The 71,685-nt window shown below is 40.9% G+C and overlaps 3 protein-coding genes across 6 annotated transcripts; 1 reads left to right on the plus strand and 2 right to left on the minus strand.

Moving 5' to 3' along the window:
• Nucleotides 1–1,474: 1,474 nt before the first annotated feature.
• On the minus strand, nt 1,475–29,105 carry fmnl2b (formin-like 2b). 4 transcript variants are annotated; one of them, XM_072683710.1, is made up of 28 exons: nt 28,700–29,105; nt 28,389–28,593; nt 24,020–24,103; nt 22,147–22,227; nt 20,809–20,885; nt 20,599–20,682; nt 19,353–19,502; nt 18,763–18,871; nt 17,612–17,688; nt 16,953–17,046; nt 15,440–15,514; nt 15,207–15,317; nt 14,954–15,103; nt 14,541–14,642; nt 13,096–13,471; nt 12,660–12,836; nt 12,409–12,429; nt 11,720–11,844; nt 11,297–11,499; nt 9,833–10,067; nt 8,480–8,548; nt 8,307–8,387; nt 8,072–8,201; nt 7,264–7,427; nt 6,944–7,045; nt 6,748–6,849; nt 6,054–6,177; nt 1,475–3,188 (listed from the first exon to the last, which is right to left on the minus strand). In XM_072683710.1, exons 2-28 carry the CDS (start codon nt 28,503–28,505, stop codon nt 3,079–3,081), a joined length of 3,330 nt encoding a protein of 1,109 aa, XP_072539811.1. In that variant the 5' UTR covers nt 28,506–28,593; nt 28,700–29,105; the 3' UTR covers nt 1,475–3,078. The 4 variants fall into 4 exon arrangements, with proteins under 4 accessions (XP_072539811.1, XP_072539813.1, XP_072539812.1 ...); XM_072683711.1 differs by adding an exon at nt 4,740–4,854 and having other exon boundaries at nt 3,118–3,188; nt 28,389–29,105; XM_072683713.1 differs by lacking the exon at nt 12,409–12,429 and adding an exon at nt 4,740–4,854 and having other exon boundaries at nt 3,118–3,188; nt 28,389–29,105.
• A 3,196-nt stretch (nt 29,106–32,301) lies between these two features.
• On the minus strand, nt 32,302–48,643 carry mylkb (myosin light chain kinase b). The gene is made up of 17 exons (XM_072683715.1): nt 47,728–48,643; nt 46,678–46,794; nt 46,446–46,511; nt 44,820–44,870; nt 44,216–44,343; nt 43,803–43,959; nt 41,848–42,153; nt 41,650–41,691; nt 40,999–41,089; nt 40,679–40,882; nt 39,905–40,122; nt 39,624–39,747; nt 38,496–38,648; nt 38,164–38,287; nt 36,691–36,793; nt 36,465–36,599; nt 32,302–34,941 (listed from the first exon to the last, which is right to left on the minus strand). Exons 1-17 carry the CDS (start codon nt 48,446–48,448, stop codon nt 34,667–34,669), a joined length of 3,015 nt encoding a protein of 1,004 aa, XP_072539816.1. The 5' UTR covers nt 48,449–48,643; the 3' UTR covers nt 32,302–34,666.
• An 8,295-nt stretch (nt 48,644–56,938) lies between these two features.
• On the plus strand, nt 56,939–68,492 carry gmppab (GDP-mannose pyrophosphorylase Ab). Its single transcript, XM_072682899.1, has 12 exons — nt 56,939–57,192; nt 58,914–59,011; nt 59,609–59,712; nt 60,481–60,673; nt 61,612–61,671; nt 61,805–61,935; nt 62,763–62,897; nt 62,973–63,070; nt 63,792–63,838; nt 63,921–64,013; nt 64,357–64,525; nt 66,043–68,492. The coding sequence occupies exons 1-12, from the start codon at nt 57,153–57,155 to the stop codon at nt 66,141–66,143; spliced, it is 1,269 nt and encodes a 422-aa protein (XP_072539000.1). The 5' UTR covers nt 56,939–57,152; the 3' UTR covers nt 66,144–68,492.
• The last annotated feature ends 3,193 nt before the right edge of the window (nt 68,493–71,685 follow it).

Raw genomic sequence — 71,685 nt, forward strand, 5'->3', positions numbered from 1 at the left:
GGCAACAACCCAGCAGCAGGACTGCTACCTCCACCTTTGTGCAAGGAGGAACAGGAGGAGCACTGCCAGAGCCCTGCAAAATGACCTCCAGCAGGCCACAAATGTGCATGTGTCTGCACAAACGGTTAGAAACCGACTCCATGAGGATGGTATGAGGGCCCGACGTCCATAGATGGGGGTTGTGCTCACAGCCCAACACCGTGCAGGACGCTTGGCATTTGCCAGAGAATACCAGGATTGGCAAATTCGCCACCTGCACCCTGTGCTCTTCACAGATGAAAGCAGGTTCACACTGAGCACATGTGACAGACGTGACAGAGTCTGGAGATGCCGTGGAGAGCTGCTGCCTGCAACATCCTTCAGCATGACCGGTTTGGCAGTGGGTCAGTAATGGTGTGGGGTGGCATTTCTTTGGAGGGCCGCACAGCCCTCCATGTGCTCGCCAGAGGTAGTCTGACTGCCTTTAGGTACCAAGATGAAATCCTCAGACCCCTTGTGAGACCATATGCTGGTGTGGTTGGCCCTGGGTTTCTCCTAATGCAGGACAATGCTAGACCTCATGTGGCTGGAGTGTGTCAGCAGTTACTGCAAGATGAAGGCATTGAAGCTATGGACTGGCCTGCCCATTCCCCAGAACTGAATCTGATTGAGCACATCTGGGACATCATGTCTCGCTCCATCCACCAACATCACGTTGCACCACAGACTGTCCAGGAGTTGGCGGATGCTTTGGTCCAGGTCTGGGAGGAGATCCTCATTTTGACTTGTTTTAAGAACATTACATCCAAGCTGGATCAGCCTGTAGTGTGTTTTTCCACTTTAATTTTGTGTGCGACTCCAAATCCAGGCCTTCATTGGTTAATAAATTTGATTTCCATTGATTTTTGTGTGATTTTGTTGTCAGCACATTCAACTTTGTACAGAACAAAGTATTCAATGAGAATATTTAATTCAGATCTAGGATGTTATTTGAGTGTTCCCTTTATTTTTTTTAGCAGCGTAGGTGTGAGTGAATTCTGTGACTTGTACACACAATGTTCATGGTGGCGCAATTGTCTAAGCCTTGGATCTCTCCTCAAGAGACTGCAAGTTTGGCTGACTTCATGTAACCCTTCCAGTGCTGGTAGTATTGTGTGATAGGAGACCTAGCTAGTGGGTTGGAAAAGGCAACAACAACAAAAATAATAATAACAATGAAGATAAACTAAAAATCAAGAGGACGACATTTACAGATGTTGCTACAATGCCAAAGCCATGTTCTGCTTGGATTGTTTTAACAACATGAAATAACCATGTTGCATTGTACTCTGCTAAAGAAGACAGCCCCGTACTACATTGTTGTCATTATCGTTATTAATGCTGTTATTTCCTGTTTGTGACGTTTAAATCCTGGCTTTTTTGGAGGAAAATTGCTGATGTCCAGCCACATCACCCTCGTAAACCCGTTCCAGTTGACAATACAAAGGAAACACGGTCCAGTTCTGGTGTTGTTGCTTTATTTGCAGACAACCATTCCAGTTTGTTTTTAAAGAACAATGTATAAAAAAGTTATATGTGCCACTAGTGTCTGTCCAAGCTTTCGAGTGTACCGTGCAATAACAGACATTAATTGTTATGGGATAGGTGTGATGAGTAAGAGATTTTCAGCACAGAGTGACCTGGTCCACTTTCACCACTGAACTAAATAATACTGATACGACGTGACATAATAACATTAAAATGATGATGTTGGAGGGAGTGTGGGCTTGTTTCAACAATATATACAATGCCAAAGCCATGTTCTGCTTGGATTGTTTTAACAACATGAAATAACCATGTTGCATTGTACTCTGCTAAAGAAGACAGCCCCGTACTACATTGTTGTCATTATCGTTATTAATGCTGTTATTTCCTGTTTGTGACGTTTAAATCCTGGCTTTTTTGGAGGAAAATTGCTGATGTCCAGCCACATCACCCTCGTAAACCCGTTCCAGTTGACAATACAAAGGAAACACGGTCCAGTTCTGGTGTTGTTGCTTTATTTGCAGACAACCATTCCAGTTTGTTTTTAAAGAACAATGTATAAAAAAGTTATATGTGCCACTAGTGTCTGTCCAAGCTTTCGAGTGTACCGTGCAATAACAGACATTAATTGTTATGGGATAGGTGTGATGAGTAAGAGATTTTCAGCACAGAGTGACCTGGTCCACTTTCACCACTGAACTAAATAATACTGATACGACGTGACATCATAACATTAAAATGATGATGTTGGAGGGAGTGTGGGCTTGTTTCAACAATATATACAGTATCACAATGGATGGGCAATGTAAAAAATAAGGGGTTCAACTTTGTAGCAAAATATCTGTACATTTAAAAAAAACAAAAAACAAACAAAAAATTGTTCCCAATGCAATTTCCTTATTTTTCATTAATTGTTTTTTAAAAAACAAGCAACCTTTTTTTCCACTGTTCACAAACGATCACAAGAGAAGCTAAGTGGGAGAGGAAATTTGTGTTCGGAATGAGACGTACATCAAATTTTACACTGAGCTTCGTGAATCCTTTAGACCGCACCTTTTATGTGTAGTCCATAAACAGAGGGAGATTGTCCTCCATAGCACCAGTGAAGAATAGTCTTAACCATCTCCTCTTGCTCACTTACTCTCTCTTTTTCATCCAGTTCTTTTTGCATTAAAATTCAGTAGGACGATAACAGAATGTTAAAAAGCAAAGTGCATCATGGGCCTTGCCCCAAGTCTGACAGTTACAGCTGCTCAACTAGGAGTTTGAGCCACATAGCCCAGGAGTTTGGGGACCATGATTAGTTTCCAGTAAAATGAAGACACTGAGCTATTGGCATTGTACATGATCACTTTCTTTAAAAAAAAAAGTGAGCAGGAGCTAGTTAAATAATAAAAAGGTAGTCTTCTACTGAAGTCTACTAATCTGTCCTGTCAGCTGAAGGTGAACCAGATCCAAGTCCAGATCTGAACATGATTCCACCTTTTGATTGGATTTTGGAAATGGTGAGAGGCGAAGGAGACAGGAATCCCCCCCCCCCCCAAGTCTTCTCTTTTTCTGGCTCAGTAAGCTGGGCTAGCAGGTGGTGATCTCCACGCTGAGCAGCTGAAGGTGCTGTCCGTCCAAGTTCCTCCTCGCACTCCTCCTGAAGGCGTCAGCCCGACGGAAGGGATGACTACGAAGGTCTGTGTGGGCGACAGATTCACATTAAAGACTAATAACAACACAGGGGTATTTTGTAGGGATGTCCCGATCCAATCTACAAAATATCAGAGCCAATCACAGATAATTTTCAATGTTAAGAGTTAAACTGATGAGCCAATTTGTTCCAGTATGTTAAACACTGAATAAAATCATATGATTTGTAATTTTGTTCTGCTGGTGCTGGTGTCTGTAATCTATCAAACCTAGGAAAAACTATCATTATAAACACTGATATGAGCATAGCAAAAATTTCTTGTGGTTAGTCTAAACCTCTTTTAAAGTGGGAAAATGAAAACAGCCTAACAATTATGTAAAACTGAAGCGCACAGGATTACTTGTCAGTAACAGTTTTGGTGTCTTAGTAACAAAACTATGAAGTGCCTGAAAATGTGTCTTATAGTCATGTATAGTCACTGTCACACAAATACTTAGATCTCAATTTTTGCTGTTTTTTACTTTGTCAACATTTATGAATTGACCAATAGACATGTTACAAAAATGAAGTCATTTTTACATTGACTTCCACTGAAAGCTATACAAATTTAGTCCTTCTCCAGCCATTCAGTCAAATACTGCTTCTAATACTGCTTTCCTTTTCACTTAATTGATATTTGAGACTTTAGCCATAGTAAAGTTTTGCCTGATCTATTTAATCAGGTTTAACTGCATATAAAACTAAAAAACAGGTGTCTTGCACTAACACACTAGGCACAGGCTAATACTTTAACCCAGAGTTATCAAACTAGGAAATACAACAATCCAGTGTGGTTTAATAAAGTACATTATGATACAATACAATGTGATGTATCGTTATACCCCTAATACCAGCACATTCTGGAACTGGACTGGAAAAAAGGACTTTGAGTACTTAAAGCAAGTTGAAATATGAAACTAGAATAACACGGTCAGACAAAAATCTCATAGCTTTAAAATGGCAACCTTACAGTAAAAGTAAGATGTCCTAATTTTCAATGGAAGTCAACGTAAAAAGATTTTTGCAAAGAACTGCCCAAATAAATTACACCAAAACCTAAAAAACAAGAATGGAGACAGCAACAACATTCATGCCACCATTAAATTGTCTTTTAGTAGTAGAAAAAAAAAACAGTTACACTATGTACACGCTAAAATTTCTGTCAATTTTCTGCTGTCCAGCATATCTTAACTAAGATGTATTGGTCTTCTTATCTCCAGTATACTGTGTATGCACTGTGAAACCGCGTTAACCACAAAAAACAGATCAGCATATAGATTGAGATTGGGGTCAAAGAAGCTTGATCGGGACATCCCAGCTGTGGTGGTAGGGCACTTTTTTCACATGCATGTATTTTGTCATGGAGGGTGGGTGAAAATTGAAGGAGAGAGGTTGCGATTCATGCAGGAACGCCTGCATCTGAAAGCAGACTGTATGCCCTTCATTCGTTCATTCTGAACGAGTGAAAGCACATGGAGAAAATGGGAGAGATGGAAGGAGGGATGGACTGAGGGACGGCAAGGTGAGGCGAGTGAGATAGAGACAGACTTAAAGCCACCTTTCAGAGGGAGAGAATTTTGTTTAGTAATGGAAGTCCTCGGAGTGGGTGGGGTCACAGAAGAACCGCGAGCCACGTTTGGCTGAGCGCGCGGTGAAGGGGACGGTCTTCAACACTGCGGCAAGACAACAGCCAATCACAACACAGGAACACTAAAGCCTACAGGCTAGAAGCTGTAGAAAAGCAAACTGAGAGAATCTAATGTATTAAAACTAAGCGACTAACACAGTCACCGTTACAGGTAAGGATAGAGACAAACAGAGAGCAAGACAGATTCAGTTTGGCAAATCATCAGGATTCCCACATCTTTTTAAAGACAACATTACAAAACAAAATGTTTGTTTTTATGATCTTTCATTTTAAGACTAAACGTTCTAAAACATTAAAACTTAAGCAGTGAAAAAGGGTACAAGTTCAGGAACCAAAGCCCTGGGCTCCAGCTGCATATTTCCTATGAGGAAAACTAATATATATATATATATATATATATATATATATATATATATATATATATATATATATATATATATATATATATAATATTATTAATTAGGCCTGTCTGAAACATATCTAAACCTCAAATATCGTTCTCTAATAGCTGAGTGTTTGGACCCTGGCGATCACCATTGCAATGTCATTTGAAGACTCTCATAGCAGTTCCAGCCCAAAACCAAACATTAGCTGCCTGTCTCAGTTGCTTAAATTATGATCTACAAAAATGAATATTTTTGCCCAGCGTTAGAAAGCTACTAACGGGGAAAAAAAAACGAAACGTGGCTTTCATCTATGGTTTGGGTGAATAATGGGCATGCGTTGCTGCTCTGCTGTGTTTGGGGCAGAGGGATTCTCTATTAATTCTCTGCTGGCAGTGCACCCCCTTCCCAAAATGAAAACTTTTCAGATCCACACAATTCATGTGAATGGCATGTTCGTCATTCAAAACAGCAAATTTCACCAAAGAGCAATGAGGTAGAATGTATGAAGAGCCTGACATTCTCCAAAAGTGTTGAGATAGCTGTGCAGCACAAACTCTTCAATGTTATCTGTAACACTGGCGCAAGGTGGACAACAGAAACATAATTTTCTAAAGTAACAGTTTAACAAAAAAAATCTACCACAGGTTGTACCATATTGCCAATAGTTACAGAAAAGCAATGATCAATCTTAATTTTGTAATTTTTAACCATTTTACAATAATCTCAAAACCAGAACACTGAGATTTAAAAATACACGGACTCCAGGCTTTCCAGTACCGTGGGAACCCCGATTTATGTTTCATGAATCCCTCTACCTTCTAGTGTCCCATGGTCATACCTGTAATTATGTCCTCTATGGCACCGTCTTTGCCCTCGTAGACGTGCCGGCTATCCTTCCCTTGTCTCTTCCTCAGCTCAGATATCAGCTCCTGTTGCTGTCTCTTGCCCTTATGGGATGGAGACTAGTGCATGGAGAAAAGAAGAGAAAGCATCTTGAGGGAATTATGCATACCACTTTCTGATAATCATTTTTAAACAGTAAAATACACCATATGAACAAAAGTATTGTGACACCTGCTCATTCACTGTTTCTTCTTTAAAAGAGCTGAGCTGCATTAGGCTTTCTACTAGATTTAGACACACTGCTGTGAGGATTTGATTGTGCTCGGCGACAAGAGCGAGCGAGGTCAGGATGTTGGATAATAAATTCACTTCCTCCCCAACCCAAAAAGGTATTAGATCGAGCACAATTATTTCAGAGAACACATACCCTCTAGCCCACAACCATGGTGCTAATAGGTTCATGTTTATCTGTTCCAGAGAGTCCTATTCTATTGCCAGTACTTTTACTACCCCTACACGGACTAGACAAGCTGTGTGTGTGCATTTGCACATCTGTTGGGTTTAACTTAATCAGCAATGGGTTCAACTCAAATTAGAAGGGGTTCACAAACATTTGGGTATATAGTGTATGAGCTCTCTCATTCCTGCACTGTTAGAGGCTGACTGCTGTTTTTCAAAACGTGTCATACCTGCTGATCCTCCTGCTCCTCCATCAAGGCCTCCTGTTCCAGAAGCTTCTCCATCATCAGCTGTTCCTGCCTCTTTCTCTGCTCGTTCTCCTCATCTGCTTGCTGATTAAAAGATGACAGAGAAAAGGCAAAGAGCAAGTTAGACAGAACTGTAGCGCAAGAACTAAGAGAGTTCACATGGAAAGTGCTGCCTCACCCTGTAGGCTTTGACAAATCGCACAAACACCGGGAAGAAGACGGAGGGCGGCATCGTTTTGGGACTCTCCCCAAAGTACTTCACAGCATCATCAAAAGCGTCCTGTGGACACACACAGCTCAGATAAAACCATAGATAAGTAATTCCAAATAATTCAGACTGAATTAGCCATCAAAATGACTGTTTCCTGGGTCTCCACAATTCCACATTAAAACTGTAGTGGGTCTAGGCATCATTGCAGGGTTCATTATGCATGGAATTAGTGGAGATTATCCTGCATCTAATATGGTACAAAAGCATAAGTTTTGGCTTTACTGTACCTGTGCAATCCTGGCATCATCCTGCAGCTTTTTCAGCCTAGTCTCGTTGTGATGAATGAAGTCTTTGAGCAGGGAGTTGTGGCCGTGCATGCTGTACTCTCGGCGGGTCAGTTCCATACCTCTCTGCAGCTCTCTCACATCCAGGAGAACATTCTCCAGAGAAACTAAAGCATCAAGAGCCACACTGTTTATTACCACGATCCCTCAAGTTCATGCATCATATTTTTAGATAATGCTTAACTTTAACAGACGTTATTACCCATGTTTCAAATCAAAACCTTGTAATTAAAGACAAATACAATCTTTCCTTTTAGCCAATAGAAAAAAATACATTATGAAAAAATCATTCAGCATTATATGTTTTTTAAAGGTTTTTGCATGACAGCGATAATGTAGTTAATTCTGTAAAAAGTTTAATTGTGGTGCCTGTTTCTTAGATGTAGCCATTACGGTTGCACACATTTTATACACAATTAAGAATGATGATCCCACTAAAAACATTTTTACATTCTACTGGTAGTATACATAGAGTAGATTTTTTAAAACTGGGAAGTGTGTTTTGCATGGTTTAAGCCCATGGCATGGCTGCAATTAATAAGCTGGTAAAACTACATTCCACCACTCTTGCTGTGTAATGTCATTTAAACCATTACGTCATTGCAGCCCTTAACATAGTGTTTATCGTGGAAACTCACAGTCACAATGATGATAAAATGCATGTAAAACACAGTCCTTATTGAAATGATTCTGCAAGGCTTTGTTAATACAGTGACAACAAGTTATATTTATTGCTACTACAAGTACTTACCAGCAGCAGCCTTCTCCACATAATGGAGTTCATTGTAGAACATGCACACAATGGGGTATTTTTCCCTTACCACATTAGCAATGTAATGCAGTAAAGTCTGCTTTCTGTCTGTGGATTTGGTTTCAAGGAGCTGTAAATATAAAGCATGAACAAGTATAAATATATAAAGACTTTAACTGAAACTGAAGATTACACCCTTTTAAAAAAATGACGCAGCAGGTGATTACAAACTCACCAGATCTAAACTCTGAAGCTTGAAGCCATAAACAGCTCCTCTCTTACTGCTGTTCATGTAGTTCCCCAGAGCCAGAATGATCTGAGAAACACAAAAATGGTTAGGTCACAAATGCTAGATCAGAACTAGAAATGCTAGAGATTGTAAAAAAGGTGCAATACACTGCTACTCACTTCAAGGATCTTCTTTAATTTCTGGGATGATTTTATGGATACTGCAGCTGCAATGATCGCATGAAGTTGCTGATTGGGAAAAAAAGGGGGGAAAATGAAAACATTTAAAATAATTAATATCAGAATTGTGATGTACACCATAATTTGTAAACCTTCAAGACTGTGGTTATGGCCAGCAAAAACAAAAGCTCAGTCAGAGTTAATTTTTTCCAGAGTTGATACAATTGTGCTGTTCTAAATATTCAACTGATTATCATGTGATTACCTTCACAATTTGCCATGTTTTGATATGGTCTGCCAATAAAATGTAAAGTATAATTATATTTAAACAAATCAAAATGATTCATATTTCAACATGCCATGTAGAAAAAAAGAAAGATTATTTTTATGTTATATACAAAATGTATATACAAGACAACACATAAAATAAGTATGTATGTGTTAGTCAGTGTAATTATAAATAAAGTAATCAGAAAGTAAATGCATATAAATAATATATTTAATTATTATAAATGTAATTACATTTTTTTACTGAATCTGCAACATTCAGCTTTTTACTTAACTGTCTCAGCAGCAGAAGTAGAAAAAAATGCATCATGCATCATACTTTTGAAGCAGAAAGAAACACTATAGCACTGTCTGAATTTAAAAACTTCATATTTGCTGCACTACATCAAATTCATCAGAACTGATTGGTATGCTTTTTGTAATGAAACATGCAGTTGTTTTCTTTTAGGAACTGATAATTTCCCTAAAACACCAAACAAAGCATATTGATCAACATTCTAAAATAAAGTTATTCACAATAATGATAAAATATTATCACACTACTACCTCCACCAAAAAAAAAAAAAAAACAGAGATAAAGAACAGAAGATAAAACAGCTTCTGCAAATTATGTGTGGGTTGACTTTATACCACAACACTGAAAACAGCTTGCCCATTTTCTTTTTCCTACCAGTCACTTCCAAACTACTAGAGTTTTCTGTTTCCTCCTCTACTGAATAAAAGGCAAACATCACCACCTAGTGTCCTAAAGTCGCATTTTTTTTGCTACCCTGTACCATTTCACACTTATCTGTTTGCCATGTGATTCCTCAAAGTAAGAGCAATTCAGTGACATGTATTTTGCTTTGCTGTTGTCTCATTTTTATGCTAATCGAGCTATTACTCGCATCACTAGCATATTGGAGCTGAATAACCTGACATTATTGTTATTGTAAAAAAATCTATTCATCCTCTCAGCTCAACTTATGCTCCAACTATGCTCTTACTATGCTCCAACTTCTCACTCCCTCCTTCACTCTAGTCCACCCTTCTTTCTTCTGTCCATCCCTTCAAAACATTCCTCACCGGTGTAAGCATCTGTAGACTATCGCTGAAGTTGCCCATGAAAGCCATAATGGTCATTCTCTGGGGCAGCCGCTCGATCTTGCTGAAGAGCATCATGAAACGGTCCTCATCAGTGAGCTCAGCCAGGGCTCTTCTCTCCCTTTCGTACTGCCGCAGCACCTTCACCTCTCCTTCCGTGGGCATGAAGCGCATCAGACACTCCACAAAGTCCAGAGGCACCGTGCGCAAGTCAAACCTGAGGGGAGACACCCAACAAGGAGCCTATGAAGTGCATGTTTTTCTGTGTGCTTGATTAGTCCATATCTTGACTAATTCAGATTAGATCAGGTCTTCTACAGATGTAAAGAACATCATTCAAGGAAAGCTGCTGGTTCTTTTAGCAACAATGCAGAATTCCTTAAGCATCTGTATTAAGTTCTCAATTCTAAAATCTGATTGGTTGAGCCATGTTTAAACCTGATGTTTAATATTCTACATGCTCACACCTATAATGACATTATGGAGATGGAACTCCGTATTAATGCACGATGTCACTGAAACTTGTGCCGTTAATAGATGGTTATGCTGCATGGATAAGTGTGCTGACAAACTGCTCCTGCATTCATATTCAGTGTTAGGCTTTGAACTGAACTAGTTCTTCAGTGATTTGATGTACAAATTCAATATAAAAAAAAGTAATGGTTACTTGCATATCTTACCAGCTTCAATACCTCAGCTGATTGACTGAATTATAGTTTGCTTGGCAACAGTGATGTTCTCAGCAAATTACTTTGTAGAATAACAGTTTATTGTGATTTGTAAGGACAAAGGACAGAGTACAAACGACTAAGGACAAAGTATTATTTTCGTATTTCATCTTAATTTATGCTGTTGCCATTGTACCTGTATGCAACACTGTAAAATCTCTTATTGCTTTATTGTTCATGTTCAAAAGCTTCACAGATATGGTAAACTGATTACGATACTAAATAATAATTTTGCCCTCACTTTATTTATTTATTATTTATTTGTAATTTGCCCCATTTTCTACCCAATTTGCAAGGTATATTGCCCAATCTCAATTCATGTGAAATCCCCCTATGACTAGCAATGATTCAAACACTAGGAGGATGAGGATTAGTCTCCTCTGACACATGTGAAGCCAGCCATCCTTCTTTTTGAACTGTTAGCCAGCAAGCTTAAAGCAAAGTATTGCTCCCCAGCTATAATACAACAGATAACGGGTGCTCTGTGCTTTGCCATCCTAGGAGTGATGTGGCAAGGAATTGCCAATCAACCCACCCCTGAGAACGAAGCCATTTGTGCTCTCCTAGACTCTGGCTACTGACAGCAAGCAGCATGACCCGGAATTCAAACCAGCAATCCTTGGACCATGGTGGCAGCGTCTTAGTACAGTGGACCACTCTAAGCCCCCCTTTTTAAAAAATATTTTTGGGAGGCAGACTATGCGAAAGTTGTACTCACGTCTGAATTGCTTTGCAGATCTCCTCAGGACTCTTTCCTGCCTTGCGAAGGGTGATAGCCAGGTTTTTGGCCCTGTTGGCCTCCAGTAGTGACACTTTATTGGGACCTTTCTGTGGCGCCTTTTGTTTGCTCATGGTCATGTCCACTGCAGGACCCTGAGCCTTGGTCTTAAATAACTCCTCAAATTCATCCACGTTCAAATCCTGGTAAATTATATCAAAAGGAAGCACAATTGAATACACAAAAAACTCCACTGGAATATGTCTGTTCTTTTTTCTCATTTATTTAAGTTAACTGCCAAAATATGATATCATCTCATTGGCAGATGCAACATGTTGCAATTAGCACAACTACTTCAGTAAACCTGAATAATGCTGATGTGGGAGAAACTGAAAGAACTGCGTTTAGATGCCTGATGATTACCTCCAGGATCCTTTCGTCGTCAATCTCATTAAAGACAGTACCATTGATCTGATTGGGTTTCAGAGCAACCCAGTTGAAGACTGGCATCCGGAATTTGGTTTTGATTGGCTTCTTAATCTTCACAGCTGTAGGGAAAAGGGCACCAAAATTACATCCAACCAACACAGATTTCCTGCAGAGGGCATTAAAATGAATGAACAGTAGGGGTGTAACGATACACATAGTTTAAAGCTTGAAAAGTTTTTTTTTCTGATTCAGATGTTTTGTTCTGTGTGTTTAAAATTTCTTGATTGTTCAGTTCTACATTAGGCTCGAATATGGCTGTGAAACCCCACTAACAAAATAAACCCCAGAAATCTATAGTATCCATAAGTGACCTGCGGGTGGGTGTGGACATAGCATAAGACACTCCCCATCCTTCCCACTCGCTTCATTATAAGAGGATACATCCAGATGCCTAGTTTTGATCAGTGGCAGTGGTTTCTACAAAACACACACTGTTTCGAACCATGTTTTTTTGTTTTCCAGATACTGTATTGAAATCGTTACACCCCCTTAATAAACAGTGGGGGTTAAATACACTCATAAAAAAGACAAAACAAATACAAAAATGAGATGGTGAAAATAATTAATTTATGGACACAACCACTCATGACACAGCAGAGATCACCTAAACAGAGGAAACCTACAGAAGAGCTTGATTGGTCCATCTTTGAGGGCAGGAAGAAAAAGGAATAAGATAAAAGCATAAACGTTTTGAGAGTAAAATAAGCAAGTGAAAAGAAAACAATTTCTAACTAGCAGGGAAAAAATAAAATCAATTAAAATAAATTTGCAGGAGATTAGAATTAATTAAGCGGAAACAGAAATAGCACTATTTTTGACTCAAACAAACATATACATACATAGACACACAGAGAAACATTAAGCATCTACATACCCGTTAAACCAGAGTTGAATATGACTGTGGGCGTGCCACAGCCTGGAAGGGGAGGGGCTACCGGGGGAGGGGGAGGAGGCAGAGGGGTGGACATCTCTATAGCATGCCCTGGGGGTGGGGGTGGAGGGGGTGGAGGAGGAGGAGGGGGAGGTGGAGCAGCTGAGGGTCCATTAGGTACTGGACAAAAGAGCAGAAGAAATTTAAATCAGAAAACAGAATCATTAACCCACATATAGTTATCAGCATCAATAACAAAAGCTTGCTGAAGTTTATATTAAGTTATATTAATATATATTTATATTATATAAATTATATTAATAATAATTTGCAATAATTTCAATGAATTTGATTATTATTGTTAACCACATTTTGTAGACGATATGTCTTGAGCATCAAAATAACATTATTTACAATAACAAATTGATTGGTCACTCACCAGAAGAGTCTGGCATAGGAGGTGGTGGTGGAGGGGGTGGTGGTGGCGGAGGTGGCGGTGGAGGGGGTGTGGCTATCTTTCTCAGCGTTCCAGTGTGAGAAGTGCTGCTAAGGCTGTAGGAGGTGCTGGCGCACGCTCCAGCCTGAGCCATGGCATCGGGGCACGGCGACAGGGGCATGGGCTGTGGAGGAGAGGGCAGAGGAGACACTTCCCCTTCTCCGTCACCTTCTCCCCTCACTTGGATCTGCAGGCTGCCGCGCCGCTCCAGCTCATTAATCTTCTTTTCCAATTTTGTCTGCCGCTGGATAGTCTCATCCTTCTCACGTACGATGCGCCGCAGCGTGTGCACCTGTGAACTGGCATCCCGGTACACAGCCTGCATGACAAACATGCACATGAAGAACTTATACCTAATGTCGAAAGTGTTTCAAAAACAAATGTAGATTGTTCTTCTTAACCTGAGACATGCTTGACAGAAGTAAAGACAAAATTCAGACTTCCAAGATCACTACGACTGCTGATTTTAGATATGTAATGAACGTGTACATTTTTATAGATACTAGAACGTTTATAGTGTCATTGTATAGTGTAGTATAGTGTCATAGTGTATTGTTGAGGTTACTTGACAACTGACCAATAAAGTTTTAGTTTCTTTTTAGTCACGGAATTGGTGGGGTATCAGGTACCATTACTTGTTAGTAGTAATGGGTGGTGTTATTGTAAACGTAGATCACATGAGGCTCTGAGTGGCTCAGGGGTCTATTTCCCTTTCCGAGAGTTGAGAGTTCAAATGTCAAACCATGCCACTTTGCCAACAACAGCTGAATAAGAGAGCACAATTGGCCATGCGCTCTCCATGTTGGTAGGTGGCGCTTTATCCCTAATCACTCTTAAAGTGATGTTGGCTGGCACAGGCGTCTGTTAGCTAGTGCGGTAGAGCTGGGGAACCACCGTTTCCTCTGAGCGTGTCAGCTGCCCACCAATGCCCGCTTCAAAAAGAGGCAGTGGCTGGCTTCACATTTATCAAAGGGGACATGTGTTAAGCCCTTACCCTCCTAGTGTCTAGAGCATAGCTTGTGCTAGAGGGAGCTATTAATGAGTTGAGTTGGCAGTACCAAATTAGGATAAAGCCTAACCCAAAGAGACTGACCAGTGCCTTCATATTGCTGCATGTCTGCCATTTTGAAAACTAACTGCAATCAGACTGCAACTGACTACATGGCGGACCGTAATTGAGGGACGCATTAGGCATTTAGCTTAACATGCTAGCATGTTTTTTTGTATGCAACAAAGGCTATGACAAAACTTTTAGCAGACTTAGGCTGGGAAAACTGCTTCTTTAAAAGTATCAGGTGATAGTGATTTTGGTTCTGAGAAACTGACCAAGCCCAAGCCTAATTTCACTTGTTTTGACCATCTTTTAGAAACCCATGTTGCCCCCTCACCCGCACGGAGTCCAGCTCCTTGTTCTTCTGCATTAGCTGCTTCTCCAGCTCCACAATCTTAGACATGGCCTCGTTCTCTGTGTCTAGCAGCTTATCCGTCAGCTGGCAAGAAATAGAAAGCAGATGGCAATAACAGGGTTAGTTCTAGAACAATCCAAGTCTATTCTCAAAGCTGTCCTTTAGAGATTAAAAAAAAAACACACAAATTAATGTTACATCATTGTAATGATCTGTTCATGCTATTTAATGGCTGCTTCCAGTCAAGAGTTTTCATCTGGCACTGAAGCAGATGTGGCACTTATGCAACTAATGGAGGACCTGATTATTAAAGCAATGCATTTGGCATCTTGGTAGCCATCAGAGAATATGTTGATCCACAGAAAGTCTGCTAAGAAGAAGTCAGTATTCCATACATGTGAAAGGTTCTCCTCAAGCTCCTCCACGCGTTCCAGCGCTGCATTTTTGGTTTCGGCATCCTCCAAGAGTGTGCCAACATCAAATAAGTTATCCAGGTATGCCTGGATTTGCACCTGTAGCTTATCACTCTCTGTGTGCTTCAGTCTCTACAAATACACATTCATATATACACATTCAGAATATATATGCATGTTTTTAGAAAAAACAAATTCCTTTACTGTAGAATCATTGAGAAGGACAGAGGCTTACCTCCAGGTACTCATCCAGTGAAAGTTTGGTAAAATCGTACTGAAGATGAACTCTGAAATTCATGTCTTCTACGGAGTGCACCACAATGTTAATGAACTGCATACAAGCAACCTACGATAAGAGAATCACAGACAAACAGCAATGTAAGTCCTTCAGTGCTGCAAATGCACTCAGGAAGCAACAACTCTAGAATGAAAAGCACTTAGGATGAGTGCATTCTCATATTAACCCACCATGAAATCAATATTGTTGTCCTCATTTTTAAAGTATTCCATTAGTTTCTCAAACCTCTGGGTCTCTGAGCAGACCTGGAAGAGAAGACGAAAGCCAAAATGATTAAGGCACCAAAAATTAACCTACATGTTTGAAAAGCTTACTTATTGTATATATACACACACACTTGCACAATATTATGACGAAAAGTAAAAAACAGGCAACTATGATCAAAAACACATCTGGAAATCACTGCATTAGACAACAGTTTTCCCTTGATCCAATACATAGTCAATTACCCAAGACATGTTTGGTGTCTGACGGTGCATGACGAGGCTAATGTAGTTAACCAGTAATACATCACCAAATAACACCACACAAACTGCATGTTTAACCCTTCAAACTGATGCAAAAACAACCACCCTCCTATCTGGGTTGATACTGGTTTAAGATCAGCAGTGTTGACTTTGTGTCCCTGCTGCCTGTTTTCCAGACTGACTCCACTGCTATGGAGCCATCTGCATGATCCATTCACCCTCCGGCCAAGCCAGAAAGCCTCACCAGCATGCTCCACTTATGCCCCCTGATAAGATTGGTCCCTACATAGACTCTTATTAAAACCATTCCTGCTAACATAACTAATCATACAGAGTTCTTAATATGTTTATAACACAGCAGTAATAAATCTAATCTTCATTCCCCCTGTCAGAACGTCTAATAATGCCTGGTTTGTAATAGTTCAATCTAAGCACTTGTGTAGTATTAGACCCACTTCTATTTCTTTATTTGTTTTTTATTACGGTCTCTCTGTTATTTATTTCTTTATTTCATGCTTTTGTTGTGTGATTTATTTTGCTATCCGGTGTCGACAAGAGGAGGATGGGTTCGCTGTCTGAGTCTTCCTCTCGCCTTGGGGAAGCTTTTCCTTCTCGCTGTCACCATTTGCTTCATCACTTGGGGCTCAGATCCGAATCTCAGAAAAGCCATTTTGTGACAATGTCTGTTGTTAAAAGCCCTATAAATAAACTTGAATTTGATCATTTATTCATAATTAGCTACTTACAACGAGGAAGGAAAATTGTATTTGTATTTGTCAGAATATAAAAACACATCATATGCATAAAACCTTTGAGCAAACAGAACAGGGGGATCTGACTTTGTCTAGTGAGCCAATTCAAAGAATATGGAGCAACTTCTAATACAATCTGATTCACTTGAGTGGCACACCTTGAATTTGTAGCTTAAACTTGCAGTGTGATTCATAGGGTTAAAGCAGCATGAAGGGTCATAGCAAAGTATTGTGGAAAGCACCAGTTCTACAGTCTGATCTACTTTACTATCTGCCAGTGTAGATATGCACAACTGTCTGGAGGCAGATTTCACCACTGATGACAAATGTAATAACAAATGTGGATTTGAGATGACTTAATTGATTGACTATATTTGGCATAATGGGGAAACTGTGAATGTGGTTAAGGAACTATTTTTTAAAAGCAGATTATTATAACTGTAAATGATAAGTCAATAATGTACCTCTTTGAAATGATCGAAGGCAGCTAGGATGATCTCGTGCCCTCCTCTTACCAAACACACGGCAGCCAGCAGCTCTAGCACCAATGCTTTGGTCCTGTTCAGCACACAGACATGACCAAAACAAACAACAGACAATGAGCTTTCAACAGCACTCATGTTACTCAGGAGTTGATGATCAGAGAACACACCATGCAGGTGGAGATTCTGTGTAACACACTAAGCTTGACCAATCAATCAGTAAGTCCAACATCCTTTTGGATTCTGGATGAGTGGTGCTGTCCCACCCACAGTGGAAATCATTCATAAAGGGTTTCTGCATCAGTAGCCACCCTTCATCACAGGTATTCTACCCTAATGGTCCGGTGAGCAGGTTCGGGTTACGAGAAGCAGTCAGTCACCAACTTAATCAGTGTACTTGACAATAATCGCCCATTCAGTGCTCCCACCACATTATGGGGAGAGCCCATCATTGAATCCTTTGATCAATTGTTATAGCTGAAAGCTCACTTATCAGCTGAGTGCAAGTCAATCACTGTGACCAGAAACGAGTCGTCCAGACAATGGTGAAGTTTTGTCACATGCTAATAGGCCCAGAAGGGCAGCAAAAGTGCGTGAGTGAGAACAGAAGGGTGCATGTGGTAGAAGAGGGGGTCAGTTACCTTGGATTCTTGTTGTTGAGACTCAGGGCAATTTCATTCACAGCATGCGGATGTGACATTACCATGTTGAAGCCGTACTATATGCCAAAAGTGTGAGAAAGAGAAAGAGCAGATAGGGTTAAAAGCAAGATGTTAAAGTCAGCTGTTGGCTCATCGTGTTAGGCCAAGGGTCTTCATTCCTCATTACTCACAGTGGTATTTAGGTAGCGAAGAAAAGAAAAATAATTCCTGTGTGTGTGTATACATACATATATACACACACACACATATACACACACACACACACACACACACACACACACACAAAAGCCATGTATCTGGACATCTGGGCAGTGTTTAATAGTAAAACACTAATATTAAAAAAAAATAAAATAACATTCATACAAGAAATGGTGGTTTTACATCACTCTGTTCATTAAAACATCTCCAAAGCTCTCTGTTGGAGTCTATATGACTTATATGCAACACTCGGTTTGGTAAACCAGTGTTTAATGATTTTCAAAGAAATCCACAAAAGGGCTGAAGACGACCAGCAGTCCAGTTCATCACAATCAAGTCAAGCCCTATGCTTAGTTACCTAAAACATCTGCACAGTACTGTATATACTGCATATGTACACTACTCAAACAGTTAGCGTAAAACAATATTTCTGTGTAATACAATAATAATAATAATCATATCTGCTGTTAGTAAAGATTAGCTGTGTTAGAAACTGCCATTGCAAATATCTGAAAATCGGGTCAGTAAAATTTGCTTTCCTGCTCCGTTTATACAATTTAAAATTATATTAATCACCAATGCAGTAGTGCAATTTTGCATAACAGTTTTGCATTACCAATGGTGAATTATAACTGTTCCACACTTAGTATAGTAACACTCTGCTTAGACACAAGATAATTACAGACACTCATTTAATCAATGTTCACTTTCCCCTTCTGTGTGTGTGTTTATTACTGAGAACATAAAGATAAGACATTTTGTAAAAGCCATGCATGGATTCCATTGGTATTACTGTAGTTGTACTGACAGGCTGCGCTTGAGTAACAGTAAAGTAAGGATGACAGAAGCGGAGTGATACTGCTTTCCCAATTTAGACTTTTTCTGCCAAATGGCTCAAAGTCTAAGGTGGTGTTACTCTTTACTCTACATACCTGGTAGTTCATGATGGCTCGGAGACACATGATGCAGACATGCACATCATCCTTCTTACACACCAAACGAGAGTTTTTCAGGGTCCTGCGGCTGGGTAGGGTGTTGGACCTGGGAAAACATTATAGAATCAAGACTGATCTGCCCAGCCAAAATTATAATACTGCTACTAACTTGGATAATAGACAGAAATCTGAATGACTATTGTTAAATGGAAACTTGAGAGATAGCACTTTACATATCAGTAATAGCTGGGTAATGATATGGCACTCTAATGGTAGCGCTGGGTTTTCTAGTTGTTACAAAACAACATCAGTAACTGGAGAGCAAATCAGTAATCTGTAATAAAATGGTTAAGGAACAGTAGCAACCTGAACTTTATTAATTGCATATTAATTTTCTAGTTGATGATAAACAGTTAATAAATCCAAGCTGGTAATGACATTTAAGCTTTGATCGGATTACCACTGAGAATGCTAATTTTCACTAGCACCCCCAGGGGATCTGTAATGTCATTTTGTATCATTTAGTAACAACTAGGACATGTGGAAGTTGGCCTGTGTGATGTGTTGGTCTGTGTTGGTTTGTTTACCTTAAGGAGTGGCGTGTGGAGCGTGGAATGCTGCTGCTGCTGACCGGCGAGGGCAGATTACTGTCACCATGGAGATCCTCTATAGATCTGCTCCAGGGAGTCTCCACAGACGCCCCTTCACTAGTGCTCTCTGTAACATCACCATCAAAGCTAAGAGAGAGAGAGAGAAAAAAAAAAAAGAGTTAGTATGTATATGTAATTACAAAACTTAACAGGGTGCCAAAACAAGCTTCTAAAAAGCTAGCCAAGACGCCTGATTTGGGGGCATAATTTCTTTGCTTCTTTCCATTTTTAAAGTCTGGGGCTCTTTTACAATAAAACACGTTAAAAAAAGGGCAGCAGTATTGTAGCAGTATGAAATATTTTTAAATGTCCACACATATGTGTCAACAGTACATTAAATGTATTCCATAATGTAGAACATTTTAAGGAAATAGCTTTGCATAAAATTTAATTAACCTTGATTCATCAACGACCCCAGATGCAGACGATCAGCCAAGACATATCTGGTATCCGAGGTTTATTTTTTTAGTTTACAACAGGAAATACCAGGCTAACGTTGCTAACAAACCCTGAAAGATTGGTCACCAATCTCATCTTTGTAAATACACTCTTGACCCACTTAAAATGCAAGATGTTTACTTATTTCACCCAGGCATATCTATTTGGTTTGGAACATTTAGTTTAGATTACTTACTTTGTCTATAAAAACTAAAATAAACTCCTCTGAACAGCTGAATGACGAGGAAGTCAATTGAACTACTCTTGTTTGACATCTGACAGATTTATTTTTTAGAAGCTAATAAATTAAGATTTGAGTATGCCTTTTTAAAAATGATATTATCTTGTCTTTTCAACTGTAAATGGGGTAAAGTGACCAATCATGGTAAAAATGTTTTTCCCCCCCTATACCTTTTTTTTAAGTTAGCAATCCCTTTAGCCAAACAGTTCTGCTAGCCATTCTATACAGAAAACAGAAATTGTCTTTCCAGTCAGTTCTCAATATACATGTTAGTGTATGCTTTTTAAATCTCCATAAATAAACCTGACTGCTCTTGTTAAGCATTATAAACATTTTCAAGGCAGCTTCCAGACTGGGGGCTTGAAGGTGTATTTATTATTCCTATAGTCAAAGAACTGTGACTATTTAATCATAGTCTGGAGCTCTGTTCTTTAATGGAATCAGTGTAGTCTGCGACAGGGAGACCGAGGTTGACAAGGAAAGGGATGGAGCATCTCTACTTACGTAACAGCGTATTGTGCAAAAGACAGGTATTCCACCAGCACGTCCAACCCTTGGTTCTCTTCATTCAGAAACTCTCTTACCCACCTGAGAGCACACCACAATCACTCAACAAATGCCAGCTCAAAAAACATCTCATTAGGCCTAAAACAATGCTTGAGTCACCTTCCAAACTCATGCTGATCAACTGATTGCAGTGAACCAACAACTTACCCGATATGATTGGTTCTAAGCGAAATTTCCAGCTCACGGAGCACTTGTGTGGATTCCTGGACTCTCCTCCTGAATTTCTGTAAGAAAAGCACCCACCTCAAAATATTAATAAAAACATCAGACACCACTTATGAAACTTTGCTGAGACTTTGTAATCCCAAAAACATTTGCTAATGTGGTTTCTAGCATTATGCCACACTGTTATTGACAAAGTACAAAAGTACAGTACAAATTGAGTGTTTGAAGGTGGCTGCTGCCAATTGTTTTTACCAACAAAATTTTTGTTCATTCAGAAGCCAAACACATGGTTGGCGGATCTTCTTCTTAATTTTTGATTCTATCTGTGACAGTAAGAGTACGAGATTGGTCTTGCCTCCATTTCTGCCGCACGCTAAATGAACTGAATAATGCAGGAGACACGTGTCTTTCTGGAGCTCTGTGCTGGGGACTGCGCTGTGCTTCTCAATAACATGTGTGCCAAGCATGCACACAGTCACACAGGTCTCTTGACACGTAAGCACATGCAATGCACAATGTTTCACCGCAAACTCTGTGTCTCTCTGTGTTTCTCTCAGCTTTCAGCTTCTTTATTATACACTATATGGCCAAAAGTATTGGGACACCTGTTCATTCTTTGTTTCTTCTAAAATCAAGGGAATTAAAATAGCTTTTGACGAAGTAACTGTCTCAGGGAAGGCTTTCTACTAGATTTTGGAGCACTGCTGTGAGGATTAGATTGCATTCAACGATGAGCGTTAGTTCCACTGCTCAACAGCTCAATGCGGTTGGGCTTTATAACCCTCTAGCCCACACCTGGCATTAAACATGTTCATGTTTATATCAATATTTTTTTAGGGATGCACCGATCCGATACTAGGATCGAAAATCGGTTCCAATACTAACAAAATTAGCTGGATCGGGTATCGGATAATTAATTTGATCCAAAGAACCGATCTATACATGGAACCCAGTTGTCGCACTGTCAGTATTCTAGGCTTCATAAACCAGGATCAGAGTAACCTACAGACATCATACACATATCATATAAAACAGCAAGACCCCCCATCTGTCAGCAAGTAACCCAGCTTGTCTTCCATATAAGGAAAACGGAGAAGGGAGGAGCTGCTAGTACCATAAACAGAAAATATGTTTTTATAGCAAAAAGTACAAATCTGTCCCAATGTACTTAATAAACTTAAAACATTAATTAACAGCTAGCTTTCAAGAAGTGCAGCTCACTTTTCAAAATCATCATAATCTGTTCAGAGCATCCATTTGCTTAGGAACACTGGAGCTTCTACAGTTTGTAACTACAGTAAGAAAAGAGGTAAAACACACCTTTCTTGTGACGGCTGGGTCCAGGAATCCTCTCAGCTTCTGGAGATATGTGTGGGGAGGGTTCTTCACCTGGAATCGTTCCTGTTTATTTATGTACATACAGACACACAAACAGACAACTTGTCAATAAAATGTATAACAAACAAACCAAATATGTGCTAAATGCAACACACCTAAATTAAGCAAATTACATAAGCCCCTGCAAATTTAATGACCCCCCACTGATGCACCTCCTGTCCTGCTACATTACTCAGCCAAATGCTTTGCAAGAAGCCACAGTTGCACCCCATCACCCCTGAACTCCCACTCCCACCCTGCACGCTTCTTGAGAGAAACATCATCATTCATTATTCATACCTCATTCGTTCAGGCACCTCAACAGACACATCCACCAAAGTCAGCCATGCTCCCCCTGGCTTACGTCAGCGTAACCATGGCGACATGCCATGGTGGATGCAGCGAGTGTGTATTAATAAGAAATCTATGTTCGCTCAGTAGTGGGAGTTGAAATCAGCATGTGATGTGTGTGTGTGTGTGTGTGTGTGTGTGTGTGTTTGGGGGGGGGGGGCACAGTAAACCATTAGATAGCTAATACAGTTGCTTAACTCTACACTTACGACACAGTTATTAAACTTTACTATTTGGTCATTATTAAGGCATGTAGTATGAAGGAGTGTGCACAACCCAAACACCCAAACACACACTTGGGAGATTTCAGAGTTAGTTAACCCCTTAAAACCCAGGCTTATTATTCAGTCATAAGTCTCATCCTATTAGTAATTCACTAACATAAATAATTTAGTAACTATTATAAAATGAACTCAATTTAATATTTACAGCCTTAAGGGTTCAACACAATTAAAAAATATTAAGGGTGTAACAATGAGTGTTTTCACCCTGACGGTCACAATGTGGAAGTTGTGGTTCGGTGCATGTAGTCATTTTGGGGAAATTTCAGAATTGAGAGCTCCACCTGGAAACCTTAAGCTGTTAGCAAGTTGGCAATTTGCCATGCTAAGCTTAGCTTGGTGAGTGCAAATGACCCTCAGGGGCTAGAGGACCCGTCTGCTTCTGTCAAATCAGCTATTTTCCCCATAACTTTTCTTTGGGAGGTTTGGGCTTAAGCTTTGAATGTATAAATATAGCCTCTCCTCCTCAGCCAAGCAGTTTGTTTGTTTATATTTTCTCATTTCATTGTATGCGTGTTACTCTATAGTGTATGTTGTGGTGATTTACATTATCTTAAAAAGGACCATTTAAAATCTATACAATTAAAAAAATTAAAATGAGAAACTGGTGTTTACATTAAGCAAAACAAACCACATTAAAGAAAGTCAGATTCGCTCTAAACAAGGCAAGCATAAATACAGCCTGGGAGGAACCAAGAAAAAATATATGTCTGGACGACAAGGAACGACTGAATTTAGAAGGTACAAGTATTACATAACGCTTCTTTAAAATGGTCCTGCTTTTATCTTTAATCTTATAGAAGTAGCTAAAAGTAAGCTACAGTTCCAAAACTACTCAACCGCCCGACTATCCCACAGGAAGAAGTGCATATTCATCATCATGACATCAGTGTGAGTATGCATCATTTAAGCCTTGTAACCTTTGTAACAGGATTTGATCAGTTCGACTCCTTTGCTCCTCCTGATACACATTTCAGCATTTCCTCTGAAATTAGATTGTCAGATCCCAGATACCAGTACTCATCGATACAGATATGCCTTTTTTGGGAAGTATGGCTTTATGATCCGAAGTGGTTTGGACTCCATAGTCTATTATTGCCGGCCTATCACATGCCAAATCAGTTCTACAGAACTTGACTGACAGACCTTAGTGATTCTGCAGAGATGTTGCCTCATTCACTCACCTGGTCACAGATTAGCTCCCACTTCTTCTCATTGTCGTACTGCCGCAGAATCCTCACCTTATCAGGCGGAAGGTTCATGGAGTTCTGAGAGACACACAGACAGCCATGTATTAGTTTATTTACTTACTATTGTTATTTTAAAAATGCAAAAATAAATAAATAAATAAATAAATAAATAAATAATCACATCCACTTGAATATAACTTGAAATAGATCATGGTAGTTTGACCTCTAGAGATCTGTATGTGGGTGTAATGTCTACAGTTCCTACTTTCTGACAGTAACAATTTCAGACTGACTGACCTTTTGCAATTCGCTGAAACCAGAACTGCCTTTAAAAATAAAGGCGGGTGTAGCGGTACACAAAACTCAAGATTTGATTTGATATGATTTTTTTAAAAACCCAGCAGTTCCGTGTTTGTTATAGCTTGAAATCTGACACTAGCTGACAAGCTGTCAGTGCTTGTACTGGAGTTTATAAAGTAAACACACTGGCTAGACATTAGCTAAAGTATGATTTTGATTCATCAATTACTTGGCAAAAGAAATGGCACTGCTTTTAGTTGGCCTATGACAAAACATTATTTCCTTTTTTTGCAAGTCACTTTTTCAGACAAAGCATCTCACCGTATAAACCATATTTACAAAAAAATGGACTTATCAAGAACAGATCTACACTATTGCTCATGACAAATGCTGTGAACGGTGTTAACAAAAAAGTTTACAAAAATATCTTACATGAACAACTCAAATTATTTTCCTCTAAAGATAAAACAAAGATAAGATCAATAGTTTGTGTGGTTTCTGACATCATGCAATCAATTATGACAATACCTGAATTCCTAAAGCAGCTCATCACCCCAGCTAACCCCACCTAAAACAAAGTTGTTGTGTGATCAACTGCAGCATTAGCAGCCCTGAGAACTGGTAAGTTTTGCTGCATTAGACAAAAATGCTGCTTATCCCCTTAGCCAGCAGTGTTTAACGTATTTGCTAAACTAAAACAGAGCATTAAGCTGACAATCACATGCTATTTTCAACTCTTTACCACAATTTAACATGTTTCTACAGCTACTCCCTGTGCTGACGTCACTTTGAGTGTTTCTATAGATGCTCACAGAGAACAGTCATGCTTACGCACCGTGCTCATGATGAACTCTTTCAGTAATGTCATGTAAATGGGACACCCAAACGTTATAAGGCAAATTAATCAACAACATGATTCACTGTCAACAGTTTAGCTGTTGTTGCTTTAGCTAATCTAATAGATGATACAACGTTCTTGTAAATAAAACAGCTTTGCTTTGTGGAAGAGAATGATTGAGAGAGAGAAAGACAAAACTGCTGGCAACGTTCAGCAGCATGATGTAATTTAAGATCCTTGATCAAACGAGCATAATAGAGCTTAGTGGCAGTAATGGCCAGTAATTTAACTTCTTAACGTGGTAGAACATTGCGGGCAGACACATTATGGGCAGAATAGGCTGATTGAGGAAAACTATGAACACCACATAGATAATACATATGCAAAACAGCTCTAGACATGTAGCAGAAAATATAGAAGAAAACTTGGGTTTTGTCAATCATTTCATATAACTAATAATAATAATAAATATTTTTTAGCCCATGGTTACGAAGCCCATGTTTGAGGTTTGAGATCTTTTTCCACTGCATCCCTGCTTGTATTCTTATATAACTGGTAACATGGTATCCTACTGCATATAGCTAACATGCATGCACACTTCGGACATTTTCAAGTTTGATAAGACTTTATTTACATTTCCAAATTCCATTCAAATGCTTTACAACCCCAACATTAACAACTGCGAGTTATAATTTATAACTGATTCATTAAATGCCCAGTCGTTTGATCATGGGTGTGTGCATGACAAGCCTCCATAAAGCATTACCCACTTTAGTCCGACAGGACACACTCAGATCACTGGCAGGGGTTTCCACGACACATGAAAAATGAGACCCCCTTGGAAGACAACAAGGGGGTACTGGCATTAGTTTTAAATTTCATTTGTATTGAAAAAATGTTAAATCTTTACATAAAGACGTTTTCATAGAACAAGAAGTTTTGCAGAAAAAGATATGCCATAGAAAGAACACCTTTGCTTGAAGTGTTTGGATAAAATAGAGATTCCTGAAGTTTCCTAAATACAAAGGTTTAACATTGATTCAAGTTTTTTTTCTAAAGCCACATGCTAAAAATAGCTGTAAAGTTAAATTGGACAATCTGATATTTGCCTCAAATAATGTACTGTTGGGGGAGGGGGGGTCATAGATGTTTTGAATGTGTTCATTTAATAGAAAAAGTAAAAAAGATAGGAAACTGGTTCTTCTCCAACTTATTCCAGTAAACTTGACGTATCACAAGTTGTGATGTATGGTGTATGACCCCTAGTTCTGCTCCTGGCATATACCTGTCCCACAAACATGATGCCTGATGCAAATAACCAGAAAATTACCAAGATGTTACAGAGCTGATATCGGTGTGTGAGAGCAAGAAAACCACTGTTTAGAATTTTTTTTAAAAGTGTAGGCCTGTTAAAACTGCCCTCACAGTAACATAATAATGAATACGGCTGCCAGACAAGGCCATATTGTTTTTCTTACTGAGTGTGTCGCCTGTTGCCTGCTGTTAATGCTAACGCTGATGTGAACATCTGGGCTATGACCTTTCAATCCAGGCTATCTGTGGTCACTGGCGAAAACACACAAATACTTCATTCCATAAGAATCGGCCATTCAAATCCTTTACAAGTTCCATTACTCAGCCGCCTTCAGTGAGCTATTCACGCTCGAATAGTGCTTTGGTCTAGGTGGGTACTTTTAGTACCGGAAACACATACGTAGGTCCCTTAGCATTCGACAGATGTGTTACCTTCTAATGAAGGTCATGTTAGGAACAGTTTGCAGAGCAGTGCACAGACCATGTGTGCACACTTCAAAGATCATGACTATGGATCGGAAGTCAGCCCATGCGTAGGGGTTACACAATTTTACGCCTTGACAGAAGGCAGACGTACAGTAATTTGCCTCCAGACGTCCACCTACAGAGTGCACCACAGTGCTTTCTCCACTTCACTGCTATACACTTCCTCAGCCTAAGAGTCACATATATCGGTGGGTTCCAAGCGTAATTACAGTGGCATTTAACCTCCTTTGGGAACGAAAGGCAGGCAGGGGGGCTCAAGGATCGCTGATGGATTAATCAGCACAAACGGAGGAGTGATGCTTCAGATTCTGAAGGGAAGAGACTGGGGGACTCAGACTGCGCAGTCAGTCCTATTGGGTCAGAATTTGTGATGCAAATCGGTGACAACCAGGCAGCAAAAAAGCATTTGCATTCCCTCCATTTTCTCTGTCTCCCCTCTCCTCACATCCACACACACCAACCGATACACTTCAACACACGCACAAACAAAATAGATGCACTGATTTTTGCATTTTGTAAGATCAAACCTTCATCTGCTTTTTGGCTGCAGTTCCCTTCCCTTCCCTTCTGAAGGAACGGGGCGATCTTAGATGTTGACACACGTCCAAAAGAAAGATCAGTGGTCACACATTAATTTAGGAGACTCTAGAAACCCTTTCAGCTTTCTATGAGGACAGGGGTGTTGAACCTTGTTGACCAACAGCAAACTCCTACATACAATCACCCAGTCATTCAAGAATGAGACCCGTCTCTATTTTGCCCCAGAGTATTTCCAAGTGAGATGCCAAGCTGAAGGGGCTTCACAGCTCATTCATATCATACGAGACTAAAGTAACATTCAAAGTGTGTGATAGCCTGGTTTCTAACATACAGTATGTTTACATCTACACACACACACACACGCCCACCAGCTTGAATTTGCAGTAGTGGCTTATTAATCAGCACACTGACTGCACTGTCCAGACCGTGGCAAGCGTTCAAGACTGCATGTCAAAGACGGAGCCCTAAAAACAAAAGACCTCCACAGGCGAGCGAGCGAGCAACACTGGCCTAGGCGATGCTAAGAGGCTGGATTACCATACGAGGGACTCCTCACCGACACACCGCAACCAAATCCAACCGAATTTACACACATCCCATAAACCACTGCCACTGCAAAAAGCTAAAGGGGGCATAATATCCACTAAAGTAGCCCGCTTGCAGCTGATTAGCCGCTATCACACAGGCGCAAAGCTTCAAAGCGAGAGCACCCAGCAGCCTCCACACAATGGACGTGTGTGTGAGTGTTTGTGCGCGCGTGCGTGCGCGCGTGCGTGTGCTAGCAGCTTGCAGGCAATCCGCTACCTACAAAAACACGACCCCTGCTATTCCCACGCAGGTCCCCCTTTTACCAAAAAACACTTGAGTTACATCGTCAGACATTACCAAAGCGATGGAGAACCTCTCCTCCAGCTCGGCCGGGTCCGGCATGGGCAGTTTGGGGGGCTTGCTCCTCGCCCTGAAGTCCGTGAGCTGGGCATCCATGCTCTCCGCGTTTCCCATGGTTTCTTTTTGTTATTGTCGTCCGTGTGGTAACGGACGGCTCCTCGACCGTTTCTTTTTAAACGTTGGCTCCGCGCGCGAGGTCCCTCTGAGGAAAACGAGGAGACAGAGAAGACGACGATTTCACGATAGCCCTTAAAGATGCGCCGCAGAAGGGATAAAACCACGCCGAGCGCCACAATAAGCGTGCCTACATCCTTAATCCGTGGCGTTTCGTCGTCGTCGTCGAGCTCCCGGTTCCGTCCGCCGCTGCTGCCGCTAGTTAGCGCAGAGCATCTCCTCCAGTCAGTCAGTCAGCGTGGGAGGGAAGCTTTGTCCGTCTCCAGCAGCTCGGCTAACGGCTCCCTGCGCGTGAGCGGCTCGCGGACGGGCATGGCTCGCTTCGGTGTGCGGAGAGCGAGCTGGCTAGTTAATCCGCGGTGTGTGTGTATGTGTGTGTCTGTGGAGAACAGACGGAGGCTCGGCCGAACGTACACTGTCCTGCCACCCCCCTCTCTCGCTCGCTCGCTGTATCTCTCCCTCCCTCTCACACACACCAAACCATTCAGACAGACACAATGAAGGCTTTGAGCATCGAGCCCCTGCTGGGGCGTGCCAAAAAGCCGAGAGCCGGCGGTGGGTGGGAGAGAGAAGGGGGGGGGGGGGGGTTGCAATGTTTTGTTCCGTTGCATGCCGGTAAATGCAGTTCAGAGAAGTCAGGCTAACCTCTTTAGTTTCTACAGCGCTGTAGGGTCATTATTCTGTGCATGCAGGGCTTCGGTCTATAAGCATATTACCTAGGCATGGTCACATCGTCCAGGGGCCAGAGTCTGGCTATTGTATGATCTGTATTATTCATATACTTGTAAAAATAAAAATTACAGAATATTCTATTGCATACAGATAGAGCAGTCTATTTAGAAGCCATCTTGATGCTGACACAAGGTGCATAGTCAGCTTATTTTGCATAGTTGACATACCATTAACACTAGTCCGACTGGATATGGCAGAAGGGCTGACCGAGGGTGCCTTGGAAGCAAGAGGATACTAGGCTAAAAGCTAACCCAACTGACCAACTACAATCACTTTAGCTAGCTAACTGCACACCATGGTATGAGGATGCAGAGATGACAACAATGCTATCTGATATGGCTTGGGAATAATCACACAAAAGCCTAGTCTCAGCTATGCTCCCCACATTGTGGTGATGTAAACCAGCTAATCAAAGGAGAGCTTATCATTTCCATGATCTTTCCATGAAAGGGAAACCAGCATGTTTCATAAAATCATTTTCTTTTACAATATAAGTTCCTGGTGTGGACTGTATGAATTTAGAAGGAAATTGTATGTTGTGAAACTGTTGTGAAGCAGTCTACTCAGGCTTTAGTAGAGCTCAGTAACACTGAGATAAATAACTGATCAGCACAGTGATTTATCAGTCTACTCAGGCTTTAGTAGAGCTCAGTAACACTGAGATAAATAACTGATCAGCTTAGTGATTTATCAGTCTACTCAGGCTTTAGCAGAGCTCAGTAACACTGAGATAAATAACTGATCAGCACAGTGATTTATCAGTCTACTCAGGCTTTAGTGGAGCTCAGTAACACTGAGATAAATAACTGATCATCACAGTGATTTATCAGTCTACTCATGCTTTAGTAGAGCTCAGTAACACTGAGATAAATAACTGATCAGCTCAGTGATGTATCAGTCTACTCAGGCTTTAGTAGAGCTCAGTAACACTGAGATAAATAACTGATCAGCTTAGTGATTTATCAGTCTACTCAGGCTTTAGCAGAGCTCAGTAACACTGAGATAAATAACTGATCAGCACAGTGATTTATCAGTCTACTCATGCTTTAGTAGAGCTCAGTAACACTGAGATAAATAACTGATCAGCTTAGTGATTTATCAGTCTACTCAGGCTTTAGTAGAGCTCAGTAACACTGAGATAAATAACTGATCAGCTTAATGATTTATCAGTCTACTCAGGCTTTAGTGGAACTCAGTAACACTGAGATAAATAACTGATCATCCCAGTGATTTATCAGTCTACTCATGCTTTAGTAGAGCTCAGTAACACTGAGATAAATAACTGATCAGCTCAGTGATTTATCAGTCTACTCATGCTTTAGTAGAGCTCAGTAACACTGAGATAAATAACTGATCAGCACAGTGATTTATCAGTCTACTCAGGCTTTAGTGGAGCTCAGTAACACTGAGATAAATAACTGATCATCCCAGTGATTTATCAGTCTACTCATGCTTTAGTAGAGCTCAGTAACACTGAGATAAATAACTGATCAGCACAGTGATTTATCAGTCTACTCAGGCTTTAGTAGAGCTCAGTAACACTGAGATATATAACTGATCATCCCAGTGATTTATCAGTTTACTCATGCTTTAGTAGAGCTCAGTAACACTGAGATATATAACTGATCATCCCAGTGATTTATCAGTCTACTCAGGCTTTAGTAGAGCTCAGTAACACTGATATAAATAACTGATCAGCTTAGTGATTTATCAGTCTACTCATGCTTTAGTAGAGCTCAGTAACACTGAGATAAATAACTGATCAGCTTAGTGATTTATCAGTCTACTCAGGCTTTAGTAGAGCTCAGTAACACTGAGATAAATAACTGATCAGCTCAGTGATTTATCAGTCTACTCAGGCTTTAGTAGAGCTCAGTAACACAGATAAATAACTGATCATCCCAGTGATTTATCAGTCTACTCATGCTTTAGTAGAGCTCAGTAACACTGAGATAAATAACTGATCAGCACAGTGATTTATCAGTCTACTCAGGCTTTAGTAGAGCTCAGTAACACTGAGATAAATAACTGATCAGCACAGTGATTTATCAGACTACTCAAGCTTTAGTAGAGCTTAGTTTACTCATGCTTTAACGATTTGTTATTAAACCATTTGTTGAGTTCCTTCAGACATTTCATAGATGCTTTGACATTTGCATCATTTGCTGGTATTTCTGGAATTCATATTGTCAGTGCCACTGCTAGCCACACACCCTCAAAACAAAACAGACCCACCCCAATAAGGGGCTCTTATATATAAGATATGCAGTTCCCTTTTTTTAACCTACATTTAGTAGGCTGATAGTAGCCAAAGAGTTTGATGTCCTAGGCCCACAGCACTTGCTTCAAAAACTGACCAGCCTTCTCTAGATGTTCTGTAGCATACTTCAAACATCATATTGACTCTTTCATGAAGATTAGGTTTGTGTAAGCACAATGTTGAAGTCCTTTTTAAAACAGCATTCTGTAGCATTTTTACCTAAACATAACAGCTTTAAAATCATGTTAATAGTACAGTCTCTGTTGTTGCTATTACAGGTTCGGCACAAACGTTGGTGAAGCGGTAAGGACAATGCTTGTGAGAACTGCAAAATTCTGCTTAATATTACTCTACTGCATCAGTCCACATTAAGGCTGCAAGAAACAACTATTTTGATAGTGGAATAATCCTCATCTGCAAACTGAAGGGCGGGACTTAATCCATAACCAGCAATCTGACTAGCTCTTTTTAATCCATACCAAACAAATCGAATATTAAATGAGCACCCCTAGTCCACATGCTTCACTTTCACTTTCAGTGGCGGTTCTATATACCATGTCCTTTAAGGGTGGCTCAAAGCATGAATTACACCTCCCAACTGTAGGGGGAGCCCAGGAGCAAGGGTTACATTTCCTGCATAGTGCTGCTTTAAGCATAGCTTACATACTGAATGTAAATTCAAAACTGGGTGGAGGACATGTCTAAAAACTGCATGTGTGTTCACTAGTCAAACAAACAGACACGTTAAGAGAGGGGATCACTTTTATTTATGCGGCCACTCAGATTTTGATGATGAACTGGTGATAATGTTTAAAGTCTAAAACAACATGAAGTGGTTCATTAGACATCATTGATTCACATGATTTTTCAATATGTCTCAGTTAAGCTTGCTTAAACATTGAGTGCACAAACCGGACTACTACCTCTGTATACGGGCCGTGAGGAAGTGTGAGGGACTACTTCTGTCTTAATATGCAAAGTGGAAAAACTCACCAATCCCAAGTTTGAGTTCTACGGCTATAACTAATTCATTGTCAGAGACTACTCAGAGACACGCAGCATGGCGGCAGAAGCCTGTACAAAGACATAAATAAAAGATGAGGACTGCAGTGGGACCTTCTACACCAAGTTTTACCTCGATATGCCAGTCTGCTTTGTCATGCAAGTCAACTAAAATAGGGCAAACAAACCTTTGAACAGAAATAGCACAGACAAACCTTGGCGAGTCAGCTGAAGTGTGCAGCATGGATTTACACTGACTGCATTTCAGAAGACGGTGATCATTGGATTATACAAACGTAATATTCACTTATGTGGACACATACCAAAATCCCACACACCATACAGATCAGTCTTGACTTAAAAAAAACAAGACTTAATTCTGTTGTCAACAAATCAAATAAAAATTGATTACTGATTTTTTTATACAGTTCGGTCTCCACCAGTGTGTCTGCTGCCTTGAAGCCTCAGGCCAGAAGGCATACATCATGCAAGGCTATATTACGTGTTTAAAAGCATAAAGTGTTGCACCACTTGGGTGCGCTACAGTGCAGAGTAGAAACAGTGAGGCATGCACAAAAAAAAAGAAGTCCAAGCAGCGTGACCCAAAATAAGTGATGACACTGCGGAAAATAATGGCATGCCATTGGGGCAGAAAACACATAGCAAACACATAGTGGTATTTTGTTCCCTTCTAGGCCCAGAATGAAAGCCTGTGTTTCTTTGAAATAAATAAATGTGTTAACTAAGCAAACATTGACATGGTGTTTACATATCATGTCAACAAGGCTGAAAAAGTGCACTCTTAACACGGGAAATCTCTACACAACAGACAAGCCATGTTGTGTACTGACGGGGAGTCGAATTTAAAAAAAGATCGAGAGTGAGTTTGTTTAATTAGCAGCTATATTCTTAACTGTGTGAAAAATGTGCTCAAACAGTAGCCAGCTGATAATAATTGATTTTTCATCATGTCAGTATCTGCAGCTGCTCAAAAATATAGTCTTAAAAGGCATATATCCTACATTTTTGTTATTTATATATAAAAAAACTACTAGTTGGGGAAAGAACTTAACACGTCTCCTCCGACACATGAAGTCAGCCATTGCCTCTTTTCGAGCTGCCGCCGTTACAGCAGTGCTGGGGTACACAGAGGAAAGCACCGGGTACCCAGCTCCGCTACACCAGCTAACAGATGCCTGTGCAGGCCAACATCACTTAAGATTTATGAGGGGACAGAGAACGGCATCTACCTACCCAGAGAAAGCACGACCAATTGTACTCTCTCAGACTCCAGCTGCTGATGGCAAAGTGGCATGGCTCAGAATTCGACCTTACGACCCCTGGGCCATAGTGGATATCCTACATTTTTCCTGGATTTTCTTCTATTGTAGTCCACTTACATTTGTGTATATTTATGTTCCAAAACTGAAAAAAAGAGCAAGTATCTTTCTGACCTTATGCTCGCAACTGTTGTGAATATGATCCATGTCACCATGACCATGTGATGCATTCATATGTACAGCGTGGTGGTTTCCCTGCTCTAACAGACCTGCTAAACCGGGCAATTAACAGGTGAGGTGAATCAGGTGTGCTTGAGCAGGAAAAGCATAAAACTGTGTAGGAATCCAGCCCTTCAGGACCGGAATAGTCCACCACTGGTTAATAAGAAAAAAATGGCGTGCAATGCATTATGCAGCACATTCTCGGCCCCAACAGCATGCCATAAAACCCTGGAAACTGTCTGAACATCCAGACATAGGAACCAAAAGGTCGTTCAACAGATATGCAGTTCAACTGAACAGTCCATTTCTGGCAAAACAGGAGCTGCTGCTGTTGATCATTTTCAGGAAACCAGGAGAACATGCTGGAATGTCTTTGATCTTAATGAACATCCACTTCATACGAAACAGTTTTTACTCTTTTACCACTTGGGCTGTAAAGACAGAAGTGAATAAATATTTGCATCAGTGAAAGACTCATAACACAAGCAGCAGGGAAAAGAGTGTAAGCTTTAAGAAGATTCATGGTTGTCTCCCACGGTATCCAATCGTCTGTTCGTTCCTCCACCCATCCTTTCCTCTCGTCTTGTCCTTGTTTGTCCTGTTACTCACTCTTCTTCTTCTTCTTCTTCCTCTTCCTCCTCTTCTTCTTCCTCGCCTTCTCCTTCCTCCTCCTGCATGAACTCCACCATCAGTTCAGCTGTGCAGGAGGCCTCCCCTAAGCTGTTGACCGCCTTGCAGGTATACTTTGCATCGTCATCGGGGCACACCTCAGAGATCACCAGGCTGCAGTGGCCGTCCTCCTCGTAGTCGATCTGGAAGTGACGTGTCTCCTTGATGGGCTGGTCGTCCTTGTACCACACCACCTCAGGATCTGGGTAGCCTAAAGAAAAAGCACATGAGTACCTTATTATCATGCCTTTACTCATGTCCAGACCCGAGGGTCACTTACTTTGAACAGTGTCAGGGATTTACCACACCAACACCCCAACCCATCTCATGAAGCACTGTCTTATTACACAGCTTATTATACTCAGTATTGCCTGTTATTAGTGCTCTTAGCCTTTATCATTTTTTCGTTGAGAGAGGCGTGATGGTATGGGCTGTATTAGGTGATGGAAGGTGTTAATAATAGAGACCAACTAGTCCAATGGGGCGCATTGATTGCTCTGTACAACTCGCCGAAGTCGACGTTCCCCTCAGGCATCAGTAACCCATGGGACACCACTATTATATTGTTTTGGTGCCCACAATGTTGTCACAACGTTAAAATGTTCTAAAATACACAATGTGTTCTAGTGTCAGAAAATTGTAATGGAACAAGATTGGAATTTTGGAAAGTTGTCAAATGTAGTCTGATGACCAAGAGGCAATGTTACCTAATGTTGAGGTTGCGACAACATTGTGACAACGTTGTTGAAAAAAAGTAAACAGTGCAACCTTCATACTTTGCAGCAAATATTTTAAAATTACTGTGTATATTCATAGGCTATATGATGCCACAAAATTGGTCCACCTGTAAAATTCCCAAACCTCCCAGTTGATCTTTGTCAGTGATGTGTGTTTACTATGTTACCTCACCGAAGCGCCATTTTAGAGATACTGATTTAGTGAGCAGTGTGAAAGTAAAAGTAGTAGCAAATAATGTACGTTACTTTTCTAATCTTGAGTAGCACAGAAATCAGCAAAACTAGAGAAGCCAAGTACAGTGAGAGGACACTAGCAACCTCAAATAGCCAAGGACTATTATTTCAGATAAATTATCATTTATTAAAAACACTCATCCAAACGACCTGACTAAGAAAAGCTATACATCTGAACCTCGCACTGCTGCCTCCAACCTCAAACTCGGATATTATTATCTTGTTTACGGTGTAAGTGTGTATGCCTGTGAACACTTCCAACTAGGCTATAAAACCCACAGAACTTAACTTGCATTCAGGTTTTTCTCCAGTGATAACAAAGCATTACAAGTATAAGAGGCTGTATTTAGGCTGCAATGATGATGAGATGATGTAGTCCCAACATAGTTCTGAAGTAAGCCAGAATTAATGTTCAGCTGAAGCAAATAAATAAAAAAGATCATGTCATCATAATGAAACAAACCAATGTCTAACAAAGTTCTAAAGAAATCCAGATACTTTACAGTCTAAACAAAACCAGATTAGCTTGTTTTGCTGCCTGTCTTGTAATCTGTTTAGTAGCATGCCTTCTCTAAAACCACAAATGGATATAATAACAAAATTAGCTGCTTTAGAAGACAGAACACTCACACAATATGATTTGTACCCTTTTACCTATCAAAGCCTTGTATACCTTATTTTTCCCAGACTCTGTCTACAGGTTCTACAAGGTTTTTTTTTTCATTTAAGACTTCATTAAAGATTCCATGTCAGTGTTAATTACCTTCGATCTTGCAGTCGAAACGAGCGGCGCTGCCTTCCACAACCTCTACATCCTGGATGACCAAGGAGAAGGTCGGAGCTGCAGGTGTGTGGTTCTCATCCTCGGCACTCTCTAGGAATGGCGCAGGGGGGTTCTCTGAAGGTATGTACACATACACAAGATGAATACCTGTTTACTACAATAATACTATGAATAAAGCAATATGAAGATGGATTGCTTTGCTAACCTGGTTTATTATCTTCTGTTGGGGAGCCTTTCTTTGGGCCAATCCCAGCTAGCATTCCCATAGAGCTAAATCTGGAAATGGCTCTCACCGCATTCCCTGTTTTCTGTACAGCAAGGATAAAAATGTGCTTAGTTTCTGACCCTATTAACAACTAAGCTGCAGTTGCTAAGTTAGCAACTCTCCATCTTCTCGTTCCTTAAGAGACCACTTAATTTATTTTCTTAAAAAATTTGCATCTCTACATGTATGGCGGCCATATTCCAGGCATTTCATCAAACAAAGCTGAGTTTAAATGACAAAGTCACCCAAAGCAATGAGCCTGCTAAGACATCAAAGCTGTGATTGGCAGTCATGTTTATTTCACCATAGTGATTTGTAAATGCTCTCAAAGTTCAAATATTAGTACTGTGTTGTTTAAATTTGAATAATAACTTATTTGCATTATAATTAGAATAAAAATGTATCCCCATTATTTGAGCAGTTGTTTATGAGCAGTTGTCATTTCTGCAAATAAATGCTCTAAATAGCAATATTTTTATTTGGAATTTACGGGAAACAACACAAATGTTAATTTGAGAAACTGATAATGATAACTCTTATTTTTTGCCAGAGCTATATATATATATATATATATATATATATATATATATATATATATATATATATATAGTGACCCTAGTGATAAAGTGAATGAATATTGTGATGAAATATGAATATTGTCACACTGTCCCTCTTCACAATGACCAGACTGAACCAACTGTTAAGCATGGTGGTGTTAGCATCATGTCTTGGAGCTGTTTTGGAACTGGTACACTGCACAAAGTAGATGGAATAATAAAGAATTAATTAAGATAACATCATATCATCACCTAGACAGTGTTTTCCAATAGGAATGACCTCTAACACACATTAAAGGTCACTGTGGAATGGCTAAAGCAGGCATTACGCCTTTGTTTGGTGTGCTATTAGGTGGGCTATATGTATATGTTTGTCCCCGTATGTATACTTTTGACCCTATGTTAATTTCAGAAACAAATCTGGCCCAGTATTGGCATGGCATTCATTCCCATGCATAAAATACTTCTTATATAAAATACATCTTATGTATGTAATGTTATGCCCTGCATGTTACCCTCAACCATGAATCAATGAATATAATACATTTTAAACTTAGTTTAAAACTGTCATAAAACAGTGTCTCAGACATCAGGTCGTGTATACGGAGCCATTCTGTGTAATAGCTTCCTGTGAGGCATTACATGGTTTAAGTGTTTGAACAATTAAAACTCTCAATTTAGTAGAATAAGTTCTCCAGATCTGAGCATTTCACATCAAACCACTCTAAATCTCTTGGTTTACATCTTCATGATTTCATAATGGAGAACATTGGACAACTTGGACACAAAATTGGACAATTTTCAGCAGCAATTAAGCTCCAATCCAAAAGCAAATGGTTATCTCTGTAATTCTGACCTGCCACCGGCGCCTCAGAATGTACTTCTTCATGCGCTCCTTGGACAGCTGCTTGGCCTCCATGTTCTTAGTATCTTGCTTTAGCCAGGTGTGCTCCAGGCACTGGGCGCAAGTCAGCCGGGCCCTGCAGTTCAAGAAATCATAGACAGGGGGAGCACTCAGACATACAATGAATGGAAATTCACAAATTTGAAAACAATCGTTCTGCCTAGAGCACTGCGAGCTGGCGGTGACAGAACCATGACCATCAAAATAAGATTACATTAAATGAATCCACAAGTTGATCGCCATACCAGAACGCTTATCTAATTATCTTAAACCTTGGGACTCACTTCATGTCTTTCTTCAGCAGACTGCTGATGAAATCCTTGGCCAGGTCTGAGATCTCATCAAAAGACTCGTCCTCAAAGTCCCAGGTTGCAGAGGTAACGTTAGCAAGGGTTTCATTATCATTGTCCCCCATGAATGGAGAAAGACCACTAACACTAAAGTTAAAGAGAAGAAAGGGGGCTAGTTAGATAGCACAGCCTAAGACTTTCATACTATTCACCATAGTCTAGAATGTGTATCAGAATCTAAGGCCAGGGCTTCAGTGTGTGTCATTTTAAAGAGGCGTTCTGATCTATAGAAGTTTATAGAGTCTGATTTGATCACAGTGATAATGACAGAAAGATATTACACAAAATAGTTATGAATACACTGATAGATGCCTGAGACATTATTTTACAGTAGTTTTGAGAGATGACCTTGGCCTAAAAGACTTTATAAAAGACATGCATAGCTGAGAGGTACGTGCAGGGCATTACACAGCAAAAAAATGTGTTTATTTTGGATTTACCAATATTTTACTACAATCAGCATTACATATCAAACTCATATAATGCTGATGGTTTGGGATAGTACATAAAATATTAATACTTGAGTAATATTTGAGTCCTGTCATTAGCACTGTAAAAGAAATCTGAGTTGGGCAGTTTGCCAAAACTGACTGAATTCCTGAAATTTGGAAAATTTAGTGACCTCCCCCACCTAACATTCAACTGCATTCAAACCACCTGTCCATTTACTGTGTATACTTTATTTATGTAAAAGGTAAAGGTGCACATATTTGTCACTGTACAGCGAAAGGTGTCCTCCGCATTTAACCCATCTGTGGTAGTGAACACACACGTGAACCAGGGGCAGTGAGTACACACACACACACACACACCCAGAGCAGTGGGCAGCCAACTCCAGCGCCCGGGGAGCAAAAAGGGTAAAGACAGAACAGGCTACACAACAGTGGCAGCTTGCCGAGCCCGAGAATTGAACCCACAACCCTGTTATCGATAGTCCGGCGCTCTAACCGCTGAGCCACCACTGCCCCCATATATCAGTATATCAGTATTATCAGTACACACACTGAATGTTAAGCTTCAAGAGATAAATCTTTCCATCCAGAGGATGCAATTATCACGTACAGGATGTAACAAATGACGCCGATGCTCCACATATCTGTTGGGTAGCTAATTGCCTCATAGTTGATCACCTCAGGAGCCACAAACTCAGGTGTTCCAAAAAGAACTTTGAGTGAACCGGAGTCCTCTGAGGATAGAAGACAAAGAGTGTGATCAGTTTGTCTGAAATACCAAATGGATTTCATCATATTAAGTATAATTCTGTAAGGAAAACATCAAACCCTCATCATGGAACAAAATCAGTTCACCCTCAAGTGTCACAGAAAAAGACCAATGACCAATACCTAGCCTCCTCGCAAGACCAAAGTCGATGAGTTTGATCTTGCTGCCCGTCTTGTTAACGCACATGATGTTCTCCGGCTTGAGGTCCAGGTGCACGATGCCCTGCTTGTGGATGAACTGGACCCCGTCGATGATCTGGAGCATGTACTTGATGACCTCGCGCTCTGTCAGCTCAAAGTCCTCGTCTACGATTCGCTCAAACAGCTCACCGCCAGAGATCCTGCAGCCAACAGGGGAAGAGGCTGACATCACCAATCAGAAAGTGGAAGAGACAGTGCAAAGACGCAATTGGCTGCAACACACTTTATCTGCATTTTCCATTAAACAATCAAGACGTATTTCTGTTCCTGGAGCAGCAATAAACAAATCTCATACTCGAAATGAGATTCGAATCTGGGCCTTTTTTCCATCATGGCTGCCAAGCAAGAGGCTGAGTGGACCCCTCCTTCGCCCCTCCCTTTGCTCTTATTCTTTAGTGCTATATAAGGACATGTGACAACCACTTCTCCAATCACACACTGCTGCCTCTGCACACTGACCTCACCATAAAAAGCAAAACTGGCGAAAAGATTTAAGGGTGTTGAAGGAGGGGGGAAAAAAGCTCACCACCAAACATCCCGGCATGTTCAGAAGAGCTCTCGGTGAGAACACTCTGGTCTGCTTAATAAGTTAATGTAATCATCACTGTCGCCTTCAGATCCACGCCACACTCTTTTCCCTAACAAGTTCTACTTGTTAGAACTTAGCATGGGTCAGGTAAGGTGGAATGGACTTACATTTCCATCACCATCACAATGTCGGACTTGCCCTCGAAGGCATCCACACACTGCACTAGCTTCGGGTGGTGGAGGCTGTTCATGATGCCAATTTCTTGCCGCACATTCTCCTTCTCCTTCTGTGAGAAAGCCTTGATGAACTTCCCTGCCCACACCTTTTTTGAGGACTTCTCAACCAGTTTGAAGACCTGGCCAAATTTACCCCTGAGATGAAAGCGGGAGAGGGAAAGGAAGAAGTAAAGAACATTAAAAGATGTGAATCAGGCCCATGGAGGAAAAGAGTTTATGGATTTGGCATATTCAGTAAAAGTGTTCCTTACGTGCCCAAGCGATCCTCTACGTCATAGAAATCCTTTACACTGCAGTCTTTCTTTATAACCACATTCCTGTATTCTGGCTCTTTCTCAGCATCTGAGAAGTTGTAAGAGAAGAAACACATCAGAAATGAATAAAATGAGTAAATGTTGGATGAATATATGGAGGGATCTTGGGACTGAACCTGGAGTAACCCTGCCCTGCTCATTTTTGGTGTTTTCCTTTCCCACATGATCTGACTACTTAGCTCCATTGTTCTCATAGGGAGGTTCAGGGGTTCTTAGACAGTATATACTTTCTCATGACCCAAAAGAAATGTGGGAAACTAGACTTATGAGTCTAAATCAACTAAAGCAAAGCTGTAATTTGTCTAAAAGGCTCTAGCAAACAAGACTATGAAACTAGCCAGGCTACTGGTTACAAAGCACCTAAGTGATACCAGCAAATGCAAGAATAAAAAAGAAAAAACGAATGGTAACTGCTAGTAGCTCAGCGGGTTACTAAAGTCCGAAAGTACTAAAGAGCAGGGAAAACACTAAAGGCCAGGGCTAGGAACCACTGGTAATGATGAATAGATGACTGGATGGCTGGGTTGAACACTGGACAGGTGAACTGGTGGATTTCCAACAAGTAGACACACTTCCTGGAACACATACCATCATCAGACACTGCTGCCTCTGCTTCCTCTTCTTTTTTTTCTGGGTATGGAAGCAAAAATTCAGTAAGTTCATAGCGTAAGTCCCTTGTTCTGCTGCAGTAAGTTCTCTTGTGCTGTTGTCAATCAAGGCCATTCACTATGCATCCTTCAAAGTAAAAGTAAAAATCTTGCACTCTCTCCTGGCTCTGTCTCTCACCTGGTTCCACCTGTACGCCCACAGTGACAGGTTCCGACTCGGCGCTGGGTTCTCCAATGCCATACATGTTAACGGCCCGCACCCGGAACTTGTACTGCCGGTCAGGGAGCAGATCTTGGATGTGGTAGGAGGTGCTGTTACAGGAGGTGAGGGCAGTCCATTTGTCGTCCACAGAGTTCCAGATCTCCAGGTTGTACGACTGGACGATGCTGCCGCCATCATATGTAGGTCCATACCAAGAGAGGGTGAGTGAGGACTTGCGGATGTCCGAAGCAGCTGGAACTCCAGCTGGGGGATCGGGCTTGTCTGAGGAAGAGAAAAGCAGTGATCACAGCACAAGACATAGCAGCCATTAGTGACTCTGGGGCAGTTGTTGTCCCTTGGATTCAGTGTTCAGGTTTTGAGCTTTAGGAGGGAATATGTTCTACACATGACATGTATCAGACTGTGGCTGTCCAAAAAAAACAATCTCCAATATAGTGTCTTTACAGGAGAAAGCAAATTCCTTTTACTGGTCTATTTGTAAAGAATTTATTACACAACGTAAAGGGCAGCTGCTGTGTTTTACATTTCTGGAACGTTTCTGAGCTCTGAGTAATTTCTCACCCTGGAAGTACAAAGTGATTCACATGAGGGTTTTTTACACAGTGTCACAGAAGTACCACTTTTGGGTCACTAAACTGATGTTTCTTCAGAGAAACACTTTTGGAGATAAGATGTGTGAGTGTGAAGCGCTTTTAACCCCTTATGCTTCATGATTTTTGAAGTTATAACAATGGAGGAGAAATGCCAGGTTGGTTTTAAGAGGAGGTTAAACCTTATAAACTTTTTGGAACAATGTAAAGGTCCTGGAAAGATCCCTTTAATAGGTATGAAATGTCTATGTTACATTTTTTGTATGTTTTTTAATTTAAAACATGTTTTATTAAATCAAATGTGTTTCTTTTATGGCACCACTCAAAGAACCCATTGTTCTTTGCCAAAAAAATGCTGTGAATTTCTTGCAAAACAAGTGCTGGTGGTTTCAGCCCTGATCCTGTGTTTTCCCAGCTCTATCATATACTTCAAATAATCAGCTGATTTAAAAGAGTGTGTTACAACAGGGAAAGCATTCAATTATGCAAGGCAGGGCTATTTCTGGTCCAGGATTTGGAACTAGTGCATTATGGAACATCCTGAGCTTTGTCGACCATTTGGAGTAACAACCACTCAAACCAGAAGAGCAGTGGATAGATTATAATATATATAAAAAAAGAAAAACAAGGTTTATGAGACAATAAACTTATAAATGCACATATTCACATTGTTTATATTGTTATATCTTTATAAGTGTTACCCTCTCAGATGACAGTCATACACATCTTATTATTAAGGGTCTTATCTCAGATATACCAAATCAGGTGTCCCCTCATGCACTGCTCGTTTGCTTTGTCCGGCTATGTACAGCCTCCCCCGGGAACGCTGGCTAAATTCCTCCAGACTGATGTCACAGTAATGAGCCAGAAATTAAATTACACATGGTTTGCATGGCCTCTAAATAAGAGGGCCGCAGATGGCTGCAGTTAATGCGTTTTATGGGTTTATTGTTGTAGCTAGGTCACGGGGTTGCCTTGCGGCAGAATGAAAAGGATCTTGAGAAAGAGATGTCCGTTTAAAAAACACCTCGTGAGTTATTGCAGCATGTCATATACAGAGCCAAATGTCATTATCCAGTCTTCGAGGGAACCATTTGTGTATATAGAATAGAGCGGTTCTTCCAATGTGTTCAAAAGTTCAGTGTTCTCAGAGTCTAGAACATTGATGGAAAGCATTAAACCTAATCTGTCATATCAGGCCTCCCAGAAATGCTAAGCATTCATACTTCTCTCTCTATCTCTCTATCTCCCCCTCCCTCCCTTGGTCTCCCTGCCTCCCACTCTAACTGCAGCGCCCTCATCAGGCAGCGAGTCCCATACCTACGACGGTGAGGTTCAGTGAGGCCTGCTTGCTGCCGTATTTGTTCTGCAACTCCAGAGTGTAGCAGCCACAGTGATCCTGGTCGCTGGCTGCGATCGTCAGCTGACTGCTGTTCTCCTTGGTTTCTATGGTAACGCCTCCACTTCCTGCCTGGATCTAGAGCAAAGATAGCAGCCAAGAATTGGAGCGTCATAAACAGAGGGACAGAACAGCACTATGACAGGGTATTTTCAAACTGTCCCCAGCATGTGTGTGAGAGTCTTGCAGAGAATTTAAAGGAATTTAGAGAACGCCATCCTGGCCGCTCTTCAAAAAGTAAAGACCCACACCCCACGCTTTATTATACCATCCTTCTCATGCTCTGTCCCCATTCCTCATCTCCCTCATCCCTCATCTTTCCATCCGTTCATACCGGCTTTTTGAACTTGAGCCAGGTGCAGGTAATGGGTGTGGTGCCTCCAAAGTTACACAGCAGCTCCACCTTCTCTCCTGCTCTGATCTTCAGGTCTCCGGGGAACTGCAGTACCTGGGGAGCAGACCCTGCAAAGGAGGATACAACTGAATGGGGGCATTAAACATTTTATCCTGATGTACACATATTTCCAAGAACAGACATCTGAGCACTCTCCCAATTGAACTCTCCTTCTATTCCTTACACTGGTGGTTCCCAATCCGGATCCTGGAGTAGTATAGCTTAGTGTTTTTTCCCAGCACTAACACACCCATTTTATCTCAGGAAGGGCTTGTTAATTAGCTGGGCTGGGTTTCCCAAAAGCATCTTAGTACGAGCACGAAGATGATTCATATATGGTTGGGTGGATGTCACATTGACTCTTTCTACCATATAAGAAGATCTCACCACTAACATGCTTTTGGGAAACTAGGCCCTGATTGGTTGGGTCAGGTGTTTTTTAGAAATTCTGAAAAATATTCAGGGCCTGGGAACCAGAGCTTTGCTTCATTGTGGCTTATCAACTGTTTCAGTCAGCCAGATTTCATGAGAATCCACGACTTACCCTGTTTAGTGGGGGACTTTGGGGCTGGCTTCTTCTTTATCCTGGCTTCATCTGGATATAAAAACATTGTTATCAGGAGAGCAATGAGCTGTGTTCCAGATGACTTGTTAGTCATTGCACAACATGTGCAATGTTGTTCTAGCAGAGAGTAGATCTGTTGTGATAGCATTTTCCAGGGAAATGTTTCAGACATAAGACATCTAAACAGAGCCCATCATGCATCACATGGACGACAATGGAGTAATTTCCAACAAATAAACATGAAGACATCTTTATAGAGGGGGCCATGTAAACAAAGCCAGTAGCAAAAGCCAGTAGCAAAGTACTGGGACTTGGTCCTAAACCTTGTGCCCTAAAGGACTGGTCTGTGTTGGAGGTGCGTGTGAACATCTGTATGTTCTGTAAATCTGCTTGGAATGATGGTTGGCAGTTATTTGCAAGTGCCTAGGAGAATGTGCAGGAGCTCCAGGGGAGGCTTGCCTCTCCGGATCAGCATCCTGGAGTGAAGGTTTGCCTTTGCGGACACCGCCTGCTAGAATTCCCCTTTTATGGGCATGCTAAATATAGAGCCCCCAAGATCCAGGAAATGGCACTGGCTCTCTCTCCCCAGTATTTATTCTAGGTTTGATAGCCGTCAAGAAACAATGCAACATATAAACCCCGCTAATGCTCAGTCCCAGACCAAAGACACAGACAGGTCCAGAGTCAGACTTTAAGAGGCACTCAGCACAAGTGAAAAGTGCTCTGAGCCATGTTAGGTCATTCTCACTTCTTCTTGTTTTTTTTGTTTTTGTAATGCGCTCTGCTTGTTCCCATCCTTCTCTTTCCATATGATTGAGTTACTTTGCTGGGCCTTGGGAAGCTACGCTTGTAAAAACCTGGATGTTTATGAGGCACCTACACTAGAAGTGGGTGATCGGGCCAAAACCATATGTCAAACGCTTCGAAGAAGGTGTCCTGTTCTAGGATCACTTTTCCCCTTGCAGGTGAAAATTGATTTGTAGGGATTTTAAAGAACGGGTGTTGTCACAAAGCAGCTTTACAGAGATCTGGGTCTGAGCCTCCTTTGAGCAAGCCAATGGCGACAGTAGCAAGGAAAGCTGGATAAATATTGCATGTCTACTCTTACTCTAGCACACGGATTAAGCAGGAGGATATACTGTGCCTGCTGGGTGAAAGCCTGAAACAAAAACAATCAAACAGGCCGAAAGGCACTCCTTTCAAACTATCCACCAACACTTACTGACAGGTGAAGCAACCCCCCCTATCCACCACCCCATCCATCCAGACAGGCATGTTGTTCCAGACATGGCTCAAGGTCTCAAATAACAGATGTTGTTAAAAATGACATTAACATCCAGCCCGTGTTGCAAACTATGCCACTGTGGTGGAGCATCAAACGTGTATGGCATTTACTGTCTTTGTGATTGTGGAGTTGATCAAGTTCCTGTGTTTGGTCAGGGAGGTTCTTCTGATCCAAAAGGATCACGGGATTGCAGCGTATACTGATATCAAGGCCACTGACAGTAGAAATAAAAAAAATATATATTCCCTAGAACTTCGTTCAAGGCTTTCACAGACTCCCAGATTCAACACAATAAATAAAACATCAGCTTCCAAACTTACTCTCTGTTGTAGGTGTTGAAGATGAGCTTTTCCTGTTTTTCTTTTCCGCTGATGGATCCGAGGGATCTATAAAAAGAAGTACAGCATACAGTCAGAGCAGATCATTGTACCTCCCAATGGTGGAACGGCAGCCTCAGTCTATTGTTTCTATGTGCGTATACAAAAGCCTGTCTAAAAGTAGAGTTTGTTGACCTCTCAAAAAAGAAGGAGGTGGATTCTGTGAGACACTGACCATCCACTTGGACCATACACGTGCATTCGGCTTTTCCCTCTGAGTTCTCTGCTTTGCATGTGTAGCGCCCTTCGTCCTCTGGAAGAGCCTTGTCTATGGTGAGTGAACACTTGCCCCCTGAATTGAAAATGATGAAGATGAAGATGAAGTGAGAGGTTAGCAGGACTAGATGTACAACACGGAGGCTTTATGTAAAGAGTTCCTGTCTAGTCACCTGCTTAGTCATCATTCTGGTGAGTATTAATGAACAACCCTTTTCAGGTGAGGTGGACTGAGGATTCTATACTTTTGGCACACATGGGCACAAACTCTGTATGGTTTTCTTTGGAGTTAGAAACTCTACCTAGCAACGTCTACTTGAATCTGTCCAGCCTACCCTTGTTCAGCCCAGCAAGCTTCTCAGCACAGCAACAACCCAATATACATCCACAACAGAGGGTGTATCCTAACCAAGGCTAAAAAAAACAATGCCGGGTCCCCCAAAACTCCTGCCGCGACTCGGGGAATCCTCCACTGCTATTCCAGAACTTTCTAATTGTACTCGAGCGGCTGAGCGCATCAATCTCTTTGTGCCTGAACAGAGGGTCTGTCTTTGAGCCCTCGGATCGGATGACCTGACCCCGCGTGAGATCAAAGAGCTGAAATAACAACACTAACTGGAAGCTGCAGTCACCCATGTGAGGTCCAATCCCTGCTTTATGAGCTTGAGGCATGCTCTGTGATCTACAGCCTGTCAGAGAGTGGAGCAGTGGAGTAGGGAGTGTTTGAAAACACAGTTTAATCTTGACAGGCTCTTTCAGTAACTCATCAGATCAGAAAAAACGAAACGCAAGGAGACGACATTACAGGGGGTTTCCTCTCTGATACACACTGGAGATGAACAGAACTAACATCAATCAAGGAACGGAAAAAAATTCATCGGAACACATACCAAGCATGATATAGGAAGACAACGTGATACAGCACGACTGTGTAATTACTTCTAGCTTAATCAGGAAAGATGTTTTTAGAGTAATTGTGGTGAGGAGATCATGATCCCTTGCCTCATACCTTCCTGAGATAAGACAATGAATTTTGACGGCTTCACAACTTTCCCATCCAGGGACCAGGTGATGACAGCCGGGGTGTCAGAGGTCACAGCGCACTCTAACCTCAGTCTCTCTCCATCCAGAACAGTGACATCACTCAGAGTCTGTGTGAACGAGGGTGCTTTGCCAGAGCCCTTCTTTCCTCCATCTTCCTTGTCCACAGAGTTGGGCACGCTCTTCTTTTCTGCTGCACTTCCATCCGCATCGGTACCCTTCTTCTGATTGTTACCTCCATCCACAATTTTGTTCTTTGGTTCAGCTATCCCACTATCCGTCTTCTTCTCCAGGCTCGGCTTCTCTGCTGGGGTGCTCTTCTTTTCTGCAGTCCCTCCGTTATTCTTTTTCTCTGTCCCTCCTTTTTCTACCAGGCTGGTCTTTTTGTTGTCGATTGCTCCATTCACGCCGTTGATGCCGCTCTGCTTGTCCTGTTTGGCTACTGCTGTTGTAGGAGCTGGCTCTTTTGCACTCGCCTTTTCTGGTTCTGGGGTCTTTTTCTTGTTGAGAATGGACCTGAAGTCTGCAGGTGCACTGCTGGGGGCCGGTTCTGGTTGAGGGGGCTTGGGCGAGCCCCCTTCCTTCTTTCCCAATACGGACCTGAAGTCCACCTTGGTCGGGGTGTTGGTCTTGATCTCTGACCCCAGCTTAGGCCCCGACCGGGGCTTGAGGGACGCCCTGAAGTCCATCTGTCCTCCTCAGCCGCTCTCTGAGACGCGAGAATAACTTCTGAGAGCTTCCGCTCTGTTCCTCCTGCTTCGGCTAGAGCGTTCCCAGGAACTCCCCGGACCTCTTTGTGCTTATTCTGTTCCTCCCCTGTGGCGAGGCGTCTTTTGGGGGGAGGGTTATTAAGTAACCCTAGAAAGTGGAGGTCCTGCTCCTTCTGTGGCTCCCAGCCTCTCTGTTCGAGCCACTCCTGGCACAGACGGCCTGGACTACAGAGAGGGAGGAGAGAAAGAGAGGGGAAGAGAGAAAGAAATAGAGAGATTGAAGGGGATATAGATGGGGAGGGAGAGGGCTTATGGTGGGGTGGGGAGGAGGGGTGTGGGAGGAGAAAGAATTGTTTAAAAGCTTAGTCTCCACTCTATAATAGGTTAATTGGAGACAGGGACACGGTTCATGTCTGCATGGCATCAGTGGGGACCTCAGCTGCCATATTAGGGAAACACTTCCAGTGCCTGGGCACCCACAGTAGAGAGAGATAAACAGCCTGGGGAAGAGTGCAAGACCACCGATTCAGGATCAGCATCTCAGAGGTACAGGAAAGGGATGTGTCTCTGGGGGATAGGGTCAGGGACTGATTGAAGATCAGGGCTTTTGAACTTAGACTAAAATTTTCGTGGGGAACCCTGGGAAAAATACTTGGGTGTCAGATGAAAAACGAAGGGAATGACACTTACAGATATGGAATATCAACCCATGGAATGCAGCAGAGAGTTCCTGAAACTCCACAAGTTTATGAGAGAAAAAGAGAGATCGGGAGAAAGAGATAGGATAAAGAGTGCAGGGCGCAGTTGAGACCATGTTCTCTCTGTACTTGGACAGAAACCAGAAGAGAAGTGTTCTGGATTTTCCGTGGGTGTTTGTTTGGATGTGCCTAACCTGTTGACCTCTCCATAGAGCCCCTCATTGGGCTATTTGGAGACGCATTCCTCCAATCAGCATTGAGTCGCATGTCTCCCACAGTTTATGTTAAAATGTTACATCGGCTGCCTTATATGGCCATAAACATCTCGGTTACACTCCTGCTCGGAGTGTGTGCCTGAGTGTGTGTGTGTACGCAAAAGGGACGACTTGGAGAAGACGCAAAAAGTGTGCCTGTTAGAGTCCATATTCCAGTCCAGCACTGTTATTGCTTCGACAAGTGGTTAGTAAACGTACGCAATTGCTGAAAAGAAAAGGAATGCCTCATTACTCAGCCTGCAAATTGGAAATGTCAAGGATTTGCACTAGATCAGAGATACCAGTCCCGTCTATAGGACTGTTGTATATATATGTGAGTAGCGTGAAAGAATGTAACATGAGGCTTCTCCTTCTAATCTGGTTGTGGGGCCTATGGGAAGGAGACTGTACCGAATCAATTCACTTTCATTGAATTTGCTGAACACTGTTGTACTACAAACACATAAGGAAGATAAGAAATCGATATTCATGCTTAACTGTAATTCTAGTAGGTCTGTGTTGTACACAGCAATGCGATTAAGAGGTTTATATAAGGTTTAATTTAATTGTGGTCTGGCGTATTGTTTTGGAAACAAGAAGAATCTTCTTTGTTACATTTTCTATTCATTCTGCGCTCAGTAGGGGTGAACGGATTCTGGAAAGTAAGAATTTTATGTAATACGATACAGAGACAACATGCCTGAATATGTGCTTTATGTGAAAGAAACATTATGTAGCAATTTCAGCCTTAAATAAGAGCTTCAAGATCTTGTTAATGCTCCACTGACTGGGAGAATGGAATCTCTGTCATTGCATCTCTGGCCCGGAAGGCTGCTACTGCACTATGTAACTTTGGTGAAATCCTGTAATGCTACTCGACTTAGTCATTTGACATGTTTTTTTTCGCAGCCTATGTATCACAAACATGGACACTGTGGTTCAGTTCCCTTCTGTTCTGTAGAAAAGAAGCCAAAAATATGTGTGCCATGCCATCAAATTTGGAACCAAAGACTGGTTACAGTAGCGACCAGAGGCGGAGCAAGACTCGCCTACTCATTTGGTAAACCCTCTGCCCCACCCCCTTTCCCAGACCAATTGTGTCTCAGATTTTCCCCCTGAAAGTCCAGCAGATGTAATATTTTTAACAGTAAAAGTAAAGTTTATGTAAGTTCCGCCACAACTCTGCTACTCCATGTAATAAACAGAAAGGACTCGATGCAGGTCCGGCAGACGGTCTCTTCCAGCCAAGGCTGCTTTATACCTCTACAATACTCCTGTGTATTTACTTATCCTGTATTAAACCACAGTAATCATTTATGATTAGATTTTTTGTATTAAATTCTCATGAGAATTCTAAACAGATATGAGTGTATGGTAATGTTTTAATTATTTATGTTTATTGTATTTCATTGAGGCTGATTTAATGTTAGACAGGTAGGTGAATGCAGTGTTAGAAGGAGTCTTATTGGTGTTGCTTGGTGTGTTTGCTCGGCTGGGAAATCAAACCTTATTCTGCCACAGGGTTACATTCCTGTTACATTCCTAAATTTCAGCCTGCTAAAAAATAACAGCTTGGACCAGCATAGCAAAAAGGCTAGACCTCTGGTCTCTAGCATTCATGTACACTGATTCACCAGCAAAAACAGCATCTGTTGTATTTTGAACACAGATATGCTGGTTGACCAAAGCAGCATAAACTAGCTTTGACCAGCATGGAATGAGAAAGGATCTTGAAATAATGACAAATTACCTCATAATAATGAGAAATAATCTCAGAATCAAGAAATCTCATTATTTTGTAGTATCTCAAAATAATGAGATAGTATCTCAAAAGAATGACAAAGTATCTCAAAATAATGATACAGGATCTTAAAATGATACAGGATCTCAAAATAATGACTTGACATCTTAAAAAATAACTTAGCATCAAAATGAGATATTAACTCAAAATAATGCTATAAGCATCTTAAAATAATGACTTAGCATAATAAAATAATGACTTAGCATTCAAACAATTACTTAGTAACTCAAAGTAATGAGAGTATCGCAAAGTAACGATTTAGCATTTAAAAATAACAACATAACAATTCACTTAATGATGAAAAGAATAAGGTGCTGGATATTGTTCTCATGGCAGGGATGGGCTAAAACTATTTTTAGCAATGTTAGCGTACAATCTCCCATTCTAAACTAAAGAAACTAACTTCACAAACTAAACTATGTCTTGCCTGATGAATGCAGTTGTATGTAATGTTATGTGATGTTAATTAGTGATGTGATGTTAATTTCTTTTTTTAACAAACTATTCCTTTAAGGGACAGCTTAGGATCAGGTGAACTTGAGATTGTGGCCTGAAACACCTGTGCACTGCAGTAATTAATGCTGCAGCTCTATACAGTCCGCCCGGTAAAAAAAGCCCTCCAGTTCACCTTTTTTTTTTTTTTTTTTTGAATAGTGTCTTTGTGTCTTGGTGCAGGAACACTATCCAGGCATATTAGGAGCAAACAGACAGTGTGTGTCTCATTTTTCACTGTCACACAATGCACATTTTCCTCAGGCTTTTAGGCAGAGCTACTGCAGAGTGTGCCTCTCTGTCTTGGCCAGTGATCTGAGCATACACAAGTTCTCTCAGCATGAGGTGTTATAAGCATGTAGCATACTTTTAAACAGACGCATGCCCTGTATCAAGGCAAAGCTTTGGAAAACAGCGTACATTAGACGCGACCCTGACGCAGTTCATTCTTTTCTGAAGGATTCATGCTTATGTAAACATACCTCAAACAGGCTCAACCCATGACAATGTTAGATTGCATAAAAGCCTAGGACGCGCTTACAGTCAGTTGTGTCCTACCAGGGCATCAGCTTTTAAAAAGATACACAAAATGGACAGATGACGTTTATTGCCATTCCAGACATCACACACAGGCTTTAAAATGTGCATTCTGAAAGATTTAAAACGTGCCATCATTCGGGCTGACCCGTCGCTGACTTGAGTGTCGTGGTCCGTGGGCAGTTCCCTAAGCTGGTGGAAAAGCAGGGAAAATGAAGAGCAAAAAAAGCATGGCAGGAATGTTCCAGAGCAGCCGAGAGGCGAGAGGCCTAAGGGAGAGCCTGTTAACCTGTTACATCTGATTAGAGTGGCTTCCAGGCCCGATTAGTAGCACTATGCCTGAATGCATGCATGCGTGCTCGCAAGCGTATTTATGCATGTGTTTGCTTTGGAGGCCGCAAATGCCTCTTTTTTTTTGTCCAAGAGGGGCCCTACCATGCTACACACTTTTGATTTTCCGTCGCTGTTGGGATATTTATATCTGACTAATACTGAGAAGATCAGAGTTAATGTGTCTCATAAAGCCATATTGATCCGTCTCTTCCTTTCTCAAACCTTTGTTCCTTTGAGGCTTTAAAATAACTAACGATAATTTGGCGCTCAGCCCGCATTCGGTGTTGTGATGAAACGGGTCAAGGGTCCTGGATAAGAACACTGCATGAAAAGTTGAAGTTCAGTGCACAAAGTGATGTACACAGTTCTCCACTAACCACTCATGTAGCCCTTTCGGAACTTGAGTATAAATAAATATACTGTACAGTGGCATGCAAGAGTTTGGGCACCCCAGGTCCAAGAAGATTAACCGATCTCTGAAAGATATACCATTAAATCTGGATTTTGAACAAGTGTAGGGTGGGAAAAAGGAACAGAGCATCATTCTAAAGTTTGGACATTAGTCATTGTTAGGAAATGCCAGCCTCCCCAAACTTGGCCCCAACAATCAGCAGCCACTGGGTCTTTTAACCAACTGTCTAGCACCCTGAAAATGAAAACAGTTGATACTCACAAAGCAGGAGAACCTATAAGAAGATGGCAAAGCCTTTTCAGGTGGCTGGTTCTTCCATTCATAATGAACAGGACAGATGGAATTGTGGAGACCAAAAACACTTTCCAAGGGAACTGCTCATAGGATTGCTAGAAAGACCTTCAGGAAGAATTTGCAGACTCTGGAGTGGTGATGCTCTACACTGTTGAAAATGTAAGATCTATAAGAGAAGTCTGAAGGTCTCCAGTTTAAAACTGTTGATGAACCTCTTTTAAGGTGCAAAAACAAAATTCGGCACTGCGTTTTCAGACATGGCAGAACCCCCAAGTAGTGCACTCAGACACAGCTAGTGTAATACAGATGCGAGCGAGAAGGAATTCAGCCTTCAGTTGTTTACCTTCACCCATCAATGTAGAAACGACAGCTGTTCTAGTATGAAGGACTAAAAAGGGGCAGCCAGTCATAACAGAGATAATTTACATCTCAGTCTTAAAGGCCCAATAATAAAAACATGCTTAAGTGGCTCTTGTTCTGCCACTCATACTGAAACTAATGGTGCTTTGAATGTACCTGATTAACAGGTGACAAGCGGTTGCATAATCATGAAAGCACCTTCTTCTTTCAGTCTACTTCGGCCTGAGATCATCGGTGCAACAGACAGAAGCACGTTCCTTTTAAAACGAAGGACAACATCTGTATACATGTCCAGCGTGCCGCAGAGTTCTGCATTTGCTCAAGTGTTAACAAGAAGCAGAGCCTTGGCGCCGCCTGGGAGCCCTGCAAACAGCACACACTAATAAACAAACAGCAGCCACCGCAGTGTGATCCCTGCTGTCAGAGCCATAAACTCATTTTCAACTCAGCTGTCAACAGAGAGGACAGAAGCACGCTCTTAAACACGGGTGGGTTGAGCAATCAGAACGGGGGCTCGTGTATCGAGGACTGAAGTTTAATATCTTTAATATCTTTAAAAATTAATATCTCAAAGAATCTCACGTCACCTTTTTAGGAATAATATGGATTTGTATGTACACCCATCAGCCAAGAAGAGTCCTGTAGGTTTTGAGGTAAGGCCTCCATGGATCACATCTGTGAGTCTTGGGCTTCGATAACCCTGTCACCGGTTCACCAGTAGTCGTTTCTGGGAGCACCCGAAAAGGCCTTCTGTTTTAAAGATGTTCTGATCCAGTCGTCTAGCCATCACATAGCCACCCAGGTCCCCCGCACCAGCCGACATCGCTTCAAAGTGATGAGGGAGAGAGAGCGCCATCTACTCACCTGGAGAGAGCACAGCCAATTGTGCTCTCTCAGACTCCAGCAGCTGAAGGCAAAGCTCCATAGTGGCAGCGACCTTGGACCACTGAGCCACTTATCAGTGGATCTGTGGATCTCAGGAGGAATAAAAATACAGTAAAAAAATGGAAAGCTTACAAACATGTTTAAGAAACCATTTTAAGTTTATGCATGCATGAATTTACCATGCTTTCTTTATTGAGTTTTTAATATTACAATGGAAGAGATTGGAACCAGATGTCCGAATAGTTCAAGGTCTCCAAAAGCAGTGATCCAAAAACAGCTATTGAATGTAATGCTAAAATGGAGCACTTCACACTATGGAGCATACTCCAAAGCATTCAAATAAACGAAGGAGGTGGGAGGAGAGACATTACATGGGAACATCCTTGTGTGTTGGTATCGTATATCTCACAGTCTAACAGTATGTCAGGAGTCCAGCTGTACATGTCGGGGGTTGAGAATGGAGAGGTTCTAGCTTGGGAGAGCCACGCTAAGGGACTGTGTTTACAGAAACGCTATGTGTGGGCCTTCCCGCTTCTACACCAGCTCCATATATGTGCATACTGAGACCTGCACCTCCTGATCAATCAAACACGTCCGGCCCAGCAAGAACGGAGTCAGGGGAACTGCGGGTACAGCTCTAGACCATGATAAACTATCACGCTTTGGACTAATCCTTTTGGATACTTTGAGCCACAGATTAAGTTTATGTAATCCTTCTATGTAGAAATGCTGTGGTTAATTTATGAATTTGGTTCATGACCAAAGAGCTGTGGTAAACATTACAAGACTGCTGAAGGTGCCCTGTGGTCTCTGGCACCAAGACGTTTGCAGCAGATCCATTAAGTCCTGTAAATTAAGGGAGGCTGGCATTATTGTTTCAGCACATCCCACAGATGCTGGATGATGGTTTGAGATCTGGGGAATTTGGAGGCCGAGGCAACCTTAGAAGGCACATTGAAATCATCATATTGCTCCTCAAACCATGTGCATGGACTTCCAGTCCTCCCAAATGTCTTGCCCATGCCAAAGTGGCTTGATCTTCACGCCTGCCCATTCTTCCCACATTCAACATGTTGACTGTTCACTTGCCGCTTACCAATGTCAATCAATGTTATTTATTATGTTTTGACCAGAGATACAAAAGCAAGTAATATAAAGAGCTTTTGATTTGATTAACAAATTTATTAAAATAGTTTGCTCATAATGTTGACCTTAAGTTAACTAGCTAGTTAGTTAGTTAGTGAGAAGACAACTACATGGCACTGTTAGCACAAACTTTGGTCACAAGATGGTCTGCCTCCACACTCAAACACCTACTTCATCTTCTTAAAAAATGAGGGTTGCTGTAAACAAGATATTATAAAATAAATAAAAAATGAACAATATTTTACAGGACTTTGTGGAAGGATCTTATTCAACAGCTTCTTATTTCAATTTCCAATTTCACCTTAAATGGTGCAGTTAAATAAGGCTCCAGCGCATCAGGTAAAGTAACTGTGGTGCGGACAAATTTACTAATAAAAAGTTTAACTGGTCAAGACTGGTTCGTTGGTTCACTCCAGCGGCAGGAGTCGGAGTCAGAGTCAGAGTCGACTCCATAAATCAGGTCCGTATCACTACCAATGACTCCACAACCTGACGAATATGAATCTAAATGAATTACAATAAACTCCAGAATAGACAAATTTACTAATAAAAAGTTTAACTGGTCAAGACTGGTTCGTTGGTTCACTCCAGCGGCAAGAGTCGAGTGTCAGAGTCGACTCCATAAATCAGGTCCGTATCACTACCAATGACTCCACAACCTGACGAATATGAATCTAAATGAATTACAATAAACTCCAGAATAGACAAATTTACTAATAAAAAGTTTAACTGGTCAAGACTGGTTCGTTGGTTCACTCCAGCGGCAAGAGTCGAGTGTCAGAGTCGACTCCAGAAATCATGGTCGTATCACTACCAATGATTCCACAGCCATTGATCACTACGAGACTCAACGAGGCTCAATGCAGTGCTTAGAATAGAGCAGAAGCAATAGCGCCTCCTCCTGCTTTAACCTTATATTACAAATATGCGGGTTAATAAATAATAAGAGTCAATGGGCTAAATAACATTAAATTGGGTGCTAAAACCTCCCAAACTGCCCCTGATGAATACCCACTTTCCCTCTCACCACTCCAGTCTTCCCAGATTCCAGCAGATGGCGTTGAACTGCGTTGAAGTCTCTGTGGGCGGGTTCAATGGAGCCACGGGTCAATTCCAAACGCCTCCATGCCCCCTAGATAGTGCACAACACGTCAAGAAACAATGGCTTCTACAGCTACGTAGTACACTCGATATACCACAAAGGACCATTTGGGACTCGACCAGGGGACAGTAGACAAACTTCCGCCTTATTGGAACTACTGCATTAAGTGATGTACAGTGAGTGAATGTAGGACTGGGGGTTAAACTTCTACATGGAACAAGGTTTACAACCAGTGCTAAACAGTTAGCTAACAGTCGTTTCGGAGTGCAGCCTCCCCTGCTCCCTTCCTCGAGGCGACGGAGGGAGCCTAAATAATCGTGCCTTCATTTGAATCGTCTTTGACAGTGACTTTAGCTAGCTACTCTGAGGATGTTGAAAGCAGTTGTCCTCATTGGGGGTCCTCAAAAAGGTGAGGAGTTTTCTTTGCTAGTCTCAGAGTGTATTTTTACCTCTGAAATATGGTTGAAATGACGATGAGAGACACGATGAATTAACTGATCAATTTATAGCGCTTTGCGATGACGTGGCGCTAATGACACTATGAATGACTGTAGTAACGCGGTCAGTAAAGCTCACCACAGTCGGGATTTTGACAGAATGTAAAATGTCAACATTTGCAGGCCAATTCGTCTATTGCAGTGCTCTGAATCTGAGGAGAAGGTGCGTGTCTGTAAATGACCACCAGCCTGACAAAAGGTGAAGCGTTACTGCACCTGTTATCTGCTGCCCTCCTCTTCTCTTACTTCGCTTTCTGGGATTATGGTCGTTATCGCCACAAATGTAGGTTACTGCTGTGTAATAACCCCTTTAAGACACTTGAACGAGTATCATAGCATGATTCAGTATACACTGACTTTTATAGGGAATAAAACCTGATGATTTTGCCTCCTAATGGGAATTAGTTTAAAGGTTATCTGCCCTTAGAAGTGACTAGTTTCCTGTGGGACACTTTAACAGGGGATGTGTCTTATGTGTGTTCCACATATGTGGAAGAGGCCTACTATTAAATTGTGTGTTACACTTTATTTGATATTAAATACTTTGATTATTTGTAGTTTGTGTTATAATAAACAAAACATTTACCTTTTTATTGTTTATAACATCCTATTAGTGTCAGACGTGTGCATAGTTTTATGGCATACTTGTAACTTGTAAGTTTGTAAGTTCCCCTTTTAAAACCCTACTATCATTTACACTGTAAAAAACACATAATAATAATAATAATAATAATAATAATTATTATTATATTATTGTTATTTATTTAAGTGCATCTATATGATAAAATATATGATAGAAGATTGATAAGGTTCATTTGGTATTTGGCCTGCCCTGCATCTGGGCAGCAAATGCCAGATATTGTCCAGACTCAGACCATATCACAGTTGCTATCTGGGAGTAGCCTAGGCCAAAAATAGTACCATGTCACAAAACGAAAAGTGCAAATCCATGTCCTGCACTGTTCTACCCTGCTAACATAAAAAAAACCCTGGCCAGCTCAAGCTGGTCAAGCTGGTTGACCAGCACTGGGTATGTTTTCATTTCAGTTTGATGGTCTAGACTGGTCTACTACAAGTGTGATCAGCATATGGTGTGTATAATTTTTTTTTTTATATGACCAGCTTTATATGACCAAATTTGACCATCTAAGACCAGCCTAGACCATCTGAAACCAGTTACCAGCAAAAGCTGGTCTTGAGTTGGAGTTAATGAATTTATTGAGTTTATGAATTTATTGAGTTTAACAATGAATACTTAAGCAGTAGTTGAACCAGAGCCGGCTATTTTGGTTCATCAGCAAATATAAGACTTAAATAAACTGTACTTTTTTGCCAGTTATTTAAATTTGTAAATGTAAATGTAAAATGTAGTTATATAAAAGTATATCTGTCTGTCATTCAGGGCCTACATATCCCATATTATCTATCATATTGCACACTATCCTAAATACCATAACAGACGTTCCTTTATGACCTGATTCCCCAAAATACCTGAATCCACCCTGTATACCTTACAATTAGGCCCATGGGGGACATACCTCTTACAGGCATGTGTGTATAACTGAAAATTAAATTGATTTTGAAGAAATATGAACATTAATAAAAGGTGTCGTTCCATGATGTGCTTTATCAGGAACCCGGTTCCGCCCCCTGTCCTTTGAGGTGCCCAAACCTCTGTTCCCGGTGGCTGGTGTTCCCATGCTCCAACACCACATAGAAGCCTGTGCCAAGGTAGGTGTAGAAACCTGTTTGAGGCGCTTTCATGACAGTGCATTATCACAGCATACTGGAAAGGCAGAACAGACCTACTGGAAGTCCTGCATTCCTCATGATGTTGCTCAAACCTGGATGCTGTGTGAAATGATGACGTAGTCTTGACGTCGTAGGCTTGTAAGGGAGAGCGGGCACTTTTGTGTACTTTTGGAGGTTTAGCTGTAACACTGTGTTAAACTAATCCCCACCATGTGGAGGCTGTACTTAAGCCTGGCTAGCTCTCACTGTGAGGTTTTACATGTATGTTGTAAAAATATGCTGTTTTACACTTAGCATATAAAAAACAAGTAATTAATATCAGTGTGAATTCTGTGACTTATACACACAACTCAGTGGCTGTAAAAATGCTTACAGGACTTACTGTAAAATACCTATTTACAGTGATTGAGTGTGATTGATGTTCTGTACAAATAAGTAAAAAGACCAAAAGCATGTTCTACTTAACCCCCCAGATAAACGACCATGTGATTTTACCCCTTTGTTAGTTTGTGCCCTTTCTTCCCCTACTAAACAGTGAGTGGAACTATGTAAAGATGACCTGATCTTCTCCAACAGGTTCCTGATATGAAAGAGATCATCCTGATCGGGTTTTACCAGCCCAACGAGGAGTTGAACCGCTTCTTAGCTTCAGCCCAGCAGGAGTTTAAAATCTCAATAAGGTAGGGATACGGGACACTCCTTCATTTATGAACTCTATGAATTTCAGTGGAGCAGAATTACATTTGACAGCTATAGTGGTGTACAGGTACACTGTTACATTGCAGGGGCAGCTCTGGGGTGAGGGGGGGCACTAGTGCCCCTGTAATAATGCCCTCCCTAAATGCGGCGCGAGTCACCTCACCTTTGCAAATACACAGCGCCAAAGCTTCCCGGGCTTTAGCTTCCTTCTTTGCCGAGTTATTCTTCCAAGCCACAGTCTCGAGACTTGGTTCGTGTAGCAACCTGCTTTCCCATGGCTAGCAGAGTCTGGTGGTGATGTGCTTGTCTCAGAAAATTAGCTCAAAGTATCAAAAATACCTAGATTTAACCTAGAAATATTTTCCCCAAGTGCTCGTTGTGTTTTACTGCTTTACCAGCTTTCATATTAATTCTAGGGTTTTTATTATTTATATTATTTCTATATATATTTTACTGCTACATGCATATATGACAGCTGTAGCATGCTGCTATCTCTACAGAAAATGTCATTTGCAGCTACTGATGTATTGTCTTATCATCATATTTGGCTTAACATCTCAGTGACTTTGCTGTGGGTCAAGTGCTTTAGGTGAAACGATTCCATTTAGATTGCTTGTATTTAGATTCTGTTAGATCTGTTTGGATTGTGTTTAGATAAAATAAACAATACACGTCGAGCAGACAGACAAACAACCAGCCTGTGTGGTAATCGCTCTGATCTTGATGTCATTTGATGACTTTATGTTTAGATACCTGCAGGAGTTTGCTGCTTTAGGCACAGGAGGTGGGATTTATCATTTCCGAGACCAGATCCTGTCTGGAGGGCCGTCTGCGTTCTTCCTGATGAACGCTGATGTGTGCTCCGAGTTCCCTCTGCAGGACATGCTCCGATTCCACCAGCAGCAGCAAGGCTCCCACTGCGGGATCATCCTGGGGACTACGGTAAAGCAGCTGCTCAGACTGCATGGGGTCACATACAGCACAATGCAAATGTCTTAGACTGTTACTGATAATGGCTTAAAAAGATTTATCTCAGCACTAATTTTGTCCCTGCCTGTGAAGAACACTATGCAGCATCAGAGTGAATACAAATACAAATAACTGCAGTAAAAAAATATTATAGTTTTAAAGTAATGCTTTTTTTCTTTTTTTTACTCAATATTCCTCCCCAATTTTAGACAGCCACGTATTCAACTCACTCGTTAGTACTCTTTCCCCAACGCATGTAATGCTTCCGACACTGGCAGGGTTAAGAGTGAGGACTGACACATGCTTCCTTTGACACATGCGCAACCAGACACAGCCTCTTTTTGAACTGCTGCTGATGCAACATCAGAGCATCACAGCATTGCTGGGTACTGCCCGTGCTGGCCAGCCACACACTGAAGTGAGGAGGCATGTAAAACTCCAAGAGGAAGCATGTAGAGTAAAAATAAAATCGGGCCAAGAATAGGGCCTTGAGGTACCCCACATGTATACACATTGCAACAAAGGACATCATGCCTCCAATAGACACTGAAAATATTAAATTTATTAGATAAATAAGATAAAAGCCAATCTAGCACAGTCCCAGATATGCTAACCAAATCACTAAGCTTGTTTTTCAAGATATCAGACAAACATATAAGGATTAGATAAACTAGGTAATGCATGGTAACTGTATATAGTGGCCTTTTTGAGTCTTTATTTTATTTTGGAGCATTTCTCTTGGTCAATTTATCATGAAATTTTGAGACAATGTAAAAAACTAATTATGTTTCAAATTGTGTCAAAATTGAACATAGAAAATAGGGGGATAAAATGTTTGTTTTTATTATACTGTTTGTTTTACTGTAAATTGCTTTACCCTTAGGTAACCGTGATATTGTTTTGCCTTTCAGGCTAACAGGAAACAGTCTCTGAACTATGGCTGCATTGTGGAAAATGTGGACACAAATGAGGTACCTTAAATTCTGACATCAACATTTTAATAGTTTAAAAAGATGAGAAATCCACCCAGACATTATTATCAGTGTTTATTATGTATTATTTGTATGTCTTATTGTTGTGTCGATGATATGATTGTGTCTTCAGGTGCTTCATTTTGTGGAGAAACCCAGCACTTTTGTCAGCGACATTATCAACTGTGGCATCTACCTGTTCACACCTGAGATTTTTGGACATATTGGGGCAGTGTTTCAGAGGAATCAAGAAGAAAGACTCCAGTGAGTAATTTATCTTTTCAGTGTTAGCGAAGCATCTTCCACTGTAAACTAAAGAAGCAAATATCAAATGTCAAACATCTGGAGAAGTGATGAATCATATTCATTTCCTTTAGAAAGGTGCCACATGGTGATCTAACACTCAGCAGAGTTGGCAGAGTTCACTAAGCTTGTTTTTCAAGATATTAGATAAACATATAAAGATTAGATAAACTAGTTAATGCATGGTAACTGTATATAGTGGCCTTTTGGAGTCTCTATTTAATTTTGGAGCATTTCTCTTGATCCATTCATCATGAAATTTTGAGACAATGTAAAAAAAATAAATAAATAGAGCAGCCAATCAGAGGCTTTTCTGCATTAGATTGTATTGCGGCAAATGTCATCTACAAAAATTGTTCTCTAAAGAACAGGCCATTGATGCAACCCACAGTGGTCCTTCCTTGTGCCATAGATTTAAAGAGAGGCAGGGGTGACATTTGCTCTCTCAACATGTACAGACTTTATATTATATATGATACTATGTCATGAACAGAGAAAATATCTGGTTTAATCCATATTTAAATCCAATATTTGTTTCAAGTTTGCCAGGTTTTTTCATCTCATACAGAATAATTTGTAAGGTGGTATAAGCAGTGAAATGAAACAAACACCACGGGTTCTGTAGCATTTTTATTTTAAGAATGTGCATGGAATAAAAAATCTACGTACTACATTTACGTCCTTTTAAAGCATGGTGTTTGGAACAATGACGATCTAAATAATTTCCATTGTGCCAGTGGTCTCCTGTCAGCTTTTGGACTGTAAAGTGAGATGATCTCTTTGCACAGAGAGGATCCTCCCTGTGGAAGACTGATGTCAGAAGTGATTCGTTTGGAGCAGGACATCTTTACCATGCTGGCGGGACAGAAACAACTCTATGTCTATAAAACGCAGCACTTCTGGAGCCAGATTAAATCTGCAGGGTAAGTAAGGAACATTCCCTTTATTTTCACCTTTAATTCTACTGACTCTAGGATGATACCTGATTTCATTTGCAGGTCAGCAATATATGCCAGCCGTTTATACTTGAACCAGTATCACAGGACTCATCCTGAGAGACTGGCCACAAACCAGGAAGGAGGCCCAAAAGTAACAGGTACTACTAGTTTTACTCTTCTTCTTCTTCTTCTTATTGGTTAGTAGAAATAGTAGAATAGAAATAATGAAAATATGACCTTATATGACCTAATAACCTAACAATGTAGCGCATTAACATTACAAAGTAAAATATGTAAATCAATATTAGTATTAGTTGTAGTTGTGGTAATGTATGCATGTTTATTAAATATTGATTATTAAATTATTATTATTATTTAGCATTATTTAGCTGAATATTGATGTATTAATTAGCATAAATTAAATTGCATAATATAAAATGAAATACTATTAATATAATAGAATAATGATTTAACCTAATGTGTAATGTCATTTGAATTTAGAGGTCATCAACTTAAATGATCATTATTATTGTTATTATTATTATTATTATTATTATTACTTTATGATACTTATTTTTATTATTACTTTATTGTCATTAATCACATAATTGTCAATTATAATAATAAATATGGCCAGTAATATGATCAATAAAAATAACTATTTGTTATTATTATTATTATTATTAGTAGTAGTAGTAGTAGTATTACCAATAATAATAATAATTTACAGCAATTTCTTTTAAATTCATTTAAAATAATTGTTATTGGTAGTAGTAGTGGTGGTGGTGGTAGTAGTAGTACTCATAGTAGTATTACATTAACCCACAAAGCTGCATACACTTTGATTACTGAAAATGATTAATTGTTTTCCATCTTCAGGAGATGTGTACATCCATCCGACAGCTACTATAGAACCAACAGCTGTGGTAAGAATATAAGGAGCCGGATATGTCAGAGCCTGTCAACTGCTGTTTTTCTGATTGGTTAACTGTGTTTCTTTTTCCTCAGCTGGGTCCCAATGTTTCAATAGGGAAAGGAGTAACAATTGGAGCGGGAGTCCGAGTGAGGGAATCTATTGTTTTACATGGAGCTACGCTGCAGGTAGAATAACCGGATTTGATTTAGAGTAATAAGTAATAAGCAGATTCTTTTTTATTGTTTTATTAGCTTTATCTGCTTCATTAATGACACTCAGTTTTATAGATTATAGACTACTCAAACACAACTGAGCCAGGGCAAAGGGAATTTGCTGGTGTGTATTTAGAGACCATTTGTAGCCCATTCTTTGGCTAACATTTATGCAAATTTATGTTTACCATATTTTAGCTATTCATCAGTGTCACTCAGATAATACACAGCCAACGTCATGTTTGGGGTTACGTCATAAAGATGTAGGTATTTGTAATGTTGGTGTTAAACACTTTTGCAATGATCTCTGTTGCAGGATCACTGTTGTGTGCTAAACAGCATTGTTGGGTGGGAGAGTACAATCGGAAAGTGGGCAAGAGTGGAGGGGACCCCAAGTGACCCCAACCCCAATGACCCCTACGCTAAAATCGACAGCGAGACTCTGTTCAGGGATGGGGGTTTGACTCCCTCTATTACCATCTTGGGTATGCAGCACTTTTATCTATACGCTCTATCATTCATGCAACATCAGCTGTTTAAGATTGTGGGAAAAGGGATGCTCACAGTAAGCTACAGCTTGTTAATAACTCAATAAATTATTCCAAATAATCGATTGCATTATCGAACAATCCACCAAGCCCTGTGTATTTAGTGAAATTGTGAACAAATAGCATATTACACATTGATACATGCACTGAACGCTTTTACAGTTGGAAAGGCTAGTCACCTTCACATTGCATAAATGATTAATTGGCAAATGGATCAAAAAAAGTGGGCACCTAAATCTAGGTTTTCTTTCGAATTAAGTTAATCTGGCTTCTTAGGGCCAGCAATGCAAATTTAGATATCTTCTCTAAGTCGTATAAATATCTACTGTATTTCACCAGAATTGCTCCCCTCTTAATGTGGAGTGGCGGATCCTAAAAGTGGGTCAGGTTTACTTCAGAACACCCCTGACCAATTACAAAGCTAACATGGCTTCACCCTCTCTTTGAGTCTGAGCAATCTGGAGAGCTAAAGCTAAAGTTAAAGCTAAACCTGGTGAGCTAAAGCGTGAGCCGTGACTGGGGGTATGTGTGCCCCCCCGTCGCCTCTCCTCTTCACCACAGAATTCAGCGGCTGGCTGCCAGGACGAATAGGCGGTCCCACAGGAGGGATGGCAGGGCGTGCGGGGCAGCTGCTCCCCCAGATTGCGGCTCATGCTTGTGTCTATATTGGGCTGGCAACTCAAGTAAAAAGCTAAAAAACACAACTTCTCTGTCTCAAGGCTGTTTGTGCTGTCATGATAACGTAAACACATTTTGTTTACTAGTGATAGAAGACTGTCAGTCACGCAAGTTAATTAACATATCTGAGGTCTGAGGAGAACAAATTTTGGTGTTTTTTGAGAAGACTTGAGACTAAACTTTGAGAGGTTTAGTATTATACACCATTTACCCCACTATATACCATTCACCCTAGATGCAGCCAAGACTGAAGTTTGCTTCTTAACTTTAAATTGGGAGATGTTAGGCTAACATTGCTAACATACAGTCACCAGTCTTATCTCTGTAAATACATCCCTAACATCATCTCACAACCTACTCAAAATGCATTCAGGTCTTCATGTTATTCGTTCGAAGTTCGAAGTGGTTTAGAACACAGCGAGACTTAATGTGGTCTATAAAAACAAAAATATACTCCTCCACATAGTTGAATGGTGTGGCGTCCCAATTTTAGCTTAAATGGTTAAATAAGGTCTATCCATGCGGTTGTCTTGGGCCTGGTGGTTTCCTTAAAATCATGTTTAAAAAAGAGAGGGGTACTGAATTAGATGTTATAAGGGAAAAGCCCTGTAGATGGAGCTATTGGTTTCTTTTAGTCACCATCCAGCTGGTTACAGTGCTCTCCTATGTCTACTAAAGGTCTGTGTAGGCTAAAACTCAACCAGACAAATCACCAATCTGCATTTATACGACATCTCTGTGAGGTCTTGACTTCATGTTTCTTACTCTTCCCCCAGGTTGCAATGTGAACATTCCATCAGAGGTCATCATTCGGAACTCGATCGTCCTTCCTCACAAAGATCTTAACAGGAGCTTCAAAAACCAGATCATCCTCTAGAGGGCTCAACCTCCTCTCTCTTTAGGAAAAGCTTGGGACGAACAATGGCAAAGAATGTAAAGAGGGAAGCAAGTGCCGATTGCACAGAATATTTTTTTAGCATACCTCTGTTGTCTACTTATGTGTTTACTTGGTTTATTTGGTGTCTTGGGTTTCCTATTGGTTCGGAGACTTTTAACAGTTTTTTCCTTTCTACTGATCGTGATACTCTAATATCATAAAGCACAGATGCGGATCTAGATGTTTAGTGTAGTTTAATGTTAATGTTAATTGTTTTGTTAACACCTTATTTGAAGGTCACTCACATAAGGACTTAGTAACACATGCAAAACCACTGAATAACATATTAATTTAGACCCTGTTTACACATGGTCACTTCATCCATAAGTGTCAGGATTATGTCTGAATAGGGTCAAGCCACATAAAAATGCAGGTGTAAAACACCCAAACCATTCTCAACCATCTCTTAAACCATTTTAGGAGATGTCTGAGACGCATTTGAGTCATGTAATGTAATGTAATAGCGGTGTAAAGACATCTGTCTGTCCGAGATGCATTCAAAGACCAAAACTCCTCCCAGTACAGCCAAAACGCCAGTAATAATTGCTGCTCAACAAGCAAATTTGCATATTCTGTCCCACACGGCGATCAATGCATGTGGTTAAAATCTTATCAGGATACAATCCAGATACTAATCACATTAAGTAACCAGCTGTAAATAGGATCTTAAATTGCCTGAAGCAAAAGTTTGGTAGACACTTTTTAACACTCCTTTAGCAAGTTTTCTAAAGGGGTCGCTTGTAAACACTTGCTTTTTTTTCAATTCTTGTTTGAGGGATTTTCACCCATTTTTCCTTACAAAAGGTTTTAGGTTCTGGGGGAGGTTCTTGGTTTGTCTTTCTCCACTGCTCCTTTGAGATCTATCCCCAGCTTTTTCAATTCAGTTCAGTTTGATCAATTCAGTTCAATTTGATTCCATTCAATTGAATTTAGTTCAGTTCGATTCAATTCAATAGTCATTGAAAAATCTGTGGATTAAATTGAATTGATTTTCAAACCTGTGAGGACCAAATGTTTCAGATCTATTCAACTCTATTTTAATTTAATCAGTTCATGTGACTTTTTTTTTAATATATAAAAAAATGCATCCGACTTGTTTTGTTTGAAAAACTGATGCTAATTGTTGTGAGGACGCAGGTAAGGTTCTTTTTTCTGGTGACTCTTCAATGAAGGACAAATCTGTGCAGGTGTCGCTGCACAGTAGAACAGTCCAACAGCACCATTAATCCAGACTGGCTAAATCTCCCTCATTTGTCTTTTGCAGTCAAATGAGGGTGGGATTTGCTTTTCTAGCTGTCCTATTAGCCAGCCTGATCTCACAGTGAAAAAATTGGGTCATTCTTGGTTCGTAAATCATATTCACATTCAGAGGAAACTCAACCTTTAGAGATAAAGAAAAGACTACAGGGACTCCTGTCAGAGTCGACTCACAACCGTGACTCAAAAACAACGTAAAACATAACAAAACAAAACCTACTAAACTTAAAAATTTAATTGTATTATTCAACCTTAACCTACACCTTAATCTACACCTAAACCTAATCTTAACCCTTATTCTAAATCCTTATTCTAACCATAACCACACTGAACTGAGGGATGAGCTGATGGGATTTTGGTCCAGTCATTTTTCTAAATCTCTGGTTCATAAACAGCAGGATTTTCTTAAAGAAAATTCTCGAGCTTTTCTTTGCACATATTTTGTGTATTTTAATAACTTAATAGCACTACTAGTGGAGAGGTGACAAAAATGAACAAATAAGTATTTTTTTACTGAAACAATTGACCTATATGGTCATGTCTTTTGCTTTGTGTGCATAAAATATTCAAAAGTTCAGAGTGCTAGACAGCTGCTTAGAGGAGCCCATGGCTGCATATTGTTGGGACAAGGTTTGAGGAGTCAGAGCATTTGTAAAGCCTTCATAAAGGCCTTTTCTAACTATAACTGTGAACAAGCCATAGCCCTAACAACTTAATTAGGGTCTGAGACTTTGGTAAACGTTATCTAAGAGCTCAAGTCTTTTGGGGTGCCCAAAGTTTTGCATAGTGCTGTTTTCCTTTTTTTCTTTTTTTTCTCTAAAACTGTAAAAAACAAAAATAATACACTAATCGTTCTTAAAAAGTTTAAAAGAATTCTTTATCTTTTCTTTATGTCTTTTTTAGACCAGTTCATCTCTTCCTTACTTAACTGTTCAAAGTAACGGACATTCTGACCACACTTTTGCTGCCACTGTTTGCTACTCAGTGCAGATTTTGCAAGCCTTCAAATAAAGTCTAAGTTTTACCTCCTAATCAGAGCTGTCTGTGATTGCATCAAGAAAAGTTCAAGCCCTAAGCAATCAAGAGTATCAACGTTGGACCATTCAGAGATGCAGAAAGCTGAGAGATTCTTCTCCGCAGGGGTGTGAGGTTTGTGAGCAGGCAGAGTTTGGGCTTTGGTTTCAGCTGTAGGCTTTCTTTCTGCATTGCTGTGGTTTCCTGGAGGTTTGTGGAACGTAGAGTATTTGTGCACAGCATTTGCTTTACCGCCGAAGCACAGAGGCTCTGTTATTTTCAGAGCTGAGGTGCTAAAACGTTTTTCTGACTGTGGAACACAGACTGTTGAGCCTGATTTTTTCTTGATTTTTAATGAACAAATAATAAGCCGTAGCTCAGCCTAATGCATGACTGCGTTGCCGTTTTTTGTTCAAAGTTTGCTTGCATCGAGTTGTGTCACAGATTGAAGCTGGCAGAGCCATATGGGTGAGCATATTTTAAAGACGGAATCAGTTACACAGTGACAGCCAGAGGTTTTTTATGTTTTTTTATTTTTTTTATTTTACGTGACTCTGGCTAAAAGTTTGCCTGTTGTTGGAAGAGCTGAGTTCAATTCAAGTCAATTCAGTTCATTTCATATGTATTTATATAGTGCTTTTCACAATGAGCTTCACAGAGCTCTGGGTTCAAGCCTCTTTTAAACAAGCCAAAGGTGACAGTAAGGACAAAAATATTTGAGAGGAATGTCTCAAAAGGGGAATCCCTCCTCCTTTGGTCAACAGCAGAACAAATAACAGATCAACAAGAAGAACAGGTAAGGAAGAGTGAGATGATGAAGAGCTATGGCTAATGTGAGAGCAGGTTGTGAGTTATGAGAATGTGAGTGAGTGTAGGATACATACTCAGTGTTCATGTGAAAGCCCATGCTGGTGAAACAGTCATATGCACAGCTATGCAGGATCTAGAGTGGCGTAAATGAATTAATGTGAGGATCCATGACAGGACAGTGTTACAGTGGACAGCGGGGTAGTGCTGAGTCTTGTCGGGCAGCACCAGGACAGAACAGTAGGAACAAGGCATCTCAATACAAGAAAACAGAATGGAGGGGAAAACAAAGGGGTTAGGAAAATTATGGCAAATATTGGTAAATTTACACAGTGGGAGAGCCTGGACCAAGGGGTAGGCAGGCAGCAGCACCCAACCATGAATGAGTCGGACTAGCATTGAGCAGACAGCAGAGGCCAGCTCAGAACATTGAAGAGAGAGAAGAAAGAAGGCCATCTTACGGCTCATGTTGCAAACCCAGATTTCTCCTTCACGACATTCAAATAATTCAACCATTTCTCTCTAGATGCCTGTTCATTCTCTTGTCATCTCAAGACTCCTGCAACTCACTCCTGGCTGCTCTTCCTATGCGTGCAATCAGGCCCCTGTAGCTGATCCAGATGACCCATGTCAAGCCCTTGCTGTGTACTGGCTTCCTGTCGCAGCACACAAATCAGATATAAAACCCTGACACTGGCCTTTAATGCCAAAAATGTCCAGCTCCTTCCTGGCAAGAATCCTTCATGCTTCAAGTATGGCTCGGCTTAACCCACCATCTCTCAGGAAGACAACCATTTAGATCATTCTCTGTCCTGGCATCAAAGTACATTTACATTTAAAGGCATTTAGCAGACGCTCTTATCCAGAGTGACTTACAAAAGTGTTTCGCTATTTACCCAAAAAAAACCACAGCTAGTTTGAATAGACTAATAGTTCAAAGATACCTCTAAGCTTAGACACTACTAAGCACAAGTCAATAAGGTGACCATAGTACTCTACTATTTGCCCAAGTACTCTTGGAAGAGGTGGGTCTTCAGTCTGCGTTTGAAGACAGCGAGTGACTCTGCTGTTCAGACACCCAGGGGAAGCTCGTTCCACCACTTTGGTGCAGGACAGAAAAAAGACTGAAACGCTTGTCTTCCTTGGATTTTGAGGGATGGTGGGTCGAGCTGAGCCGTACTTGAACCTCGAAGGGCTCTTGGTGCGGATCGGCTTTTGACCATTGCCATCAAGTATGGAGGGGCTGGTCCAGTCTTGGCTTTGTAGGCCAGAGTCAGGGTTTTGAATCTGATGCGGGCAGCAGCTACAGGAAGCCAGTGAAGAGAACGCAGCAGTGGAGTGACCTGGCTGGATTTAGAAACGCTGAAGACGACCCTTGTTGCTGCATTCTTGATAAGTTGCAGGGGCCTGATGGTGTGCTGAGGAACAGCAGAATCACTTGCTATCTTCAAACTTCAACTGAAGAGCCGCCTTTTTCGAGAGCACTTGATAAGGCACTGATATGTATTAAAACCTTTTGTATTTGTTCTTCTTGTGTTGCCTTTTCCACAGGTTTTGCATAATGTGGGAATTTTGTATTTCTTGCAAATTGTTGCATTAGGGTTATTGAGTGCTCATTTCAGGCAGGGTCATGGGTGAATGAATAAGCACTTTTGTAAGTCGCTCTGGATAAGAGTCTGCTAAATGCCATAGGTGTCATTGTAAACAGAAGAAGGGGTTTGGGGAAAAAAGTCAAGATTGTGAGCTTGAATCCTGAGCCATGCCGCTTTTCCATCAGCAGCCAGAGTCTGAGAGAGCACAGTTGGCAATGTTGGTAAGCACAGGCGTGTGTAAGCTGGTGTGGTGTAGCTGGGGACCCAGCACTTTCCTTTGAGCTCTCTCCCCTCATCCATCTTCAAGCAATATTGGCTGGCACAGGCGTCTGTTGGCTGGTGCGGTAGAGCTTGGGATCCAACGTTTCCCGGTGATGTTGCGTCAGCTACAGGTTGAAAAAAGAATCGATGTCTGACTTTGCCATTTTTAAGAGAAGTTAAGTGCTTAACCTCCCACAGCAGCATTGCTAGTGGTAGGGGGAGTTACTAACGGGTAGCTTACTTTGCAGGCCTAATTTGGGAGAAAAAGGGAACACTTTAACAAAAAACAACAACAACAACCACCTGTGGTCAGAGTAGTACTGACCAATGGCAAAGAAAACACAAGCCGCTAATAGAGGATTAGCTGAAAGCTTGTGAGTCCGGAACAGTAACAGGAAGTTTATTTGTAGAGTTGGGAGGCTTTATGAGAGAACACACAGTTTTTTCTCCTGCAATTGTTTTTTCTAATGTGAGGAACTGACAGTAGGCCAGTGTATGGTTCAAGAAGTCCCCCAAGATACTGTGAAGATAACTGGTAACCAGTGCAGCAA

The sequence above is a fragment of the Salminus brasiliensis genome, chromosome 7 (assembly GCF_030463535.1).
Source record: "Salminus brasiliensis chromosome 7, fSalBra1.hap2, whole genome shotgun sequence".
Taxonomy (NCBI): Eukaryota; Metazoa; Chordata; class Actinopteri; order Characiformes; family Bryconidae; genus Salminus; species Salminus brasiliensis.

Bases quoted from the DNA above. Each gene is read 5' to 3' on its own strand.
- fmnl2b (XM_072683710.1), bottom strand. From the start codon at position 28,505: ATGGGAAACGCGGAGAGCATGGATGCCCAGCTCACGGACTTCAGGGCG. The intron at 17,689-18,762 runs GTATGTAGAGTA...TTTGGCATATAG, and splicing joins GAGCCATCATGAACTACCAG to TACGGCTTCAACATGGTAAT. The intron at 13,472-14,540 runs GTGAGGGGGCAA...TTTGTCATGCAG, and splicing joins AGGAGCTGGACTCCGTGCGG to GCTGTGTACCGGGATGCCAG.
- mylkb (XM_072683715.1), bottom strand. From the start codon at position 48,448: ATGGACTTCAGGGCGTCCCTCAAGCCCCGGTCGGGGCCTAAGCTGGGG. The intron at 46,795-47,727 runs GTATGAGGCAAG...TTTTCAATTCAG, and splicing joins CATTGTCTTATCTCAGGAAG to GGGGCAAGTGTTCACTCACC. The intron at 42,154-43,802 runs GTATGGGACTCG...TCTCTTCCTCAG, and splicing joins ACTGAACCTCACCGTCGTAG to ACAAGCCCGATCCCCCAGCT.
- gmppab (XM_072682899.1), top strand. From the start codon at position 57,153: ATGTTGAAAGCAGTTGTCCTCATTGGGGGTCCTCAAAAAG. The intron at 57,193-58,913 runs GTGAGGAGTTTT...GTGCTTTATCAG, and splicing joins CATTGGGGGTCCTCAAAAAG to GAACCCGGTTCCGCCCCCTG. The intron at 60,674-61,611 runs GTAAAGCAGCTG...TTTGCCTTTCAG, and splicing joins GGATCATCCTGGGGACTACG to GCTAACAGGAAACAGTCTCT.